This window comes from Rhinoderma darwinii, assembly GCF_050947455.1.
Source record: "Rhinoderma darwinii isolate aRhiDar2 chromosome 5 unlocalized genomic scaffold, aRhiDar2.hap1 SUPER_5_unloc_20, whole genome shotgun sequence".
NCBI lineage: Eukaryota > Metazoa > Chordata > Amphibia > Anura > Rhinodermatidae > Rhinoderma > Rhinoderma darwinii.
The window spans coordinates 41948-114036 of record NW_027461777.1 but is presented as its reverse complement, the minus strand read 5'-3'; the positions used below and the strand labels follow the sequence as shown (position 1 = coordinate 114036).

Here is a 72089-nt window from a genome sequence, read left to right as displayed (position 1 = left end):
TGCCCAAGTATAAAAACATTGGCATGGGGTGGGTGTAGCCTGTATAACACCAGATTAGTTATCTCAGTGCTTTGGAACATGTGCTTTAATTCCAGAAGGTTTCGGCTAAAGCTGACTTTACACCTTAAATGGATATTCCCAGAATCTTCAATTATCACCGATCCACAGCATTGGGGATAATTGTCTGATCGCTGAGCGCCCCAGCCCTGGGACAACCAGCGATCTTAAGAACGGGAGTTCCGAACCCCCAGATCTTCCTCAATGCTCGACTGTAGGCATTGAATGGAACGGCTGTCCAGCGTGCGCTCTGTGGCTCTATTCAAAGTCCATGGGAATGACGGAAACAGCCGAGTAAAGCCCTTGGCTGTTTCCATCAGTCTCATAGACAGTGAATGGAGCGGTGAATGTACGCAGCACGACACAGTGATCTTTGGATGTTCGACCTGTATCGTGTGTAGCCCCAGCCCAATTGACAAAACTGACAGTATATAATGATTAAATGATGGGCATAAGGCCTCATTTACACGAGCGTAATATACGCGCGTGCGACGCGCGTGCTTTTCACGCATGTCGTACGCACCTATATTAGTCTATGGGGCAGTGTAGACGATGCGTGAATTTTGCACAGCGCGAGTGCGTTGCGTAAACCTCACGACATGTTCTATAATCGTGCGTTTTTCGCGCATCACGCACCCATTGAAGTCAATGGGTGCGTGAAAACCACGCATGCCGCACGGAAGCACTTCCGTGCGAACTGCGTGATTCGCGCAAGAGCTGTCAAAAGGATGAATGTAAACAGAAAAGCACCACGTGCTTTTCTGTTTACAAACATCCAAACGGAGTGTCAAATTAGAGATGAGCGCACCGAACTTCACCGGGTTCGGCCGAACTCGTTTTGACCGAACCCGGCAAAAAATGTTCGGGTACGCGACGGCAGGAGACAGTCACTGTCCACGGTGCTGAAAGAGTTAAACTGGTTCAGCACCATGGACAGTGACTTCCGATCACAATATACATGAACGTGTAAAAGAAAAGTTCTGACTTACCGATAAACCTCCCGGCTTCTTCCTCCAGTCCGACCTCCCGGGATGACAATTCAGTCCAAGTGACAGCTGCAGCCAATCACAGGCCAAGCACAGCCTGCAGCCAATCACAGGCTGCAGCGGTCTCATGGACTGCCGCGTCATCCTGTGAGGTGGGGCCGGATGACAAGAGAGGGACGCGTCACCAAGGCAACGGCCGGGAGACCGGACTGGAGGAAGCAGGAAGTTCATGGTAAGTATGAACGTCTTTTTTTGATTCACAGGTTGGTGTATATTGTGATCGGAACTCACTGTCGAGGGTGCTGAAAGAGTTACTGCCGATCAGTTAGCTCTTTCAGCACCTTGGACAGTGACGGGCGTCGACTAGCCTCATCTCTATGATGGCGGCTGCGCGAAAATCACGCAGCCGCACATCATACACGGATGACACACGGAGCTGTCAAATGCCTTTTGTGCGCGCAAAACGCAGTGTTTTTTGCGCGCGCAAAACGCACACGCTCGTGTAAATCAGGCCTAAAAGACTGCTCATGGAGATACAAGCTTTAGGCTGCGTTCACACGTAGCATCCACAGCGCAGCTGATTGGCGGATGGCGAGCTTTTCGACTGCCATTAACAGTCATTAAAAAAAAGTGCCATTTTTGTGGTTTAATCGCATGTGGGCGCAATTTATTGGTCACATCACCGTGCTGTGGCCGCTATGTGTGAACTCAGCCTAAGGAGCTTATCTGAGTGAAATAACTTTACCCATTTAACCATTGAGTGAATACTGAATTACACATACAAAATCCTAAAGCGAAAAAAACCTTGCTGAAAAACATGCTGGCCTGCCCCACTTTTTCAATGGAAGTGATTGTTTGTTTTTATTGATAGCATTTTTCAATATAAACCCCTTCCCAACATTTGTCGTATGGATACGTCATGGAAAGCCAGTGCTTCCTGTATTTTACCGTATTCATACGACAAATGGATGGCACCGGCTCAGAAGCCGAGTCGGTGCCATCATCGCCGAATGTCAGCTGTGTATTACAGCTGACATCCGGCTGTAATGGCGGGGACCGAAATTAGCTTAGATCCCCGGCATTAAACCCTTGAGGGTATGTTCACACGGCTTATTTTTGGAAGCAGAACGCCTCCAAACATCTGCCCATTGATTTCAATGGAAAAAACAGCGTTCTGTTACAATGGGCCGTTTTTTTATGCGGCCGTTTTGAAAAAAACGGCCGCGTAAAATAACAGCTGCGGAAAAGAAGTGTATGTCCCTTTTTGGGACGTTTTTGAAGCCGTTTTTCATATACTCTATTGAAAACAGCTCCAAAAACGGCCGTAAAAAACGCAGTGAAAAACGCAGCGAAAATCAAGTGTGGCTTAAAAAACGTCTGAAAATCAGGAGCTGTTTTCCCTTGAAAACAGCTCCATATTTTCAGACGTTTTTGAGTTTGCGTGTGAACATACCCTAAAGGGACAGTGTCATGATTTTTTTATTATTATTAATTTATGTGTTTTTATTTAATAAAATATTATATTGACATTATTTATTTTTTCACATAAAATTTTTTTTTATTAACACATACACAGATGGAATACGGCAGCTAGAGTGTATACGGCTCTCGTTCATTGTATCCTCTGCTTCTGCTATGTCACTCTGTACTGCGCAGGCACAGTTCAGAGCGACCCAGCATAGAAGCTGGTTTGTAGTTGGAAAGCCGGCGCCATTAGGAAGACCGGCAGCACTGCAGGTAAGGTGTTTGTCCATGTCTGTCTCTAGCGGACCCCCTGCCACACCCCCCCGCCCCTCGTGGCCACCCCCGCACACCTGCTGTAACTGTGTGTGTGTGTGTGTGTGTGTGTGTGTGTATAGCAGAGCTGTATGTGTGTGTGTGTACAAGAGCTGTGTGCTGTGTGTGTGTGTAGCAGAACTGTGTGTGTAGCAAAGGCTGTGTGTGTGTATGAGAGCTGTGTGTGTAGCAGAGCTGTGTGTGTAGCAGAACTGTGTGTGTGTAGCAGAGATATGTGTGTGTGTGTGTGTGTGTGTGTGTGTGTAGCAGAGCTGTGTGTATAGCAGAGCTGTGTGTGTGCGTAGTGTGCGCAGAAGAACTGTGTCCTATTTTTGTGCAACGGAGTATGCAAGGGCACCGCTGATCCTTCATAGCCGCTTATCAGGTGCTTTGAAGAATCAGCGACAAGCACCCCCCACCACACTCACACACACAAATCCCGCCAAACATGCAGCTGTGCCACACACAACCCCCCCACACTGATCTTTTTTATGCAAAATTATATTTTAAAACGCTTGCATAAAGAAGTAACGGCTCGTTTTCCCATTGATGTAAATGGGAAGCTTAATCAAGCATTTGCCACCTTGTTTGCGTGTTTTTTGACGCATTTTGTGTGTGCATTTTGGCGAATAATTAGGACTCCCATTGACTATGGGAACATTTGGCGTGTTTTACGTGCATAGTAATTGACTCGACACTTCTATATTTACACAGCGCGTTTTTTAAAAACACGTGTCTAAAAAAGCGGGTTGTATATACTAACAGCGCACTTTACCAATTATGTAAATGATAAGTGCAATCAAGCGTTTTTTGATGCAGTCTTTGGTACGTAAAATGCACCAAAAAATCACTCCAAATACACGCCATGTGAACCTGTCAATTGAAAAGTCATTCACTTCACTTTCATCATTTTTAGGGTATGTGCACGCGTAGTGTTTTCAGACACTTTTCGGGCAGTAAACGTCTCAAAAAACGGCTGAAAAATCAGAAGCTGAACGCCCACAAACATCTGCCCATTGATTTCAATGGGAAATATGGCGTTGTGTTCCAACGGGGCATTTTTTTACGCCTTATTTTCAAAAAACGGCACGTAAAAAGACGCCCCACGAAAAAGAGGTGCATGTCACTTCTTGAGCTGTTTTTGAAGCAGTTCTTCATTGACTCTATACAAAAACAGCTCCAAAAACGGCCGTAAAAAAACGCAGCGAAAAAAGCAAGTTTGATTAATAAACACCTGAAAATCAAGAGCTTTTTTCCCTTGAAAACAGCTCCGTATTTTTAGACGTTTTTTATTAAGCGTGTGAACATACCCTTAGCCTTTTGGTGTGTCCTATAGCGTCTACCAGCTGCATTGTACAATCACTCCCAAAATGGGAGCCGGACAATGCTTAGCAATTTGAAGACACCTTTTCCTGGCTTGTAGACAAAAATATGGAGGGGGGTGAGATTCCCTTACACATTTACAGCAGCTGTGAGTCAGCTTGCTTTACCTTATTCACCTTGCTGTAATTCTGGGAAGTACTCCCTCTGGTGGCCAGACATCCACCTGTAATGGCAGGAACCGGAGCAAGCTCCGATCCCTGCCATTAACCCCTTAGATGCAGCGATCGCTGCATCCTTGTGGTTGGCGGCAGATCGGCAGCCCTGCCCTGCAATCGCAGGGCCGCCGACTGCTGCTATGGCAACAGGAAGCCTAACGATGGTCTCCTGCTCTGCTATTATGTAAGCCGATTAGGCCCCGCCCGGAGGCAAAGCTTAATCGATTTGCTGTTAGTGAATGACTGACAGATCTGATACATTGCACTACATAGGTAGAGCAATGTATTAGAAAAAAAAAATCAGACAGTTGGACCTTCAGGTCCCCTAGTGGAACTTAAAAAAAGTGTCAAAAAAGTTTCAAGTAATAAAATAAAATACAATCGTCCTTTTCCCTTATCAAGGCCTTTATTATTATTTTTAAATTAATAAACCACACATATTTGGTATCGCCGCGACCGTAACAACCTGAACTATAAAAATATTATGTTATTTATTCCACGTGGTAAAAAACCCATAAAATCTATACCAGAATTTCTGTTTTCTGGTCACTTTGACCTACAAATATTGGAATAAAAAGTGATCAAAAAGTCGCATGTACCCAAAAATGATACCTATAAAAATTATAGCTCGTCTTGCAATGAAAAAAGCCCTCATACAGCTCCATCGACAAACAAATGAAAAAGTTATGGTTCTCACAACTTGGCGACAGAAAAAATACATTATTTTTACAAAAGTAATTTTATTGTGCAAAAATTTGTAAAACATAAAAAAGTCTATAAATTTGGTTTCGCCGGAATCGTACTGACCCGCAGAATAAAGTTAACATGTAATTTATAATGCATGGTGAACGCTGTATAAAAAAAACCCTAAACAAACTATGCCAGAATTGCGGTTTTTGGTCACCTTGCCTCACAAAAAAATTTGATAAAATATTATCAAAAAGTCGCATGTACCCCAAAATGGTACCAATACAAACTACAGCTTGTCCCACAAAAAACAGCCCTCATACCACTGCGTCTATCAAAAAATAAAATTAGTCAAGGCTCCAATAAGTCCGGAAATAAAATATATGCAGTTGTGCAAGCCCGAGGGGAACATTTCTTCGATTTTAAGAGGCAAAGAATCAAGGGCCTAAAATTAGGGAGCCAGGAAGGGGAAGGCCCAAACATATCTGCTGGGGTGCCCGTATTATACCAGGACAACACTTCCCAGCAAAATTCCCCAAACTGCAAAGGTGCCGAGTGTGGACCAAAAGGGGGATAAGGAAGGACATATATCAGTGCGACACCGGCCTGTGCAGAAAGGATTGTGTCACAGCATAACACACATCTATGGATTATTTTATTGTTTTTTTTTTTACCCCATTATTATACCACCTGACTATGCCCCTGATGTACTTTGCCCAGCTCACATATGCCCAACTGTGAAATTAATCCCCATCACTCTTGAGTTCCTTTTCTCCATAACAGAATTTGTCCAGGATTCATTCATATTTACAAAAATGACCGATCGGGAGAGATTGCACATACAATGGTTTGATGTACAGAAATCTAAAATGGCTGTGGACGGAGCCTTTATTTATAGGTTCATGCTTTCACTTAAGACACAACCAATCAGATGATGCCAAGTACATATAGGTATACACCCAACAATACTTCCATATAAGGTAATGACTTTATTCCTGGTACTCATCTGTTTGGAATGCCAGATGATGTAATCTTTACCCTATCTTAGGGGATAGGGAATGCATTCATTTAAGAGAAGATTAAAAACATATCTAATACACATCTAATACATATCTCAAACAATATAATGCAGTCATTTTGTATTGATAATATTAATACAAAATAAATCTAACAGGTATTAGATTTATTACTGACAGTTCCCCTCTTTTTGACAAAATACTGCATCCAACTATTCTATCCCTATGGGAACCGATATCCTCTGAAGGTGAAAACTCGGATCCTCCTATCCCTTCCTAACCTAGTATGGTGTCCATTAGATTGGGGAATCTACCTATCATGAGTTACAGCTGAAACTGTGGTATTGTAATGACGGGGTATTGAGACAGACAGGTGAGCCCTAATCTACACGCCACTCAGTCCCTGCCTACTTGCATGGCCCGTCCTAGGCGACGGCGTACAACTGAGCGACAGTCCCTACGCTCAATATGTGTACGACAGACAAACAGACAAGGGCACACAGAAGCTAAGGGAAATGGGGCAGTTGCCCATGGCAACACCGTGAGCAACAGGAGTAGTGAACAAGCCGAGTCAAACCAGGAAACGTAGAGCAGGAGCGTAGTCAGTAAAGCCAGGGTCAAAATGAAGCAAGCTCAATAATAATAGCAGGAGCAGCAGAGCCAGGAAACAGGAAAGAATCACAGGCAAAGACAAGCAGGAAATGCAGGTATAAATAGACCGAGGGCGGGAGCTAGAACCGTCTGGCCTTGCTGTGATAGGTTCTCCCACTCCTGAGCCTACCAGCCTGAGTGGTAGCAGATCGAGTCACTCTATCAGACCTAGGAGCAGGTGCAGACTGATTACCCACGGGTGTCGACACAGAAGCTGTGTCTGGCAGATCCTTTACAGGTATATCACGGATTACACGGGTAGCCACATAAACAGTGGGATCATCAAACTTGCCTTGAGATCCTTTCCCACAGATCATCTATAAATCATTTACCTAAGAGTGGGGTGTTCCTGGCCACACAAATCTATTCCTAATTATATGATTCTTTCCTAACACCACCACGATGGACACATATGTCGACCTGAGAGGGGTTTCATCCATCACAGTAGGCGCATATCCATCCATCATCCTTAATGAATTGAGGCGTGGGAACTGTTACTGGAAGCAGGGATGTAGAAGTTATTTTATGTCCCAATGTTTCTCCTTTTTCTACACATAGAACTTTAATCTGCGTTGGGTTTTTATAACTAATTATAGCTATTATCCTGCTCGATATCATACGTGACTTGCAACAGGCCAGAGGGTTCTATATAATGGCAGCAGGCAGGGCCTACTATCTGACACATACCTCCTTGGGATGGTATGAGATAGTCCAGAACTACAGCATGCTGGATAGTTACTAAGATAAGCTAACTGGTAAATGTGCTAGTTATATTTAAAGCATCAAAAACATATTCTGTAATATTGTCAAATAAGTCAGCAAGCTTTTCAATATTATGTGCATTTCTTACAGATAGCCCTACTAGTATGAGTGATAGGCCTAACTTTTCTTGCCAGGGAACATATACTAGGGATTTAGCCTTACTCGGGTTAGCTTCCCTCTTGAACAACATATGGTTTGATATGTTACTGTAAGGATAATCATTATCTTCCCATACCCATGTGGCTGACTGGAGTCTAGCTAATGTACAGGTTCCTTCTGCTCCCATAGGTATCCATTTATATGCATTATTACCACACTATATAGATATCATCCGGAAGCTTAACCCCTTCCCTCTTTAGCCACTTTTGACCTTCCTGACAGAGCCTCATTTTTCAAATCTGACATGTGTCACTTTATGTGGTAATAACTCCGGAATGCTTTCACCTATCCAAGCGATTCTGAGATTGTTTTCTCGTGACACATTGGACTTTATGTTACTGGCAAAATTTGCTCGATATGTTCAGTATTTAATTGTGAAAAACACCAAAATTTAGCGAAAAATTGCAAAAATTAGCATTTTTCTCAATTTAAATGTATCTGCTTGTAAGACAGGCAGTTATAATACACAAAATTGTTGCTAATTAACATCCCCCATATGTCTACTTTAGATTGGCATCGTTTTTTGAACATCCTTTTATTTTTCTATGACCTCACAAGGCTTAGAACTTTAGCAGCAATTTCTCACATTTTCAAGAAAATTTCAAAAGGCTATTTTTACAGGGGCCAGTTCAGTTGTGAAGTGGTTTTGAGGGCCTTATATATTAGAAACCCCAAAAAAGTCACCCCATTTTAAAAACTTCACCCCTCAAAGTATTCAAAACAGCATTTAGAAAATGTCTTAACCCTTTAAACATTTCACAGGAATTAAAGCAAAGTAGAGGTGAAATTTACAAATTTCATATTTTTCTGCAGAAATACATTTTTAATACAATTTTTTTTATAACACAGAAGGTTTTACCAGAGAAATGCAACTCAATATTTGTTGCCCAGTTTTTGCAGTTTTAGGAAATATCCCACATGTGGCCGTAGCGTGCTACTGGACTGAAACACCGGCCTCAGAAGCAAAGGAGCACCTAGTGGATTTTGGGGCCTTATTTTTGTTAGAATATATTTTAGGCACCATGTCAGGTTTGAAGGGCTCTTGCGGTGCCAAAACAGTCAAAATCCCCCAAAAGTGACCCCATCTGGGAAACTAGACACCTCAAGGAAATTATCTAGGGGTGTAGTGAGCATTTTCACCGCACAGGTTTTTTACAGAAATTATTGGAAGTAGGCCGTGAAAATTAAAATCAACATTTCTTCAAAGAAAATGTAGGTTTAGCGATTTTTTTTCTCATTTCCACAAGGACTAAAGGAGAAAAAGCACCGCAAAATTTGTAAAGCAATTTCTCCCGAGTAAAACAATACCTCACATGTGGTAATAAACGGTTGTTTGGAGACACGGCGTGGCTGAGAAGGGAAAGAGCGCCATTTGGCTTTTGGAGTTCACATTTAGCAGGAATGGTTTGCGGAGGCCATGTCACATTTACAAAGCCCCTGAGGGGACAAAACAGTGAAAACCCCAAACAAGTGACCCCATTTTGGAAACTATACCCCTTGAGGAAATTATCTAGGGGTATAGTGAGCATTTTGACCCCACAGGTTTTTTGCAGAAATTTTTGCAAGTAGGCTGTGAAAATGAAAATCTACATTTTTTCAAATAAAATGTAGGTTTAGCTAATTTTTTTTCATTTCCACAAGGACTAAAGGAGAAAAATCACCATAAAATTTGTAAAGAAATTTCTCCCGAGTAAAACAGTACCCCACATGTGGTAATAAACGGCTGTTTGGACACACGGCGAGGCTGAGAAGGGAAAGAGCGCCATTTGGCTTTTGGAACTCAAATTTAGCAGGAATGGTTTGCGGAGGCCATGTTACATTTACAAAGCCCCTGAGGGGACAAAACAGTGGAAACCCCCCACAAGTGACCCCATTTTGGAAACAACACCCATTGAGGAAATTATCTAGTGGTATAGTGAGCGATTTGACACCACAGTTTTTTTGCAGAAATTATTGGAAGTAGGCCCTGAAAATAATAATCTACATTTTTTCAAAGAAAATGTAGGTTTAGCTAATTTTTTCTCATTTCCAGAAGGACTAAAGGAGAAAAAGCACCACAAAATTTGTAAAGCAATTTCTCCCGAGTAAAACAATACCCCACATGTGGTAATAAACGGCTGTTTGGACACACGGCAGGGCTTAGAAGGGAAAGAGCACTATTTGACTTTTTGAGATCACATTTAGCAGGAATGATTTGCGGAGGCCAGGTCACATTTGCAAAGCCCCTGAGGGGACAAAACAATGAAAACGCCCAAAAAGGGACTCCATTTAGGAAACTACACCTCTTGAAGAATGCATCTAGGGGTGTAGTGAGCATTTTGACCCCACAGATGTTTCATAGAATTTATTAGAATTAGGCAGTGAAAATAAAAACAGTCCTTTTTCTTCAATAAGACGTAGCTTTAGCGCAAATTTTTTCATTTTCTCAACAAATAAAGGAAAAAAAGAACCCAACATTTGTAAAGCTATTTCTCCCGAGTACGGCAATACCCCATATGTGGTCATAAACTGCTGTTTGGGCAAACGGCAGGGCTCAGAAGGGAAGGACCGCCATTTGGAGTGCAGATGTTGCTGGATTGGTTTCTGGGCACCTGTGGGCCCAAAACAGTGGAAACCCCCCAGAAGTGACCCCATTTTGTAAACTACACCCCTCAATGCATTTACCAAGGGGTGTAGTAAGCATTTTAACCCTGCAGGTGTTTTGTAGAAATTAGTGTGCGCTCAATGTTGCAGAGTGAAAATGGGATTTTTTTCCATAGATATGCCAATATGTGGTGCCCGGCTTGTGCCACCATAACAAGACAGCTCTCTAATTATTATGCGGTGTTTCCCGGTTTTAGAAACACCCTACATGTGGCCCTAATCTTTTGTCTGGACATATGACAGGGCTCAGAAGTGAAGAGTACCATGCGGAGTGGAGGCCTAATTTGGCGATTTACAAAGTATTGGTTCACAACTGCAGAGGCTCAGATGTGAAATAATAAAAAGAAACCCCTGATAAGTGACCCCCCCTATGGAAACTGCACCCCTCAAGGCATTTATTAAGGGGTGTAGTGAGCATTTTCACCCCACAGGTCTTTTCCATAAATGAATGCGCTGCGGATGGTGCAAATTAAAAATTTATATTTTTCCCTAGATATGCCATTCAGTGGCAAATATGTCATGCCCAGCTTATGACGCTGGAGACACACACCACAAAAATTGTTAAAAGGGTTCTCACGGGTATGACGGTGCCATATATGTTGAAGGAAACTGCTGTTTGGGCACGCTGTAGGGTTCAGGGCCGAGGGAGCACCATTTGGCTTTTGGAGAGCGGATTTTGCTTGGTACTATATTTGTTTGAGTATTGCTGGTGTTTTATAATGTGGGGGTACATGTAAGCGGGGCGGAGTATATAAGGGGCATAGTCAGGTGGTATAAAAAAATAAAAATAATCCATAGATGTGTGTTACGCTGTGAAGCAATCCTTTCTGCACAGGCCGGTGTCGCACTGATAAATGGTGTCATTTCTTATCCCCCTTTTGGTCCACACTCCGCGCCTTTGTAGTTTGGGGAATTTTGCTGGGAAAGTATTATCCTGGTATAATACGGGCACCGTCGCTTCCATCGGATATGATTGGGCCCTCCCTTCCTGGTTCCCTAATTTTAGGTCCTTGATAAATCGCCTCTTGAAACAGAAGAAATGTTCTCCTCGGGCACAACTGCATATTTTTTTATTTCCTGACTTATTGGAGCCATAACTAATTTTATTTTTCATAGACGTAGCGGTATGAGGGCTGGTTTGTTGCGGGACGAGCTGTAGTTATTATTGGTACCATTTTGGGGTACATGTGACTTTTTGATCACCTTTTATCCTATTTTTTGGGATGCCAGGTAAACCAAAAAACGCAATTCTGGCACAGCTTTTTTTGGTTTTTTTTTATACAGAGTTCACCACGCATTATAAACTACATGTTACCTTTATTCTGCGGGTCAGTACGATTCCGGCGATACCTCATTTATAGAACTTTTTTATGTTTTACAACTTTTTGCACAATAAAATTACTTTTGTAAAAAGAATGTATTTTTTCTGTCGCCAAGTTGTGAGAACCATAACGTTTTAATTTTTTTGTCGACGGAGTTGTATGAGGGCTTGTTTTTTGCGGGACGAGCTATAGTTTTTATAGGTACCATTTTTGGATACGTGCGACTTTTTGATCACTTTTTATTGTAATATTTGTAGGGCAAAGTGACTAAAAAACAGAAACTCTGGTAACGTTTTTTACGGGTTTTTTTTACGCTGTTCACCGCGTGCAATAAATAATATAATATTTTGATACCTCCGGTCGTTACGGTCGTGGCGATACCAAATACATATGGTTTATTATTATTTTTCAATAATAAAGGACTTGATAAGAGTAAAAGGGGGATTGTGTGTTATTTGATTACTTGAAACTTTTATTGTTTTCAAACTTTTATTTTTTGCACTTTTTTTTACACTTTTTTATACTTTTTTTACACTTTTTCTCAAGTCCCACTAGGGGACTTGAAGGTCCAACGGTCAGATTTTTTTTTTTCTAATACATTGCACTACCTATGTAGTGCAATGTATTAGATCTGTCAGTCATTCACTGACAGCAAGCCGTTTAGGCTTCGCCTCCCGGCGGGGCCTAAATCGGCTTCCGTAATGGCAGAGCAGGAGACCATTGTGTCTCCTGTTGCCATAACAGCAGTCGCCAGTCCCGATTGCCTGTCAGGGCTGGCGATCTGCTTGTAACCGCTACGATGCAGCAATCGCTTTCGATTGCTGCATCGAAGGGGTTAATGGCAGGGATCGGAGCTAGCTCCGGTTCCTGCCGTTACAGGTGGATGTCAGCTGTACAGTACAGCTGACTTCCACCGCTGATGACGCCGGATCAGCTCCTGACCCGGCGCCATCTTGCCGGCAGCTACGGAAGCCGATCAGGCTCCGCCGCCGGGCGGATCTTGACCGGCTTCGGTGCTAGGCAGACCGGGAGGCCAGTATTAGGCCTCCGGTTGCCATTGCAGCCACCGGAACCCCGGCAATTTCATTACTGGGGTTCCGATGAGCTGCAAACACCTTAAGTGCAGCGATCGCGTTTGAGCGCTGCACTTAAGGGGTTAATGGCGGGGATCGAAGCTAATTTCGGTCCCCGCCGTTACAGTCGGATGTCAGCTGTAAGATACAGCTGAGATCCGGTGATGATGGGACCGGCTCAGCTTCTGAGCCGGTGCCAAACGTTTGACGTACATGTACGGCAAGATGCGGGAAGTCAGTACTTTCCATGACGTACATGTACGTCAAATGTCGGGAAGGGGTTAAAGGCGCCACTCCTATGATGTACCATCATATCTGCTAATTCCACAAGTCTTAGTGAATTATGGAAAAGGCACCAGGGTTCACTAGTCTTGTTACCCATGGGGCTATGATATCTTTCCTGTCTGTATATGGAAGGATCACTTTGATTAGAATTATCCCCAAGATCAGGAATAGCTCCCCTTTGGGTACAGGTGGTATTTTCTCTTTTCGTAAAATTTGATGCCCATCCACAAGCTTAATCGTGCACATACCAACCTAAACAGTCATTTGAATGTGGCATGTGACAGCCTAGATAATCTGAGGCCTTCTAAAAGCTAATTTTCAATTTACTACTAGTAGTATCTCCCAGCTTAAGTGCCATCATATTGACCCCTTTCCAATTTCCTGGGATTCCTTATCTGTAGTCCATCATCCACGGATGCACTCTTTTAGTAATGTTGACCACCCATCAAGGGTCAAAAACATGCCCTACTATTGTATGAGGGACGCTGACATTCGTCCACATATGGTAATCGTACAATGTCAAGTTCCAACCATCGGACACAAGTTAGTCATTTTTTACGACAGTCTGATGATATTTGATAATCTTGTCTCAATTCTCCTTTGGGATTTAAGGATGTAATACATTGGAGTAAAAGATAGGTTACAATGATGAAGCCTCGGGGTTCAGAACCTTCTTGCAGTGACCGGTAAATATCCAGGAAGCTTTCTCTTCAAGTTTTACCGAAGTGGAAATGGTCAGCTGGCTTGATACGGTTCGTTACATCCGGGCTCAAGAGTTATCCAGACGTGTGTCTTTATCATTATCCAATCTCTGGGCTTAACATAATGAGACCCTGCAAGGAAATCTGGATCTGGAAGGGAACCATAAACACGATAATACAAAGAAATTCTATTTTTATTCAGTGCTCCCACAAATGCAGTAAGATCTTTCTGTTTGGAGTGACTCTGACTGAGTGTAACGCTATTAGAAGGCATTCTGTCCATGTTTTTCCTGTCTCAGACATTGCCTTTTGAATTTTTAACTTCAGTGTACCAATTCATTCTTTCTACCGCCCCACTACGCTGGGGGTGATGGGGTTTATGGAACGTGTGTTCAATGTTTAATGCTGACATTACTTCTCTAAATATTTCCCCTGTGAAATGTGTAGCTGGATAATTTTCTATGGTTTCTGCAACACCAGACCTACATATCACTTCATTACGCAGCTTCTTAGCCGTTTTTTTGCATTGGCTGTTGCCACAGATCATGCTTCAGGCCATCCTGAAAAGATATCAACACAGACAAGGACATATTCATACCTACCAACCTTGTGTAGCTGTATGTAATCAATCTGCAGTCGCTGCAATGGGTACAATGGCCTTGCGGTATGCTACTCGGGGGCTTTTACTGTTCTCCCTGTGTTATGGCCGGCACAGAGAAGACATGTCTGCACATATCGGGTAGCAGTGTTGTTGTACCCAGGGACAACCCAGAACCTGGAAACCAAACTTACCATTGCATCCATGTGTTGGTTCATCTGTCATCATAGGATATTGGACCAAAGGCCGGCTTCTGAGGTTCCCCATACACTGGACACTGGGATACGCCCCCTAACGCCTCTTGGCCGCTTGCACCGCCTCCTTTACAGGAGACGGCGTCCGGCGCCATCTTGGCCACATTGAGTTGAACCGACACCATTTTATTCTGCCCGCTTTCCCGCTCCGACTCCACTGTAGAGGCCGAAGCTGGGGGATTTGCGGGGCTTGCGTCCCGAACGGAGCTCTCACCTGGTCCGAAACGCAAGGAAGACAGGTAGGAATACTTATAGGATACCCCACCTGTCTTCTTCCGTCTTATCTTCCATAGCTTTTTCTTTTGCACTTTGTCCTCCTCCGGTGGCAACTGAGCTCCAAAACAAATGTTCTGGAGGGACACTGGGGACTCCTGCAGCCGTATTTGCGTGAGCAACCCCCGGGGGCTGCTCACTGCCCGATTCAAAGTTTTGTACACCTTGGCTGCAGGAAAGTTCCCCACTTGCCCCTCCATTACTGCCTTCCCAGGGGGCCTCCGAGCCCATCTTCGTCTCCTCCCGGATTGGCATCCTCTCCACCTCCAGACTCTCCTCCACTTCTGCGGCCTCCACTTCTGCGGCCTCTGTAATCCTGGCTTCCTTTTCTGCAGCCTCCAATGCCTCTGCACTTTTAGCAGCCTCTTCATTTTTCCTTTCTTCCCCTTTGTAGGGGGTTTGGTTACATTGCGTGGGGGATGCCATCAGGGAAAACCTCTCGTCATTCTCCAGCTTCTCCCCGAAGGCTCCCCCACCGGCCACGATCTCCAATCTCCTTTCCTCCACCGCCTTCACTTCCTCCAGAATTTGTTTTACCTGGAAACTATACCGGGACCTCTTGGCGCCTGTTGTTTTCGCGGCTCGTCCCCTGGCGACTGCCAGATCTTCCCGTAGCCGCCGCAGGGACTTACTGAGGTCCCGGTATTCTTCCAGTCGGGCAGCTAGGCGGGGGCTGAAGGTTTCCACCGACTTCCCCGACCGCAGTAGCCCCCACTCCTCGACCGTACTCTGGTCCCTGGGTCGGGTATCTTGCCTTGCTGGGCCTTCTCCTGGGCCTTCTCCTGGGCCTCCACCTGGGCGTACTTACATCTCCTCCTCCACGTCTCTCCTCTCGACACCTTCCAGAGCCCCAGCATCAGGGGGGGCCACACAGATCTTTCCACGGGATGACCTTCACACCCCTGATGCTGGCTGCATCTTCCCAACAGGTTGGGAAGACCCTCTACCCCCCGCCTGCATGCTCAAGGGGGTAGAGGTCTGAGGCTCCATGTATGAATGGAGCCTCCTTCACAGACGTTTCCTTAGCCCAGGCAGGTGATATGAACCTGGGCTGGTGAAAAAAGGAAACTCCCTCCATCCTGGGTGTGGTCCTCACAAATCAGACACAGCAGCAGCACTCAGACACAACCTCCCTCCTCATTAGTCACTGCTGGTACTCTTTTAATAAAAAATATAAAACATTACAAAATATACAATATTTGCAAAACACAACAAAAAAAATGTATGTACATTTCTGTACATCAAAATTAATTTACCCAGCCTGACCATTCTTACATACATCCCCATGCATACATAACTATAATCCCATACTCATTCATACACACACCTATACCCCCCAACCCCAAGGAAACATAACTATAACACTATATACAGCATACTTATTACAACATACTCTTATAACCTTGTGCCAACCAATGGCCCCCTAAAAACCAAAATCACCACATATATAAAACAAAATGAATAATAATCACACTAATAATAGAAATAACAAAATAATAATAATAAACTCTAAAAAATAAAAAATTACCATCCCATGGTGCACTTACTTCAGTGCATTATGTAAATGAAAAAAAAGTACAAAACCCTCAAAAAATAATGATTTTTTTTTTTAAATGATTTTTTATTTTAGATTTTTTTTTTTTTTTTTTATTTAATTTAACTTATCCACATTCATGCCTAACCTTATACATACTAACTTTTTCATCACCACCCATCACCTCCCCTGACCAGCATCACGCCTCATGTCCTCCCATGTCCGCATAGTTCGGATGCTGGCCCCCAACACCCAACACACCGACCCAGCCCGATCCAACGTCACATCTCCTCTTCACATCCACGTAGTCCAGAATCAGGCTGGGCACACCCCCAGGCCCCCCACCTATGTACTGCCCATCTTACCTCAACATTCACACAAACCCATGCATACACCTATACACCATTCAAATCATAACAGACACATAACTATAACCAAATAGCATACTATATACATAAACCCGAAAACCTAAGTTTGGCCGCTTGTAAACCCTTTTTCTGTCTCCAAAAGCTCAAAACAAACACCTACTTGTGCTTACTCAGCCCATCAACAGAGGGGAAGGAGAGGAAAGCCCCCCTAGAGCACCAGCCCAGAGGCCAAAGCCACCCCCAACCACCACCCCGGTCCCTATCGCTAAACCTATCCAGCTTCCCTATCTCTATCCCTTATTACTTTATAAACTAATCTGTCCCTCCGGCTGTCCCTCATTCTGTCCCTATCACTATTTCACGGTGTCATGGCCAGGTGTAGACCCCTACCCCCAGTCTAATACCCAGGGGCACCCCCTCCCCCTAAAGGTTGGTTCGACCTAAGGCACCTAAAATTAAAGCCCCTCCAAAGTCGAGAGGCCTTGGATGCACCCAGTCTCTCAACCTCCAGAGACCGGACCTTCACCAGGTCACCCATGATATTCCTACACACCTCGTCCTCCAGGAGGATTTTAAACTGAGTCGACACGAAACACAAAAATACCTGATCACTAAACTAACTAAAAAATAAGTGCAATGATCCCTTCCACCCAGTTCTCCGAATGCCCCATAGGCCCAACCAGCGTAAGGAGAGGTTAGTCAGACCGGGCCAACCGATGGAAGCTCCCACCCGTTTGTAAACCTCTTCATTGAAGGGACACCGAAGCAAGAAATGGTCCATGCTTTCCAGCGTGTCACCGCACTCCTCCCGAGTACAACCTCTTTCATCTGAGTTTCTATACTTCAGATTGCCCCTTACATACAGCCTCCATGGAAGCAGCGCCAAGCCAGATCCTAAAACTTCTGGGGAATCCTCACAGAGTTTAAAAGTTTTAATCCCACCACGAGGTCTCTACTTGGGCAGTTCCTGAGCGCCAGGGGCTTCTGAAAGCAGGTCAACAAGACCTTTCTGTCAAGAAATTTTCTCGACATGGTCTTGATCTCCCTCGCCTCCAGACCCCACCGACGAACAACCTTCAGAACCGGGGCAGCATGAGTCGGGAGGTGCCCATGGGGTGCACGCAGGTCTTTCGCTTGGCCTCCTGTCTCCCATTCCTGGAAGGTAGGCCGAAACCATCCCCTGCAGGAGGATATCCACAGAGAAGCCCTTTCTCTTTCAAAGAGGTTCGCCAAATTGATTTTAACCCCTTCCCGCATTTTCATGTACAGTTACGTGATGGGAGATGGTGTTTTCATGCAATACCACGTAATTGTACGTGAAGGAGATGGAGCTGGCTCAGGAGCTGAGCCAGCGACATAACGACCGTGTGACAGCTGTATGTTAAAGCTGGCACCCTAAGGTATCGGCCAGGACTGGAGCTAGCCTACGATCCAACCGATTAACCCCTCACATGCTGCGTTCAATAGAGATCGCAGCATGTGAGGAGTTTATAGCCACCGGCACCCCAGCAACATGATCGCTAGGTTGCCGGTGGCTGCAAAGGCGATCGGAGGCCCAATACCTCCCGGTCTGCCAGCAACGAAATCCTCCTATGACCCGTCGTCGGCGGGGCCCAAAAGGCTTCCGGTACCATCGGCAAGATGGCACCGGCTCAGCTTCCGGCTCACAAGCTGAGCCAGCGTCATCAGCAGTGGGTGTCCGCTGTATGTTACAGCGGACATCCCACTGTAAAGGCAGGAAACGGAGCTAGCTCTGATTTCTGTCATTAACCCCTTCAATGCAGCGATCCAATGCAATCGCTGCATCAAAATGGTTTGTATGAAATCGGCAGCCTGCCAAGCGATGGCAAGGCTGGCGACTGTTACTATGGCAACAGTATGCTTAACAATGGCTTCCTATCTGCCATTACGGAAGCCGATTAGGCCCCGCCCAGTTCTAAAAAATTGCACTACATAGGTAGTGCCAATGTATTAGAACATCAAACAAACAGTTGGAGCTTCAAGTCCCCTAGTGGGACTAAAGAAAAATGTAAAAAAAAAGTGCAAAAAAAGAAAAAATAAAAGTTGCCAAAAATACAATAAGGCTGGGTTCACACGACCTATTTTCAGGCGTAAACGAGGCGATTTACACCTGAAAATAGGGCAACAATACGTCGGCAAACATCTGCCCATTCATTTGAATGGGTTTGCCGAAGTACTGTGCCGACGACCTGTCATTTACGCGTCGTCGTTTGACAGCTGTCAAACGACGACGCGTAAATTGACTGCCTCGGCAAAGAAGTGCAGGACTCTTCTTTGCAACGAAATTTGAGCCGTTGTTGATTGAAGTCAATGAAGAGCAGCTCAAGATTACGGGCGTCAAAGACGCTTCGCAATAATGCGAGGAGGAGCTTTTACGTCTGAAACGACACAGCTGTTTTCTCCTGAAAACAGTCTGTCTTTTCAGACGTAAAAGCCAGTTCTCGTTTGCACATACCCTTAAAGTTTCAAGCAATAACATAAAACGCAATCGCCCTTTTTCCCTTATCAAGTCTTTTATTATTGAAAAAAATAATAAAGACATACATATTTGGTATCGCTGCGATCGTAACGATCTGAGCTATAAATATATTATGTTATTTATTCCGCACAGTGAACGCCGTAAAAAAAAAAAAAAAACTAAAAGATACTAAAAGATACTGACATACTTGCTATTTTTTGGTCACTTTTCTTCCAAAACTTTAAATAAAAAGTGATCAAAAAGTTGCATGTACCCAAAAATGGTACCTATAAAAACTATAATTCTTCTCGCAAAAAACAAGCCCTCAGCTCCTGCGATGAAAAAATTAAAAAGCTGTGGCTCTCACAACTTGGCGACAAAAAAAATCCATTCTCTTTACAAAAGTTATTTTATTGTGCACAAAGTTGTAAAACATAAAAAAGTGCTTGACTAGCCTAAGTAGAGTCATGTGCTGATTAACCATTTTACCTTTATTCCCCTTTTTTCGCCCCCTTCCCAATAAAGATACGTGACAACCGAGGTTGGATGTGAAATGGCCACAGCAGCCGTTTATTTATTTAACATTGATTAAATGCAATTTAATCCGAAACATTCAAATAACTCTTTTAGGAATTCGACCAGAGAATTCCTACTATAATTCACATGACTCAACATGGGTCAATTAACACTAAACAGAGCAGGGGAAGTCCTTGAAGCCATTTTTCCGATTTCCTTTAAATTAGCCATCTGCAAACCACCACCAACTATTTACCTCCAGCTGTAAACCAGCTCGGAAGCACCGCTCACCCCTGTAGATGGCTCCAACCACCAGAAGACCACTTCAAAGGGATAACACCCTATGAAGTCTTCAAATGATCTACCATTTTTTGGGGGACGCATACCCCCGTTGCGACCCCCCCAACATTTTGTACTGACCAACCTCAAGGCTCCCCCCGCCAGCTGCCATGACACCCGGACCTGCTTAAAAGAAATAAAACAAAACACAAGTTACATAAGCATACATCAAAAGCACAAGAAACAGATAAACCCACACCCCAATCCCATAAATGGAACCTAATTCAGGGCGGGTGGGTGGAAGCTAAGTTTTTTGCTTGTTTCTCCTCCCGCTTCTTCCGGCTCAATGCCGAAAACAGCGGGAGGAACAGTTACCACACCCTGGCTCCTCCCATCTCTCCCTCCTCCCTCACCTAACCTGTCCTTCCTATTGGCTGAACCCTCCCTCCTACGGCAGTCATGGAGGCTTCCCGTTAAGCCCTCCGTGCTGCCGTCCAGCCTCTGCTATAAATTAGGTATCGCCAGAATCGGACTGACCCACAGAATAAAGGTAACATGTAATTGATAACGCCTGGTGAACGCTGTATAAAAAAAAAACTAAAAAACTATGCCAGAATTGCTGTTTTTTGGTCACCGTGCCTCCCAAAAAATAAAGGATAACAAGTGATCAAAAAGTCGCATGTACCCCAAAATGGTACCAATAAAAGCTCGTCCCGCAAAAAAAAAAACGCCTTCATACCACTACGTCTATGAAAAAATAAAATTAGTTAAGGCTCCAATAAGTCAGGAAAGAAAAAATATGCAGTTGTGCCGACCCGAGGGGAACATTTCTTCTGTTTCAAGTGGCGAATTATCAAGGCCCCTAAAATAAGGGAACCAGGAAGGGGAGAGCCCAAGCATATCTGCTTGAAGCGAGGGTGCCCGTATTATACCAGGACAACACTTTCCCGGCAAAATTCCCCAAACTGCAAAGATGCCGAGTGTGGACCAAAAGGGGAATAAGTAAGGACCATTTATTAGTGAGACACCGGCCTGTGCAGAAAGGATTGTGTCACAGCGTAACACACATCTATGGATTATTTTATTGTTTTTTTTACCCCATTATTATACCACCTGACTATGCCCCTTATATACTCCGCCGAGCTTACATGTACCCCCTACATTATAAACGGAAACACCAGTAAAAGTACAAACAAAACTACTGCCAAGCAAAATCCATGCTCCAAAAGCCAAATGGTGATCCTTCCCCTCTGAACCCTACAGCATGCCCAAACAGCATTTTACTTCCACATATATGGCAGCGCCATACCCGGTAAAACCCTTTTAACAATTTTTTGGGTGTGTGTCTCCAGTGGCACAAGATGGGCACGACATATTTGGCACTGAAATAGCACATCTAGGGAAAAATTTTAATTTTACTTTGCATCATTTGCAGCGCAATCATTTATGGAAAAGACCTGTGGGGTGAAAATGCTCACTACACCCCTTAATAAATGCCTTGTGGGGTGCAGTTTTCAAAATGGCGTCACTTCTCAGGGGTTCCTTTTATTATTTCACATCAGAGCCACTGCAATTGTGAACCAATACTCTGTGAATCACCGAATTAGGCCTCAATTTTGCATGGTACTCTTTCACTCCTGAGCCCTGTCAAATGTTGAGGAAAAAGATTAGGGTCACATGTAGGGTGTTTCTAAAACCGGGAAACACAGCATATTAACCCCTCCCCGCCGCAGCCCTTTTTTCAGATTTTCATTTTCGTTTTTTCCGTCGATATAGTCCTATGAGGGCTTGATTTTTGCGGGACGAGTTGTAGGTTTCCGTTGCATCATTTATTGTGCTATATAATGAAGTAGAAAATGGGAAAAAAAGTTATTTGTGGGGTAGAAAATGAAAAAAACAGCGATTCCTCCATGGTTTTTTGTGCGTAGTTTTTTTGACGGAATTCACTGTGCAATTAAAACAACATGTTAACTTTATTTTTTGGGTCAATACGATTACGGCGATACCAAATATATATAGTTTTTTCTATATTTTACTACTTTTACAAGTAAAAACCTAAGTGTAAAAAATAAAATGTATTTTGTGTCGCCAAATTCCGAGAGCCGTAACTTTTTTATTTTTCCGTCGATTAAGTGGTATGAGGGCTTATTTTTTGCGGGATAAGCTGTAGTTTTTAATAATACCATTTTGGTGTACATGCAACGTTTTGATCACGTTTTATTTCATTTTTTTGTGGGAGATTAGTTGACCAAAAAAATAGAGGCTCTGGCGTTCACCGTGCGGGTTAAATAATGATATATTGTAATAGTTCAGACTTTTACGGACGCGGCGATACCAATTAAGTTTTTTTTTTTTTTTACTATGCTCTAGGGCAAGGGCGTAGCTAGGGGGGGCAGGCGGGGCATGTGCCCCAGATGCAACTACAACGGAAGGAAGGGGGGGCGCCGACCAGGGGAGTGGAGGCATGTGCCCTCCGGGCCGATACCCCCATAGACATTTAGTGCCATGGGCAGCACATGGGACAGGAGTGGGAGCTGTGTAATGTATGCACGATGTTCTCCTGCACAGGCAGAGCGTGTGTGTGTGTGCTCCGGGCAGCTGCATTATACGTCACATGTGACGTCATATAATGCAGCCGGCCATACACTCTGCCTGTGAGGAGAACACCATTGAAGTGTTCAGCTCCAGCTAGCAGACAGACAAGCAGGGAGGATGGAGGAAGAGAGGGATGGGGAGGAGCAGTCTTATCCACAGCTATTCTCCTGCCTGCAACGTGTGACCCCTCATAACATGAAGATCCCACTACGGAGCTCCGAACTGATAAGTACAGCTGTGTATGTGCAAGTAGGGGGAGGTGTGTGTGGAGGTGTGTGTGGAGGTGTGTGTGTGTGTGTGTGTGTGTGTGTGGAGGTGTGTGTGTGTGTGTATGTCTGTGTGGAGGTGTGCGTGTGTGTGTGTGCGTATGTGTGTGTGTAGGTATGTGTGGGGAGGTGTGTGTGTGTGTGTGGACGTGTGTGCGTGCGTGTGTCTGTGTGTGTGTGTGTGTGTGTGTGTGTGTGGAGGTGTGTATAATTGTGTGTGTGTGTGGAGGTGTGTGTGTCGCGCGCGTGTGTGTATGTGTGTGTGTGCGTGTGCGTGTGGAGGTGTGTGTGTGTGTGTGTGTGTGTGTGTGTGTGTGGAGGTGTGTGTGTGAGTGAAGGTGTGTGTTTGTGGGGAGGTGTGTGTGTGGAGTTGTGTGCTTGTGGAGGTGTGTGTGTGTGTGTGTGTGTGGAGGTGAGTGGAGGTGTGTGGAGGTGTGTGGAGGTGTGCATGTGTGTTTGTGTGTGGAGGTGTGTGTGTGGAAGTGTGTGTGTGGAGTTGTGTGTGTGTGTGTGTGTGTGTGGGTGGAGGTGTATCTGTGGTGGAGGTGTGTGTGTGTGTGTGTGTGTCTGTGGAGGTGTGTTTGTGCGTGTCGAGGTGTGTGTGGAGGTGAGTGTGTGTGTGTGTGTGGAGGTGTGTGTGTCGCGCACGCGCGCGCGCGTGTGTGTGTGTGTGTGTGTGTGTGTTGAGGTGTGTGTGTGGAGGTGTGTGGAAGTGTGTGTATGGAGGTGTGTGTATGTGTGTGTATGGAGGTATGTGTATGTGTTTGTGGAGGTGTGTGTGGAAGTGTGTGGAGGTGTGTGTGTGTGTGTGTGTGTGTAGGTGTTTGTGTGTGGAGGTGTTTGTGTGCAGAGGTGTGTGTGAGTGGAGGTGTGTGTGTGTGTGTATGTGGAGTTGTGTGTTTGTGGAGGTGTGTGTGTGTGTGTGTGTGTGTGTGTGTGTGTGTGTGTAGAGGTGTTTGTGTGTGGAGGTGTGTGTGTGTGTGTGTGTGTGGAGGTATGTGTGGAGGTGTGTGTGTATGGAGGTGTGTGTGGAGCTGTGTGTGGAGGTGTGTAAAGGTGTGTGGAGGTGTGTTTGTGTGTGTGTGTGTGCGTGTGTGTGTGTGTGTGTCTGTGGAGGTGTGTGTGTGGAAGTGTGTGTGTATGGAGTTGTGTGTGTGTGTGTGTGTGTGTGTGGAGGTGTGTGGAGGTGTGTGTGTGTGTGTGTGTGTGTGTGGAGGTGTGGAGGTGTGTGTGTGTGAGTGGAGGTGTGTGGAGGTGTGTGGAGTTGTGTGTTTGTGGAGGTGTGTGTGTGTGTGTGTGTGTGGAGGTGTGTGTCTGTGTGTGTGTGTGGAGGTGTGTGTGTGGAGGTGTTTGGAGGTGTTTGGGGGTGTGTGTTTGTGTGTGTGTGTGGAGGTGTATGTGTATAGAGGTGTGTGTGGAAGTGTGTGTGGAGGTGTGTGTGGAGGTGTGTGTGTGTGTGTGTGTGTGTGTGGAGGTGTGTGTGTGTGTGTGTGTGTGTGTGTGTGTGTGGAGGTGTGTGCGTGTGTGTGTGTGTGTGTGGAGGTGTGTGTGTGGAGGTGTGTGTGTGGAAGTGTGTGTGTGGAGGTTTGTGTGTGTGGAGGTGTGTGTGTGTGTGTGTGTGTGTGTGTGTGTGTAGGTGTGTGTGTGTGTGTGTGTGTGTGCGTTTGTGTGGAGGTGTGTGTGTGTGTGGAGGTGTGTGTGGAGGTGTGTGAGTGTGTTTATAAATCGTTTTTGTGTCGGAGGTGTGTGAGTGTGTGTGTGTGTGTGGAGGTGTGTGTGTGTGTGTGTGTGTGTGTGTGTGGAGGTGTGTGTGGAGGTGTGTGTGGAGGTGTGTGAGTGTGTTTATAAATCGTTTTTGTGTCGGAGGTGTGTGAGTATGCATATAAATAAGTTGGGTGAGGGGATTCTGTATAATCTGTTTTAGTGGGGAGGAAGGATTTGACTGTATGGCCTCATGCACACTTCCGTCGGCCGTTGTACTGCCGCTAATGACGGTTTCCGTGAATCACGGACCTCACACGGATGGCTTCCGTGTACAGTCCGTTGTTTCACGGACCAAATCAATGCAAATGCAGAGACTGTTCCGTCAAAAACGGGCAGGAGTAGGACCTGCCCTATTTTTGAGGGAACGGTGGCACGATTGAGTTAAAACAATGGAAGTGTGCATGGACCTATTGAAATAAATTTGTCAGGGTGCTATCAGTTCAAACAACGGATAGCACCCTGATGAAAAAAACTGAAGTGGGCATGAGGCCCAAGGCCTCAAGCACACAACCGTTGCCATTTATACGGCTTCATATCACGGATCCGCAAAACAAGGACCGCACATAGAACTATACTGCTTGTAAAATGTACAAATGGCTTTATGCTCCAGTTACATTAAAATAAAAGTGAAAAAAAAGTTACACCTCATTGATTGGTTGATTAAGCAAACATTGTGAGTGGGAAGGAGATGTCGGGAAAGAGTTTGGGGGGGGGGGGCGCCAAGGTGAATCTTTGCCCCGGGTGCAGGAGAAACTAGCTACGCCTCTGTCTAGGGGGAAAATGGGGAAATGTTTTTTTTTTGCACTTTTAATTTTTTTCTTTTTTTTTTACATAAAGAAAAAAACTTTGTTTAACTCATTTTTACTTTTTTTTATTAGTCCCCCTAGGTGACTTCAACCAGCGATCGTCAGATCGCTTGCACAATATACTGCAATACTAATGTAAGTACTTATGTGAGGGCTCAATAGATGCACAAAGACGGCGGACCTGGGGGCCTTCATTAGGCCCCCAGGCAGCCATAGAAACCATCGCCCCACCCCCGCGCGATTGCGTTGCGGGGGGCGCAATGAGCTGTTAGAGGGGGTCGCCCCCCTCTTTCTAATGAGTTAAATGCTGCGGTTGCTATTGACCGCAGCATTTAACGAGATAAACGAGCGGGATCGGACTCGAGCGAGATGCCGCTCTTTACTCTGTAACATACAGCAAACACTGGCATCGTATGGAGCGGGTTCACTCTGTGAACTCGTTCCATACTTCCCCTACCCAACTTTGGCGTATGGATACGTCAAATGTCGGGAAGGGGTTAATTAGAGAGCTGTCTTGTTATAGTGGCACAAGCTGGGCACCACATATTGGCATATCTATAGAAAAAAATCCCATTTTCACTCTGAAACATCGAGTGCACACTAATTTTTGCAAAACACCGGCAGGGTTAACATGCTCACTTCACCACTAGCTGAATACCTTGAGAGGTGTAGTTGCCAAAATGGGATCACTTCTGGGGGGGTTTCCACTGTTTTGGACCCACAGGGGCTTTGCAAATGCGACATAGCGACCAGAAACCAATCCAGCAAAATCTGCATTTCAAAATCCAAATGCCGCTCCTTCCCTTGTGAGCCCTACTGTGTGCCCAAAGAGCAGTTTATGACCACAAATGGGGTATTGCCATACTCGGAAGAAATTGCTTTAGAAATGTTGGGGTTCTTTTTTTCCTTTATTTGTTGAGAAAATGAAAAATTTTGAGCTAAATCTACGTCTTTTTATTTTCACTGCCCAATTCTAATAAATTCTATGAAAAACTTGTGGGGTCAAAATGCTCACTACACCCGTAGATGAATTCCTCAAGGGGTGTAGTTTCCTAAATAGAGTTAGTTTTTGGGTGTTTTCACTGTTTTGGTCCCTCAGGGGCTTTGCAAATGTGACATGGCCTCTGCAAATCATTCCTGCTAAATTTGAGCTCCAAAAGCCAAATGGCGCTCTTTCCCTTCTAAGCCCTGCCGTGTCCAAACAGCCATTTTCAACCACATTGTTTTATTCTGGAGAAATTGCTTTACAAATTTTGCAGTGCCTTTTCTCCTTTAGTCCTTGTGTAAATGAGAAAAAATTAGCTAAACCTACATTTTCTTTGAAAAAATGTAGATTTTCATTTTCATCACCTACTTCCAATAATTTCTGCAATAAACCTGTGGGGTCAAAATGCCCACTATACCCCTAGATAATTTCTTTGGTGGATGTAGTTTCCCAAATGGGGTCACTTTTAGTGGTGCCCTTCAAACATGGTGCCTAAAATATATTCTAACAAAAAGAAGGCCCAAAGAATCCACGCTAGGGCCACATGTGGGATATTTTCTAACTCTGCAGAACCTGGGCAATAAATATTGAGTTGCATTTTTCTGGTAATACTTTCTGAAAAAAAACATGAAATTTGTAAATGTCACCTCTATTTTGCTTTAATTCCTGTGAAACGTCTAAAGGGTTAAGAAACTTTCTAAATGCTATTTCGAATACTTTGAGGGGTGAAGTTTTTAAAATAGGATGACTTATTGAAGGTTTCTAATATATGAGGGACTCAAACCCACTTCACATCTGAACTGGCCCCTGTATAAATAGCCTTTTTAAATTTTCTTGAAAATGTGAGAAATTGCTGCTAAAGTTCTAACCTTGTAACGTCCTAGAAAAGTAAAAGGATGTTCAGAAGAACAATGCCAATCTAATGTAGACATATGGGGAATGTTAATTAGCAACTATTTTGTATGGTATAACTGCCTGTCGTACAAGCAGATACATTTAAATTTAGAAAAATGCTCATTTTTGCAATTTTTCGCTAAATTTTGGTGTTTTTCACAATTAAATACTGAATGTATGGAGCAAATTTTGCCAGTAATATAAAGTCCAATGTGTCATGACAAAACAGTCTCAGAATCCCTTGGATATGTAAAAGCATTCCGAAGTTATTACCACATAAAGTCAAACATGTCAGATTTGAAAAATGGGGCTCTGTCAGGAAGGTCAAAAGTGGCCAAAGAGGTCCCACCTCTGGGACCCGCACCTATCTTAAGAACGGGGCCCCCTAAACCATGTTCTACCTCTTTCTCGCTGCCTCCCGGACATTTCCTGACTTCAATGTCGGGAGTTACAAAAAAAAGCATAGTTTGCTGAGTTACACTGTTTCCGTAAGTCCCATAGAACCGAATGGTAGTTACGGAAGCAGCGTAGCTCGCATGCTACGCTGCTTCCGTAACTGCCATTCACTACTATGAGAATTATGGAAAGTTACAGAGGGTGACTTCCATGAAGTCAGGAAGAGGCTGGGCGGTAGCAAGAGCAAATTTTCAAATTTCATTTTTTTTTGCAGAAATTCATTTTTAATCTATTTTTTTTTGTAACACAGAAGTTTTTACCAGAGAAACGCAACTCAATATTTATTGCCCAGATTCTGCAATTTTTAGAAATATCCCACATGTGGCCCTAGTGCGGTAATGGACTGAAACACAGGCCTCAGAAGCAAAGGAGCACCCAGTGGATTTTGGGGCCTCCTTTTTATTAGAAAATATTTTAGGCACCATGTCAGGTTTCAAGGGCTCTTTCGGTGCCAAAACAGTGGAAATCCACCAAAAGTGACCCCATTTGGGAAACTACACCCCTTGAGGAAATTATCTAGGGGTATAGTGAGCATTTTGACCCCGCAGGTTTTTTGCAGAAATTATTGGAAGTAGGCCGTGAAAATAAAAATCTTCATTCTTTCAAAGATAATGTAGGTTTAGCTAATTTTTTCTAATTTCCACGAGGACTAAAGGAGAAAAAGCACCACAACATTTGTAAAGCAATTTCTCCCGAGTAAAACAATACCCCACATGTGGTTATAAACGGATGTTTGGACACACAGCGGAGCTTAGAAGGGAAAGAGCGCTATTTGGCTTTTGGAGCTCAAATTTAGCAGGAATGGTTTGCGCAGGCCATGTCGCATTTGCAAAGCCCCTGAGGTACCAAAACAGTGAAAACGCCAAAAAAGTGACTCCATTGAGAAAACTACACCCCTTGAGGAATCCATCTAGGGGTGTAGTGAGCATTTTGCCCCCATAGGTGTTTCATAGATTTTATTAGAATTGGGCAGTGAAAACAAAAAAAATCCTTTTTCTTCAATAAGACGTAGCTTTAGCTCCAAATTTTTAATTTTCTCAACAAATAAAGGAAAAAAAGAACACCAACGTTTGTAAAGCAACGTCTCTGGAGTACGGCAATACCCCACACGTGGTCATAAAATGCTGTTTGGGCACACGGCAGGGCTCAGAAGGGAAGGAGCGCCAGTTGCTTTTGGTGTAGAGATTTTGCTGCATTTGGTTTGGTTTCTGGGCGCTATGTTGCATTTGCAAAGTCCCTGTGGGACCAAAACAGTGTATCCCCCCCAGAAGTGACCCCATTTTGGAAACAACACCCTCAAGGTATTCACCTAGGGGTGTAGTGAGCATGTTAACCCCACAGGTGTTTTGCAGAAATTCGTGTGCACACGATGTGGGAGAATGAAAATGGTAATTTTTCCTTAGATACGCCAATATGTGGTGCCCAGCTTGTGCCACCATAACAAGACAGCTCTCAATTATTATGCGGTGTTTCCCTGTTTTAGAATCACCCTACATGTGGCCCTAATCTTTTGCCTGGACATTCGACAGGGCTCAGGAGTGAAAGAGTACCATGTAAAATTGAGGCCTAATTTGGCGACATATAAAGTATTGGTTCACAACTGCAGAGGCTTTGATGTGAAATAATAAAAGAAACCCCTGAGAAGTGACCCCATTTTGGAAACTGCACCCCTCAAGGCATTTATTAAGAGGTGTAGTGAGCATTTTCACCCCACGTGTCTTTTCCATAAACGATCGCGCTGCGGAAGGTACAAATTTAAATTTTTCCCTAGATATGCCAATTCAGTGTCAAATATGTCGTGCCCAGCTTGTGCCACTGGGGACACACACCCAAAAATTGTTAAAAGGGTTCTCCCGGGTATGGTGATGCCATATATGTGGAAGTAAACTGCTGTTTGGGCACACTGTAGGGCTCAGATGGGTGGGAGCGCCATTTGGGTTTTGGAGCGTGGAATTTGCTTGGTAATAGTTTTGTTTGGAGTATCACTGTTGTTTCCGTTTATAATGTGGGGCACATCTGAGCTGGGCAGAGTACATTAGGGGCATAGTCAGGTGGTATAATAATAAGGTAAAAAAAATAATAAAATGATCCATAGATGTGTATTACGCTGTGATCGATCCTTTCTGCACAGGCCGGTGTCGCACTGATAAATGTCCTTCCTTATGCCCCTTTTGGTCCACACTCCGCACCTTTGCAGTTTGGGGAATTTTGCCGGGAAAGTGTTGTCCTGGTATAATACGGGCACCGTCGCTTCCAGCAGATATGTTTGGGCCCTCCCCTTCCTGGTTCCCTAATTTTAGTGCCTTGATACATCGCCTTTTGAAACAGAAGAAATGTTCCCCTCGGGCCGGCACAACTGGATAATTTTCTTTCCTGAATCATTGGAGCCTTAACTTATTTTATTTTTTCATAGACGTAGTGGTATGAGGGCTCTTTTTTTACGGGACGAGCTGTAGCTTTTATTGGTACATATTGGGGTACAATCAACTTTTTGATCACTTGTTATCCTTTTTTTGGGAAGCAAGGTGACAAAAAAAAAAGAAATTCTGCCATAGTTTTTTAGTTGTTTTTTTTTTTATACAGCGTTCAACATGCGTTATAAACTACATGTTACCTTCATTCTGCGGGTCAGTACGATTCCGTCGATACCAAATTTATAGAACTTTTTTTATAACTTTTTGCACAATAAAATTACTTTTGGAAAGAGAATGTATTTTTTCTGTCGCCAAGTTGTGAGAGCCATAACTTTTACATTTTTTCGTCGATGCAGCTGTTTTTTGCGAGACGAGGTATAGATTTTATCGGTACCATTTTTGGATACATGCGACTTTTTGATCACTTTTTATTTCAATTTTTGGAAGACAGTGACCAGTAATTATGGCAGTGTTCTTGAGGTTTTTTTTTTACGGCGTTCACTGCGCTGGATAAATAACATAATATTTTTATAGTTCAGGTCGTTACGGTCGCAGCGATACCAAATATGTATGGCTTTATTATTTTTTTCTATAATAAATGACTTGATAAGTGAAAAAGGGCGATTGTGTTTTGTGTTATTATTTTAAACTTTTATTGTATGTTTTACAACTTTTATTTTTACTTTTTTACACTTTTTTTTTACACTTTTCTTTAGTCCCACTAGGGGACTTGAATGTCCAACTGTTTGTTTGATGTTCTAATACATTGCACTACCTATGTAGTGCAATGTCTTGGAACTGTCAGTTGTTCACTGACAGCAAGCCGATCAGGCTCCGCCTCTGGGCGGGGCCTAATCAGCTTACGTAATGGCAGACAGGAGCCCATTGTTAGGGCTCCTGTTGCCATAGTAACAGTCGCCAGCCTTGCCATCGCATGGCAAGGCTGCCGATTTTCTACAAACCTCTAGGATGCAGCGATCACAATGGATCGCTGCATCGAAGGGGTTAATGCCAGGAATCGGAGCTAGCTCCGGTTCCTGGTGATAGATCGGGGTGTCCGCTGTAACATACAGTGGACACCCACTGCTGATGACGCCAGCTCCGCTTCTGAGCCGGAAGCTAAGGCGGCGCCATCTTGCCGATGGTACCGGAAGCCTCCTGGGCCCCGCCGACGACGAGGCATAGGAGGATTCCGTTACAGGCTGATCGGGAGGTAAGCATTAGCCCTCCGATCGCCTTTGCAGCCACCGGCAACCCAGCAATCACGTTGCTGGGGTGTCGGTGGCTATAAACTCCTCACATGCTGCGATTTCTATTGAACGCAGCATGTGAGGGGTTAATCGGTCGGATCGGAGGCCAGCTCCGGTCCTGGCCGATACCTCAGGGTGCCAGCTGTAACATACAGCTGTCACCCGGCGGTGATGTTGCTGGCTCAGCTCCTGAGCCAGCTTCATCTCCATGATGTACAGTAACGTCAAAATGCGGTAAGACACCGGTTTTAATGACGTTAATATACGTGATCCGGCGGGAAGGGGTTAAAGTGTAACTAAACTACTAAAAAACTTCTGACATGTCATAGTGAAATGTCAGAAGTTTTGAACGGTGGGGGTCCGAGCACTGAGACCCCCATGGATCGCTATAACAAAGTGGCAGAAGGACCGCTGTGCCGCTTAGTTTCTGATCTGCTCTTCTTGAAAAGCCGAGCAAGTGGTGTACCACTCCGAGGAATGACGATCAGAAACGAAGCGGCTTAGCATTCAATCGAGTGCTTTTGCCGCTTCACTTTAGCGATCGGTGGGGGTCTCAGTGCTCAGACCCCCCACCGATTAAAAAGTCTGACATATCACTATGACATGTCAAAAGTTTTATATTAAGAATATATTCTGTGAGAAAAGAGAGAAATAGTAAAAATAAGGGCCAGCACCTATTAGACCCTCGCCCGCCCACCACCCTGTCCCTGATAACGGTATGCGCCGTTTGCATATTGCCAATGCTGCCTGTGGCAGCATATGGCAAATAGTAACAGCCAGGGATCAATCTGAGTGGTCCCTGCAGTGATCTATGTAAGTCTGTTTAGAAAATACAACAAGGACATTGGCTGTCTTCCTCTCCCCTCACTGTAGTTGATCTGTGAGTGAAGAGAGAGACACTATAACCAAATCCTGAGCTGTACAAATGAAGTAAAGTGAAAAAAAACACAAACTTTTCATGTCTGTGCCCCCTGATCACCCCATTTGTGCCCCCTCATCCCCTGTGTGAGCACAAGTGATCAGCCAGTTTTACATATATTTTTTGGCGCTGGATTTAGGAATCTATTTATCTACCTAGTGATAAACTTTTTTTTTTTTTCTTAGTTTGAAAAAAAATACCAAAAAACAAAGAAAATGTTTTTTAGACATAAAACGTAAAAAAACGTAGTAGCCTAATGGTTACAGTTCTACCTAAATAATGGCTCAGAGAAGGTTTACTGTGGAGCAAGCGTACACCTTGATATGCTCCGGCAGTTCAGGCAGCCACACCGACTGCTTCAGAGGTGGAACTTTTTTCAGACAGTGACGGCTCAAGTTATACTTCTACCTCTGGACCCCAGGCCCTATGGTGGTAGAATCAATTGTTGCTGTCAAATCCCCGGTGCAGGGTCAAGTGGTGCAGGGCCTCCCATGTTCTGGGATCCTGCAATTTAATTTACCTCCAGGTCCCGCAACTGTCAGCAATCCCAGGAATAAATGTGGATGTTGCTAATTATACCCCTTTGAACTTCTTCCACATATTTGTCAGTGACCAAGTCCTGGAGTTAATTGTCCAATAGACATATATCTATGCAAGACAGTTTATTGCACAGAAACCCACATCCATCTACTCATCATGGACCCCTACTAGTGTCCCTGAGCTTAATTTTTTTTTAGGCCTAATCTAAATATGGGGTTGGTCAAAAAAACAACTATCCGCTCCTACTGGGCATCAAGAGCTGTCCACACTACCCCTGTATTTGCAGCAGTTATGTCCCGATACCGATATGAATCTATAATGCGCTTCATGCATTTTACAGATACCTCCCAAGTCCCCCAAAGAAATGAACCAAGCTACGGTCGCCTTAATAAATTGAGGCCTTTAATTTCCCTCCTACAAGAATCTTTCGTCAAATTCTACACCCCAGATCAAAATTTATCGGTGGATGAATCCCTGATTAGCTACAAAGACCGTCTTTCATTCCGGCAGTTCATCCCCTCCAAAAGTGCAAAATATGGCGTTAAACTATATAAAGTGTGCTAGAGCACAACAGGTTACACCTGTGGTTTCTTGATCTATGAAGGCAAAGACCGCCAAATTAATCCCCCAGGCTGCCCATAGACAATTGGCACATCTGGCAAAATTGTGTGGGACCTAATGGTGCCATTCCTGCACCAAGGGTACCACGTCTACACTAATAATTTTATAGCAGTGTCCCCCTTTTTAAATCCCTCCATGCTGCAAATACAGGGGCCTGCTAAACAGTCCATAAAAACAGAGTGGGATTCCCAAAGCAATTGGTGTCCAGACGTGTGGAAAGGGGGGCGTCATTCACACTGGTAAGCGAGCAGTTACTTGTAGTAAAGTGGAATGAGAAGAAGGACATCTATATGTTGTCCACTATGCATCCAGGCACCACGGTGGCTGTTAGAGAGAGGGGGCCATCGTGGAAAAGCGTAGGCCTGTCTGTGTGACAGAGTACAATAAATTCATGGGGGTGTAGATCTGTCGGACCAGATGCTTCAACTGTATTTAGTGAAGCGGAAGACCAGGGCCTGGTACAAAAAGGAAGCAATCTACCTAATTCAGATCACTACCTATAATGGGTTTGTACTTTATAAAAAAACACAAGGAACGCTCACCTTCCTCCAGTTCCAGGAGGAGGTTATTGAGCGTCTCCTATTTTACTCCAATGACCCTGCATAACCCTACAAGTCTGACGATGTGCAAAGTCTTTCAGAGCGCCATTTTCTTCACCCCGTCCCTTCCACCGAGACGCAAAGATATCCCCAAAAAAAGGTGCCGGATTTCCAGTAAGCATGGAAGGAGGAGGGATAGTCGATTCTACTGCCCGATGTGCCCATTTCAACTAAATTTAAATTTATATTTTCATTTTAGTTTGTGGGCTTTCCAAGTGGGGAGGAATTCTTTTGGGAGAGGTAGTAGAGTTTATTTATTCAGAAAATATTTTAACCCTTTCATATTTTAGATCATTTTTTTTCTTTTGAACAAAGCTGTTATTTTTATTAATATTTCTAATTGGTGATACGGGCATGATCTTTTTTTTTTATTTGGAGGATCACTAATAATCGAGCTGTTCCTAATCAATACACTATGGGCTTTACTACATTTGGGTTTTCGCAGGACCTCCTGCATCCGACAATGCTTCTGGAAATACTGACATCATTTTGGGGATTAGTGATCCTTTAGGGTATATTCACACGCTTAAAAAAAACGTCTGAAAATACGGAGCTGTTTTCAAGCCAAAACAGCTCCTGATTTTCAGCTGTTTTTTAAGCAACTTGCGTTTTTTGCGGCGTTTTTTACGGCCGTTCTTGGAGCTGTTTTTCTATTGAGTCAATGAAAAACGGCTCCAAAAACGGCTCAAGAAGTGACATGCACTTCTTTTTACGTTGCTTTATTTTACGTGGCCGTTTTTAAAAACGCCCTGTGGGAACGGAACGCCGTTTTTCCCATTGAAATTAATGGGCAGATGTTAGGAGGCGTTCAGCCCCCCGCATGTTTAGACGTTTTTCGGGGCGTTTACGGCTCGAAGAACGGCTGAAAATCGCCTGTGTGAACATACCCTTACTGTTCCTATAGATGGTTTTGGACACTGCCCCTTTATATATACTTTAACCGTTGGTTGTTTTGTGCACATAACAGTTCCTACCTTGCTGGGCAGAATCAGTTGGCACGTTCGTCATATAGGGATTGATGGAGCTAAAGAGACGTTGTACAACCAGTCACTGAAAAAAAAAAACCTTGTCATGACAGCCGTGCAGGTGTTGAGTGAACAGACTCGAGTTTGCAACATAGTTGGATGCATTTTCCTCCATTATTTTTTTTTAAATATTGCCCGTCACTCCAGTATAGTTTATTTTTTCCTCTCTGACTGATTTTATATTAGGACAGAATTCTGTCCACAATGACATCAGATGAGGGACAACTGCTTCTTTAGCAAGCCATAGTCATAAGTACAGGCAAATACGTCTATAGCGACATGCATCCGTTATAAATACACAGCTTCACTTCTCTTTTGCATGCTCACTACACCACTAGATGAATACCTTTAGGGGGTCTAGTTTTTAAAATGGGGTCATTTCTGGGTGTTTTTTTTTTTTGCTCAGGCAGCTCATTGCTTCTAAATGCTTGATATGGGGCCTATAATTTATTCAATTGTGCCCTGAAAGCCTCCATGTGCTCCCTTCCTTTTGGGCCCTGCCATGCGTCCAGGCAGCGTTTTAGGGCCACAATGAGGGTACTTTTGAAAACAGGAGAAACAGCTTGATGGATTTTGGGGTGTGTTTCTTCATTCTCATGTTCGCTTTACAAAGAAATCTGTCTTTACAATGACACATTTGTGTAAAAAGTGGAATTTTATTTTTTTCCACGTGCTTTACATTAAATTTAGCAAAAAACTGTGGGGTCAAAATGTTTGTGGCATCAAAGGGGGTCTAGTTTTCTAAATGGGGTAATTTATGGGGAGTTTCTATCGGTCTAGCAGCTCAAAGCCTCTCCAAATATGCGGTGGGGTCTAAAACATTTTCAAGCAAAATATGTATCCTGAAAGCCTCCAGGTGCTCCCTTCCTTTTGGGCCCTGCCGTGTGTTCAGGCCGCGTATTAGGGCCACAATGGTGGTATTTATGAAGACAGGAGAAACAGGGTGATAGATTTTTGGGTGTGTTTCTTTATTCTCATGTTCGCTTTACAAAGAAATCTGTCTTTACAATAACACGTTTGTGGAAAAAGTGGAATTTTTTTTTTTTTCACCTGCTTTGCATGAGTTCTTACAAAAAAACTGTGGGGTCAAAATACTCACTACACTTCTAGATAAATACCTTAATAGGTATAGTTTTCAAAATGGGGTCATTTGTGGGGGTTTCCATCATTCTGACCCCTATGAGGCCCTGAAAACCTGGTGCAGGAAAACAAAATGTACTTCAAAATGTATGAAATGATTATTAAATTTGTAAGTCTTCTAAATTGTTCAAAATGTATTTTATTTTTTCAAAATTGCTGCTGGAATAGAGTAAAGAGATGGAAATATATATTTAATTAAAAAAATGTACAGTATGTATGTACACATATGTGACATATTGCCAGTTCCAAATAGGGAAAAATGTTAATGTTAATTTTTACAAAATGTCATAAATTTAGATATTTTTTCATTAATTTACACAAATCGTATCAGTCTACTTTTACCAATAAAATAAAGTACAACATGGGACAAAAAAACGATGTCAGAATTCCTTGGATATGCAAAACTATTGCAGAATTATTCTCTGATAAAGTCACACATACCAGATTTGACAAATCTGGCTTGGTCATTAAGGTCCAAACAAGCTTGGTCATTAAGGGGTTAAAGAGAGGTGATACCTTTTTTTTTATTCTTTTTTTTTGTTTCTCTAATAAAACAGTGTGTTTGGTGCAACTTTCTAAATACTTTTTATTAAAAATTATTTTTACTTTTTGAGATACAGCTGCTTTATATCCTGAATAAATAGCGTCTGTATCTAGTGCTAAAACCTGTATCCGTCAGGTTAGTGGCACTGACGGGTACTGTGTCAGCGGGTTGGGGGGGGGTCGAATTGCGTGCGAGGGGAGAGAAGGGGGCCCAAGTTGTGTCAACAGCCCAAGGCACAGGGTACACTTAATCCGCCACTGCTGAGTGACCACACCCAGCACTCTGGGTCAAGTCATATAACATTGTAACAATATGCAGCCCATTATTGCCCCAGATATACTACAGTAGTTTGGGAAATTTTACTGGGAAAGTGTTGCCCTGGTATAACACGGGTGCCCTCGCTTCCAGCAGATGTGCTATGTCCCTTCCCTTCCTAGTTCCTAAATACTAGGGCCCTGAAACTGAAGGAATGTTCCCCTCTGGTCTTCAGATCGGGATGTTTTTTCATCGCCGCATTACTAGTGCCATAACTTTTTTATTTTTCGGTTGATGGAGCAGTGCGCGGGCTTGTTTTTTGTGAGACAAGCTGTAGATTTTATTGGTACCATTATGGGACATATACGACTATTTGATCACTTTTTATTTCATTTTTAGAAGAGGAAATTACCAAAACATGCCTATTCATCGCACAATATGTTGTGCCCCTGGAGAATCTAACCCCATAAATTGTTAAGCGGGTTCTCCCGGGTATGGTAATGCCTTACTTGTGGCCATAAATTGCTGTTTGCAGCTCCTTCAGCTCCTTCAACTTTCCCTCACCTCATAACATTAACCCTTTCCCTACCAGGACGGTCATGTCGGCTTCCCTTAAGCCTGCAGCTGCGTCCAGCCTCTTCTGGAGGGTGCCAGCTGTATAATACAGCTGTCACCCCGCGGTGATGGTGCCGGCTCTGCTTCTGAGCCCGCACCATCACTGCGCCGTACATCTACGGCGCTTTGCGGGAAGCACCTCCCGACAGCGCCGTACATGTACGGCGCATGTCGGGAAGGGGTTAATGGTGGACAAGCTTGTAAGGGCTGTTTGCATGGAGTAATAACCCCCACTACCCTAATACTGCTATTTAGATATGATTTATGGAGGAATGTGTTGTATTATATATATATATATATCTCTATCAGTATATTTATGTACTGAATGGCCACTTTCTTAGAGACACCTGCACTTTCACGGTTAGAGCTTCCCTTTATGAAAATTAGACATTAGTCATTAGACCCTGCGGTGCAGCATTAGATCAAGTATTTGTATGATGAGAAAAACCACTGTGCTCACTATTTAGCAATGTTGATTTCTACTTTATTCAGCATAAGCAGTAGTGGGATGTGGAGTGTTAACCTACGGCAGTTTCACGTGTACCCTTATACTTTGTAAAGGCCTCGGCGTTATATAGAAACAAGGCAACTTTAAATCGTACATTACAGTGATACATAAGACACAACAAATGTTTGGACAGAGTCTACGCAGTTACATCTGTATAAGATGAATAGAATAACATACTTTAACTTAAAAAATGCACTTAGATCTTTGCGATCAATAAGACCTAATGGAACGAGGGCTTCCGCCTGTAAGATCAATTTCTGCCTCTTTTTTGAAGCAAAAGGTTATGTCTATTCCCCCCCTGTGAAAGCGTGTTTAATGCACAAAATGCCCGCAATCCACATTCCCCTGGGATTACCTCCATGATATGTAAGCATGCGTTCACTAAAAGGAGGAGATCCCTACCTTGTACCCAATAGATCGTACATGCTGCCTGAATCTCTTGAATATCGGGTGGATGGTCCTCCTGATGTAATAGAGATTACAGGGACACATGACAATACACACAACAAATTCGGTTCTACAGATGTTATCCACTTTAGTCGTCAAGCCTCCTAATTTCAATCCTTGCACGATTGAGTTGGCTGCAGAATCTGCAGTGTCCAGATCTATAATCTCCTCTCGGAGCCAACTCAATCGTGGAAAGAACCTGAAATAAGGAGGGAAACTATAGTCACACAGTTTAACCGCTTCCCGACCGCCCACTGTATATTCACGTCGGCACTTGCTGGGCTCTGTGCAGTGCCGACGTGAATTCACGGTGGGTGTTAAAAGCGCGATCCGGGTGTCTCAGAGTAGCGCTGACACCCGGATCGCGCTGTTATCACCTGCCTCTGGTCCCGGAGATATGATCGGGACCTGATTAGTTCAGGTCCCGGTCATGTGATCGCAGGGAAAGTGTGTTGTAGCAACGAACTGGAAAGTTTGTTGCTATAACAAAGTGGAAAGTTTGTTGCTACAACAAACTTTCCCGGGGACCGATTGCGGGTGCTGCAGTCGGTTATAAGGCAGAACCGGGGGCCATATAACAGCCCCCGGGTCTGCCATGCACAGCAGCCTATGAGAACCAGCCGGATGCTGGCTCTCATAAGCTTCCTGTCAGTGTGACTCTCAGCGTCACACTGACAGTTTATAATACGTTACACTACCTAGGTAGTGTAATGTATTATAGCAGCGATCAGTGCTGCCAGGCTTCAAGTAAAAAGTAAAAAATAAAGTAATAAAAAAGTTTTATAAAAGTGTAAAAACAAGTTATAAAAGTTACAAAAAAAAAGAATGCTTTTTTCCCTATAATAAGTCTTTTATTATAGGAAAAAAATGAAAATGTTAAAAAAAAGTACACATATTTGGTATCACAGCGTTCGTAACGACCCAAACTATAAAACTATAATATTATTTTTCCCGCACGGTGAACACCGCAAAAAAAAATAAATTAAAAAACAATGTCAAGAATCACTTTTTTTTGGTCATCAACCCTCCCAAAATATAGAATAAAAAGTGATCAAAAAGTCGCATGTACCCCAAAATAATACCAATAAAAACTACAACCTGTCCCGCAAAAAACAAGCCCTTACACCGCTTTTTTGACGGAAAAATATAAAATTATGACTCTCAGAATACACAAAAAATAAATAATTTCATCAAAGTGATTTTATTGCGCAATCGCCACAAAACATAAAAAACCTATATACATATGGTATCGCCGTAATCGTACCGACCCGCAGAATAAAGTAAAATGTCATTTATACCGCACGGTGAACACTGTAAAAAAAATATACGAAAAACATTGTCAGAATTCATGTTTCTTTGTCACTTTGCTTCCAAAAAAATCTAATAAAATGTGATTTAAAAAAATCACATGTACCCTAAAATGGTACCAATGAAAAGTACAGATTGTCCCGCAACAAATAAGCCCTCACACGGCTCCGTTGGAGAAAAAATAAAAAAGTTCTGGCTCTCAGAATATGGCGATGCAAAATGTGCAGAGTGTTCCAAAAGCGGATAAGATTGGGCACCATTTATCAGTGCGACACCGGCCACATATCTGCGAATTATTATTTATGTACCCCATTATTATACCCTCTTATTATGCCCTGATGTACTCCGCACAGATTACATATACCCCCACATCATAAACTGAAATACCAGCAAAACCCCAAACAGAACAGTTACCAAGCAAAATCTGCGCTCCAAAAGCCAAATGGTGTTCCCTCCCCCCACAGCGTGCCCAAACACCAGCTTACGTCCACATATATGACATTTTATATCTGGGAGAACCCGCTCAACATTGTATGAGGTATTTGTCTTCAGTGGCACAAACTGGGCACAATATATTGTACATTAAAATGGCATATCAGTGGAAAATTTTAATTTTCACTTTGCACCATCCGCTGCGCATTAACGCCTTGGCGCACCACGACTTAATAGCATGTCGTGGTGCGAGGGGTTATTTATGGAGCGGGCTCATGCGCTGTGCACGCTCCATATTCTGCAGGTGTCAGCTGTGTATTACAGCTGACACCCGGGACTAACGGACAGGAACAGCGATCGCGCTGTTACAGGAGCCTGTATAATGACATTATACTGCAATACATTAGTATTGCAGTGTATTGTACCAGCGACCTAATGATCGCTCGTTCCAGTCCCCTAAAGGGACTTTTGGGAGGTTTCCACTGTTTTGGTACCTCAGGGGCTTTGCATATGCGACATGACACCCGAAAACCATTCCAGCTAAATTTGAGCTCCAAAAGCCAAATATTGTTCCTTCCCTCCTGAGTCCTGCCGTGGGTCCAAACAGCAGTTTATTACCACATATGGCGTATTGCTGTAATCAGGACAAATTGCTTTACAAATTTTGGGGTAATTTTTCTCCTTTATTCATTGTGAAAATTAAAAATTTCTATGTATTTTCAGAAAAAAGTAGATTTTCATTTTCACGGCCTAATTCCACTAAATTCAGCAAAAAAACTGTGGGGTCAAAATGCTAACTATACCCCTAGAACAATTCCTTGAGGGGTGTAGTCTTCAAAATGGGGTCAGTTTTGGGGGGATTCCACTGTTTTGCTTACTCCAGGGCGTTGCAAACGCGATATGGAACTGAAAACCAATCCAGCAAAATCTGCGCTTCAAAATCCAAATGGCGCTCCTTCCCTTCTGAGCTCTGCCGTGGGTCCAAACAGCAGTTTAGTACCACATATGGGGTATTGGCGTGAAGTAGCTTTACAAGTTCTGGGGTGCTTTTTAATCTTTATTCCTTGCAAATATTATTTTTTTTAATATTTTTTCAGAAAAAAAAGTAGATTTTCACTTTCACAGACAAACTTCAATAAATATAGCAAAATACCTGTGGGGTCAAGATGCTAACTATACCCCTAGATAAATTCCTTGAGGTGTGTAGTTTCCAAAACCGTCTCACTTTTGGGCGATTTCCACTGTTTTGGCACCACAAGACCTCTTCAAACCTGACATGGTGCCTAAAATATATTCTAAAAAAAGGAGGCCCCAAAATCCACTAGGTGCACCTTTGCTTCTGAGGCCGGTATTTCAGTCCATTATCACACTAGAGCAGACATGGGCAAACTACGGCCCGCGGGCCACATACGGCCCGTTAGGCTTTTTAATCCGGCCCGCCGAACTTGTCCAAGATATATCCGTCCTCAGCAGCTGCTAGTTCGCGCAGGAGGACGGATATATCCGTCCTGTGATCGCGCGGGTACTGACAGTTTACCCACGCGATCAGCGGCAGGAGCACGGCTGTTATACACAGCCTGGCTCCTGCTGCAACTGCCGGAATCGAAGCACGCGCCGATTCCGGCAGTTTAACCCATTAAATGCCGCTGTCAACAGTGACAGCGGCATTTAATGTGTTTGACAGAGGGGAGAACTCCCTCTGTCTCCCGATCGGCGCCCCCGCAAACAAATCGCGGGTCGCCGTCGGGTTTCCATGACAGCCGGGGGTCTAACAAAGACCCCCAGGTCTGTCTTCAGCATCTGCCTGTTAGGCGATGCCAGAGGCATGACCTAACAGGTTGCCTGTCAGTTTTACACTGACAGGCAATAATGCTTTGGTATACGAAGTATACCAAAGCATTATATATGCGATCGGCACATCGCATAGTGAAGTCCCCTGGTGGGACTAAAAAAAAAAAAGTAAAACCGTTAAATAAAGTTTGTGAAAAAAAAATAAAAAAAATTACAGTCAAAGTCAAATAAAACTACTTTTTTGCCCCAAAAAGTGGTTTTATTTAATAAAACGGTCAAAACAAATCACACATACACATATATGGTATCCCCGCGATCGTAACAACTTGACCAATAAAATGAACACATTAATTAAACCGCCGGATGAACGGCGTCCAAAGAAAACGCAAAAAACAACGGCAAAATTCTCTCTTTTCTCCCATTCCCCCCATAAAAAATAAAATAAAAGTTCATCTATAAGTCCTATGTACCCCAAAATAGTACTAATGAAAACTACACATTGTCCCGCAAAAATCAATCCCATGTACGGCCACATCGACGGAAAAATAAAAAAATTACGCCTCTTGGAACGCGGCGATGCAAAAACAAGTAATTTTTTTCTAAAAGGGTTTTTATTGTGCAAACGTAGAAAAAACATATAAAACCTTTACACATTTGGTATCCCTGTAATCGTGCCGACCCATAGAATAAAGTTAACATGTTATTTACGCTGCATAGTAAACGGCGTAAATTTATAACGTGAAAATTAATGCTGGAATAGCTGCTTATTTTCAATTCTCTCCTAAAATAAAGTTAATAAAAGTTAATCAATATGTTATAAGCATCTAAAAATGGTACAATTACAAAATACAACTCGTCCCGGAAAAAACAAGCCCTTATACGGCTATGTCGACGGAATAAAAAAAGAGTTACGACTCTTGGAATGCGACCGTGGAAAAACAAAAAATAATCCTTGGTCATTAACGTGCAAAATGGCCCGGTCATTAAGGGGTTAATGTGGCGCGTATTTCTCTTTATTTCACTTTAATTTTCACTTCGTTTCACGTCACCATTAAGCCCTCCGGTTTTCAAAGAGTACAATATCAGCCGTCACTTTGCCACGAAGCATGCAAACTATGCTAGCAAGCAGTCAACACAAGAACGGGCGGCTACTGCTCAGAGGTTGGCAGCTAATTTACAGAGTCAACAGAACTTTTTTCTTGATAAATCACAGTGCGTATGTTATTTTAATCTATTTACATTTCCTCCTCCCAGTATCTGCGAAATAGTATGTAAATGCCATATCTTGCATATTCCTTGAGACAAATTTATTAACTGATAAGGGCTATTTTTCACATTTGAAAGACAGTTAATAAATTGGGTTGTAGTGTTCTTACTGTGCTATGAGGTTTGCACACACTACATTTAATGCTTTAGTATATCCGGCCCAAACACTCCCTCCAAATGCTCCTGGCCCGGCCCCTCTGTCAAATTTTAGAACCCATTGTGGCCCGCGAGTCAAAAAGTTTGCCCACCCCTGCACTAGAGCCACATGTGGGATATTTCTAAAATCTGCAGAATCTGGGCAATAAATATTGAGTTGCATTTCTCGGGTAAAACCTTCTGTGTTACAGAAAAAAATGTATTACAAATGAATTTGTAAATTTGTAAATTTCACCTCTACTTTGCTTTAATTCCTGTGAAGTGCCTAATGGGTTAAGAAACTTTCTGAATGCTATTTTGAATACTTTGAGGGGTGCAGTTTTTAATATGGGGTGATTTATGGGGTCTATCTAGTACATAAGGCCCTCAAAGCCACTTCAGAACTGAACTGGTCCCTGTAAAAATAGCCTTTTGAAATTTTCTTGAAAACGTGAGAAATTGCTGCTAAAGTTCTAAACGTTGTAACGTCCTAGAAAAATAAAATAATGTTCAAAAAACAATGCAAATATAAAGTAGACATATGGAATATATAAAATAGTAACTATTTTGTGTGGTATTACTATCTGTTTTACAAGCAGATACATTTAAAATGAGAAAAATCATAATTAACTCTTTCAGCACCCTGGACAGTGACTATCTCCTGACGTCGCGTACCGGAATTTTTTTTGCCGGGTTCGGCCAAAACGAGTTCGGCCGAACCCGGTGAAGTTCGGTTCGATTGTCCGGGTTCGCTCATCTCAAAGACACTCCATTTGGATGTTTGGAAACAGAAAAGCACGTGGTGCTTTTCTGTTTACATTCATCCTTTTGACAGCTGGTGCGCTGTTTCAGTCGGTTCGCACGGAAGTGCTTCCATGCGACCAGCGTGGTTTTCACGCACCCATTGACTTCAATGGGTGCGTGATGCGCGAAATACGCGGAGATATTGAGCATGTCGCGCTTTTTGCGCAGCTGACAAACGCTGCGCAAAAAGCACGGACTGTCTGTACTGCCCCATAGACTTGTATTGGTCTGTGCGTGGCGCGTGAAAACCACGCGGCCCGCACGGACCCAATACACGCTCGTGTGAATCCCCCCTTATTACCACATAAAGAGACACATGTCAGATTTGAGAAAATGGGGCTGGTCATGAAGGTCAAAATGAGCTCGGTCTTGAAAGGGTTAAGTTGTTATGATGGTCCTCAATGGTTGCTTCTAGCAAAAACAGAGACGACATTATACTTTATAGTTCTGTCTGCCAAGTTCCTGGATCCTATAAGACATCCATACAGAATATGTGCACACTGATTCCAACTAATGTACTTACCATTTGTTTTCATCCTGATGGAATAAATGGGATCTGTCAGAGGAGACATTGTTTATTTATTGTATTGTTTCCATGTATAGTAGATGCAGTATACAGAATACATTCAGCTTTCTCTTTAAAGTCACTGCTAATGCTGCATGTACAATAATGATCCAGTCATTCAATGTTCTCATTTTCCTAATTATTTATTCAACTTTTAGGGCCGCCGATGACGAATCGGAAGAACGCCTCCAAAGGGAAGGCAGACAGTTCAGTGACCATCTTATAAACCCAGTGATCACCGATGTCCCTGACTTTAAGGAGAGATTATCTGGAGAACTGGTCTTCCTGAAAACATCCCAGATCGTCCATGGAATCTTCTCTGAGGTAATTGCAGTTCTATGTATCTGACCAGCAGGTTGTATATGAAGAGATGATTGTATATGGACGAGTGTTATTTTCATAAATGCTTTATGAATGTCATCAGTGAATATATTCAGAGTAATATTGGTCATACATCTTCCATATGTTCTGTCTGATCTCCAGGTTGGGCTGAGAATGAAGCTCTGCTGTGAGAGAAGTTGTAGATCTGTCCAGTACATTGTACAGCACTGTCCTCTGTATACAGCAGTGGTGACTAGTAGCTGTATACAGAGGTTAGGATAGGGAAGGCTATATATAAAACCAGTGTATACTCCCAGTGTGTAATTCTGTCTCCATTTACTTACGCAGCTGATTAAAAAAGAGAAGATCGGACAAAAGAGGGAGAAAATTATCGAGTTTAGGAGAGCGCCTCTAATAACAGTGCTGGCTGTAATATCAAGGCAGCAGGATTCATTTCTGGCGGAGGAACTCCTATGGATAGATTACAACCCTCTAATGGATGAATTCATGCCTAGAAGGTAAGGGATCATGGGAATTATATATCCTTCCATATGTCCACTAAACTGATCACATTACCATAGAAAACCTCACTAATTTTGCAGTAATGCATCATATGGTATATTGCCACAAGTCTTATCTACTATAAATCTCAATATACTTTGTGTTATAACAGCCCCCTCCCCCATAATGAGCTGTGTAATATGTGGTGCTGTCTAAATAAAGGCTGATAATAATAATATGAACTATAATGTAGTAAGAATTATAACTTATAATATAGAGAAATTGTTCCAACAATAATTCTCCGCTAAATCTTATTCTCTGTCTTCTTCATTTCTTGCAGGATGTGGCCGGTGTCCAAAATCAAGATGGCCACAAAACAGCTTCACCAATTATATCAAATTGTGTCTGTGGAAACTGAAGGAGAACATTTATTTCACGTTCATTCCCCAAAAGGAGAACGTGACAAAACCTTCCTTCAGTGGGAATATATAATCCATCACATCAACCAGCAGGAACCTGTGAGTCAAGATTTTATCCACTGAATTACTGGGGTTTTGTAGGTTTAGTGATGGAAAAGGAGAAATTGATGGCACAGAACAAAGAGACTTGTATTAGGACGTTCTGGTGAAGTCTAATGGAGATTGAAGGCCTTCTCCTGTATCTTTGACATAATGTTTCCTGCAGCTCAGCCGCTCATGCTTTATTAGGGTATGTTCACACGTACACGTCCGTAACGGCTGAAATCACGGAGCTGTTTTCAGGAGAAAACAGCTCCGCAATTTCAGACGTAATGGCAAGTGCAAGCGCTTTTCGCGGACGTAATTGGAGCTGTTTTTCCATTGTGTCAATGGAAAATGTCTCCAATTACGTCTCAAGAAGTGACAGGCACTTCTTTGACGCGGGCGTCTTTTTTACACGCCGTCTTTTGACAGCGGCGCGAGTAAATAAAATGACCGTCGGCACAGAACATCGTAAAACCCATTCAAATGAATGGGCAGATGTGTGCCGATGCTTTGGAACCGTATATTCGGACGTAATTCGGGGCTAAAACGCCCGATTAACGTCCGTAAATAGGGTGTGTGAACCCAGCCTTAATAATAATAGTAATAGTAATAACCTTCATTTCTACAGCAGGTATAATATATTCCACGGGACAAATGAGCGTCCCCTGCCCGTTAGCGCTTACAATCTAGAGATGCCGGATTGTGGGGTTCCTTGTATGTCACAAATAGGAACTAACGTCTTTATTCATTGTCTTTCACAGTTTCATCTTGATGACATATTATCTGCAGATACAAGGTATGTTATTTATTTCACTCTCATCATTTTATTTTATGTCTTTTTTACGTTTTGTGCTGGGACATGTAGACCCCACAGGTTATATTAATAAATGAGGCCCTAGAGGCTGAGTCAGGACAAGGTACCATTTTTTTAATTAAAACATAGTATAAATTTAAACCCCAAGTATGAGAAATAGGGTAACATAAAATTCAGTAAAAGAAAGGACTGTGTCTCCAGAAGTTGTTCTATAACAGGGGTCGGGAACCTATGGCTCGCGAGCCAGATATGGCTCTTTTGATGGCCGTATCTGGCTCGCAGACAGGGCTCCTACCTGTCTATGGGAGGGATGCACGTTGCAGCCGCACAGCTCAGTATAGTACACATGACTATGAGAGCGGGGCTGCGGCTGTGTAATTCAGCCACAGCCCCGCTCCTGAGTCCTGACATATGCGCGCGGGGTCAGCATCATGTGATGCGGCCGGCGCTGCACTAATGATCTGCGGCATTGAAGACAGAACATGGCGGGCACGCTACACAGCACCCCCATGTTGTCTTCAGTGCCTGAACTGCCGCTCATTAGTGCAGCGCCGGCCGCATCTCCTCATGCTGACCGCGCGCGCACTTCCTGTCAGGAGCGGGGCAATGGCTGTATTACACAGCCGCAGCCCCGCTCTATAACGCCGGAGATCAGAGAACCTCTCATCTCCGCCGTTATTCCCGTGAATGCTGCGATCACAGCTGACTGCAGCATTGAGGGGAAAGTGAGAAGGGGGGATGCCCCTGGATCGCATCACAGGGAATTCCTGTGACGCGATCGAGGGCCATACCATATATGGGCAGACAGCCCAGGGTCTATTGACGGACCCCAGGGCTGTCTGACCATATCTCTTGTTGTTAGGATATACCCAAGTATGTCCTAACAACAGCCTGTGTGCTATCTGTCCACAGGCTAATGTACTGGCACATATCTGATATATGTCAGTACATTAAAGTTTAAAAATAAAGTAAAAACAAAGTATGGTTACATTTTTAAAAAAATATACACCTTCACCTTTTTTTACAATAAACATTAAAATAAGTCTCAATACATAAAATACACACATTCAGTAATGGCGCGGACAACAATGTTTTTGCATCATTTATGATGTGTACGCTGTAAAAAAATGAAATAAACACGGCTTTCATTCACTTATTAATGTGAGGCGCGAGGTGCGATGAATTTACCCTCCATGTTCCTCACATTAATAGTAATTAACCCCATCATGTACCTCGCCTATCTGCGCATGCGCGAGTTCAAAGAGACAGAGAGTCCTGGGTCCTGCCGCCGATGGCCATAGTGAAGCGCTCCTGCACGAAATGGTGAGTATATCTTAAATTCTATATTTTAAGGGTAAAAGTTGGGGGTCGTCTTATACGCCCAGTCGTCTTATACGCCGACATATACGGTAGTTCTTTGATGGCCTGATAAGCATTGGCGGCAGTGGTGAGCGGCAGGGAGCATGGACTACATTTCCCATAACTCCCTGCATAGCCGCGCCGTCTGCAAGCACGCACCTGCGTCCCCTAGTGAAGCGGCATCTGCCTCCTCCCTTGTGTCTCCCTTGGACGTTCCAGAAACCCCTGGCTGTGCTGCTGCTTTGAAGGTGAACATTATAACATGGAAATTGTTACACAGCCTCATGGTCAGCAGCAGTGAGCTGCATCAATAAAGGGGCTGTGTAATACAGTGTGTCCCACCAACCCCCCCTTCCCACTTCACCCCTGAAAATAATCCCACATAATCCATAATATAGCCCCCCCCCCCAAAAAAAAATAAAAATATGGCCTTAAAAAACATCTGCCACCCATATTACACTCTTGGGGGCTTTAAATTAATCTCTTGTGGGCATAAGAAACTGATTTAAAGGACCACTATCAGGGCAAAAATCTGTTCTGAGCGCTTTATTACAGCTCTGGAGGTCTCCCAGATGGGTCTGAGCCTCTCTTTTTTGTTCATTTTCTGTAAGACCAACACTTTTAAAAGGGCCACTGACAGATACAATTGCTCCAGCGGTCACTTAGTACACAAAGGAGTGTTCCTCTCTGCTGCACTAAGCCACCGCTGGACCTAAACAATAATTCGCTGTAAAATAATAAAATAGATAATTGACATAACTGACAATGCGTTGTGTGACATGTCCAACATTCCAGCTTCTTTCTTCTGCGAATGCCTCAAAGCTGGCATTCTCTCAACATCAGGTGGGAAGAATGCCAGCTTCCAGTCATGCGCAGGAAAAAGAAGAAGCCAGACTGCTGGACTGATGTCATGCATCGCAAGCTCACAATGTAAGTTATTTATTTAATTTTTTTACTGCTAATTACCATTGTTTCAGTCCAGTTGTGGCTTTATACAGCAGGGAGGAGCATTCCTTGCTGTACTAAGTGAACATTGGAGCGATTGATCTGTCAATGGCCCTTTAAACATATTGTACGGCTCTCGCGGAATTATATTTCAAAATATGTGGCGTTTACGGCTCTCTTAGCCAAAAAGGTTCCTGACCCCTGTTCTATAACATGCAATAATTCACATATCTTTTCATTTTTCCTTTTTTGCACTTCACAGGTCAATGGATTGGAAATTCAATGAAAAGATCCGTAATATCGATCCTGAATGCTGGATAGAAGAGGAGAATATAAAGAGAAGTAAGTCATCTTTTATAGTGTGTATGGTGTCTGTACATCAAGCTCTTATAGAAAGTGTGACTGCAGTTATTCCGTCTTCTCCTGGATGAGACGCTGCTTCCTATGTGAATGTCATGTGAACAGAAGGAGCTACAAGACGAAGTAATATGCAGGAGTTTAGTATCGGAACCTGATTACTTTACACAACCCGGGTAATAGAGGGTGTTACTGATTAAGGGGTCCCCCTCTATTATGTCCATATGCCCTAATAAATCTTATATGTGCATCGCTGAATACGCCGTTCTCTTCAGAAGAATACACAGGGGGTCTAAATCTAATTTAGAGGAAAAATACAATGCTGCTGCTCATGGAAACCAATCATATCTCTGCTTTCATATTTTAACCTTCAATAGTACAATGGAAACTTAAATTTGATTGGTCGCCATAAACAAAGTCAGCTGTTCCTACCTACAATTGTTTATATACATTATTCCTGTATCCTTCTGGGTGGCCCACAATATTTACTAGAATATTACTGGAGCTCGTCCTCACTCAGCGATAGTGATGTACACCGCACCCCACCATACACGTAACCTGTGTGTACAAAAATTCCAGGATTTAGGCATGATGAGGTTAAAAATGCAATAGGCCCTCAAAACCACAGCATTCACCAACAGTTGTGTAAATGGGTAGTCATAACTATCCATTCACTGCACAAAAAATTAACCAACACTGCAAAGTGTGAACGAGGCATAGTTTATATATTGTAGGTATATAAAGGTATTGCAGGTACTTTGTGTTGCGGCTTTATAATTGTGTTATTTTGTTTTAGGGGGCTGGCTAAGAATGAGTGATGATATCAGATATTGGTGGAAAGTTGCTAAATCTAAAATCTCTGGAAAGAAAGTCACTCAAGAAAAAAGTAGAGAGAGCAAAGAAAGATTAGAAAGCATTAAAGAACCCTCCTCTTCTACATCATCTCAACCAGAGAGCTCAGACCCAGAGCCCACCATGCAGGATGACCTTACAAAGCTAGTCCTGAAAGAGGTAGAAGATCCTAAGGAAAACATCAACTTATTAAGATCTGAGGAGCAGGACCTGAGAGAGAGGATCATAGAAGTGCAGAATGGACAGATTGTGAGACCACGCTCAAATCTCAGGTTAATATATGACAATGATTATACAACAACTTGGAGACTATCTGGCTGGTGGGAAATGATCAGCCTATAATTCTGCTTTATCAGAGGGTTACAAAATCAGCCCCTTCCATCCGCTTTCAGGAATCTGTTGGGAGAATTTTCCATTCTTATCAATAAAAATTCAATGATTCATCTGAATAAGTGCTTCTTTTATTCTTGCGGCAAGGAGACAAATGGCAGATCAGCAGTTGTCTGAGCTTCATCACATAAGCACACGTTTATATAGGCTTTAACCACAACCAGGTGACATTTTGCACATGACAGTGAGTATCTTACACAAAATACTAGTCTAATGCAGTTTTGCTTCATATAGCATATTTTGACACTAACAACTGAAACTGGGATAAAGTTGAACTTCCTTAAAGTCCATCTGTCTCTATTGAGAAATCCAACTGCCCCAAACTTGAAAGCAAAGCATATTTAACACTTTATCAGAAAAATCATTTCCTGAGAAGCTCTACATAGCTCAGTGTATATTTCATTTCATTGCATCAAATAAGCATACATTTTAAATAAAACTTTCCTAACAGAATCTCAAAAAACCTAATGTTTACAATTCAAAAGTGCAAAGCAGGAAAAACAATCAAAAGTTCTTTGCAAATATCAGAACTTCCCGCACCGACCCGCACCATGTGTGCAAAAAGTAACATCTTTAAAAAAGGGTTTCATGAAAGAGAAATAGCAGTACAAACAGCTATCATTTCTATATTCTCTCTATCAATAAAACATAACCTCGTCTCAAAGAAGTGTTTTGTGTGCTTTTCTAACAAAGGATTTGACCAATCCATCTCAAACAAGTAGTTAACTTTGGAATATTCAATGGGTTATCGAGAGACGGATAGTTGTACAAGATGTTAGGGCTTGCAGGGAGATTTGATCCGCTTGTTGTGGAATTGTCCAAAGTTAAGAAGATACTGGAACAGGGTTATAGAAGTTTTGAATAGAATTTATAACGTTGAGATAGATTGCAGTCCAATTACATGTATACTTTGATGTAGTCTTGGGACAACTCTAAATAATTCCCCAAAAAGATCTCTAGGGTGTAGTTTATATATTGCTAGAAAAATGATACTGAAACAATGGATCTCTAATGAGCCCCAGAATGAAGGTAGCGGTCCTGAGATACATCCATCTTAAAGGTATTACATGTAAAAACATGAAGGCAACTAGAAAATGTTCTCAGCAATGGGGAAGATGGTGTAATGAGGTGTCCCCAGATGTTAAAAAACTGTTTGGTTGAAAGCAGGAAAATAAAATAATAAAAAAAATATATATATATTTATTTATTTTTTTGCTCTATTTTTATCGTAGGGGGGGGGAATGTAATTTTTTTCAGTGCGAAGCAATTTTATAGATGAAAATTATTGAAAGAATTTTGTATTTGAAAGAAGAAAATTTAAAAGTGTAAAAAAAAATAACTTTTGGAATAAACAAAGTCTGTGTAGTTAAAATTTGCAATAGTACCCTAAACGCAGGAAAATAAAAAATAAAGCAGGTCCACGTGTCGGTATAGGCAGTCAATACAAATATAAGATTTGCGCAGCTCATGCTTAATTGAGATTTCAGACAAGGATTGAGAATGTTAGAAGACTTGCTGCTTTAGTCTATTTTAAGGGTATGACCAGACGTCTTTCTACAGACACTGTCCGCATCAAAGCCGCACATAATCTGTGTTGCAGATTTTGTTGCGGCTTTGCCTAAACTGTGCATAAGGGCTTGTTTACACGAACGTATATTACGTCCGTGCAACGCGCGTGATTTTCACGCGTGTTGTACAGACCTATGTTAGTCTATGGGGCAGTGCAGACAGTCCGTGAGTTTTGCGCAGCGTGAGTCCGCTGCAAAAAACGCACGACTTGTCCTATATTTGTGCGTTGTTCGCGCATCACGCACCCATTGATGTAAATGGGTGCGTGAAAACCACGCATGTCACACGGAAGCACTTCCGTGGGACAAGCGTGATTCGCGCAACAGCAGTAAAAAGTATGAATGAAAACAGAAAAGCACCACATGCTTTTCTGTTTACAAACATCCAAACGGAGTGTCATAATGATGGCGGCTGCGCGAAAAGCACGCAGCGGCGCATCAGATGGTTATGACACACGGAGCTGTTAAGTGCCGTTTGCGCACGCAAAATGCCACGTTATTTGCGTGCGCAAAACGCACATGCTCGTGTAAACCAGGCCTTAAATTGATGCGGATCAGCCGTTGCGTATTCAGGTGAAGAGTACTTCCCTTCTCTCTATGTAAAGGATCGGCCAGACATAGCTTCTGTGTCGACGCCCGTTTTTACTCACTCTGCACCTGCTCCTAAGTCTGGTCGAGTGACCCCTTCTTCCACCAATCAGCCTGGGAGGCTGAGGAGTGGGAGAGCCTATCACAGCCTGGCCAGACGGAGCTAGCTCCCGCCCTCTGTCCATTTATACCATCACTTCCTGCTCCTCCTTTGCCTGTGATTCTTTTCAGTCTGTTTCCTGGCCTTGCTGCTGCTGCTTACTACTTGTCTTCTGCTTCATATTGACCCTGGCTTGACTGACTATTCTCCTGCTCTGCGTTTTGTATCTCGTCCTCTCCTGGTTTGACTCGGCTCGTTCACTATTCTCCTGCTCTGCGTTTTGTACCTTGTCCACTGCTGGTTTAACTCGGCTCGTTCACTATTCTTGTTGCTCACGGGGTTGCTGTGGGCAACAGCCCCATTTCGCTTAGCTTCTGTGTACCCTTGTCTGTTTGTCTGTCGTGCACTTAGTGAGCGTGGGAACCGTCGCCCAGTTGTGCGCCGTCGCTTAGGACGGGCCGTTGCAAGTAGGCGGGGACTGAGTGGCGGGTAGATTAGGGCTCACCTGTCTGTCTTCTTACCCCGCCATTACATAATAACAGGCCCATAAACCTTTTCTACCCTGGTCCCTGTCACTACTATGGACCCCCTTGAGACCCTGGCTCAGCAAATGCAGGGCCTCTCCCTACAGGTCCAAGCCCTGGCTCAGAGCGGCAACCAGCAAGATGCTACCCTGGTAGTGCCCCCCACCTCACCTCTTGAACCCCACCTCAAGTTGCCTGACCGGTTCTCAGGGGACCGGAAGACTTTTTTCTCCTTTCGGGAGAGTTGTAGGCTTTATTTCCGTCTAAAGCCCCACTACTCAGGTTCCAAGAGCCAGTGAGTGGGTATAATTATGTCCCAGCTCCAGGACAGGCCCCAAGAATGGGCCTTCTCCTTGGCTCCTGACGCCCCTGAACTTTCCTCTGTTGACCTTTTTTTTTCTGCTCTCGGGCTCATATATGACGAGACTGACAAGACTGCCTTTGCCGAGAGTCAGCTGGTGACCTTACGTCAGGGTAAGAGACCCGTGGAGGAGTACTGTTCGGACTTTAGGAAGTGGTGTGTAGCTTCTCGGTGGAATGACCCTGCCTTGAGGTGCCAGTTTAGATTGGGTCTGTCGAACGCCCTGAAGGACCTGTTAGTTAGCTACCCCTCTTCTGACTCTCTAGATCAGGTTATGGCTTTAGCGGTACGACTTGACCGACGTCTCAGGGAACGACGACTTGAAAGTTTTTGTGCCTTCTCCTCTGGCTCCCCCATGATGGCTCCCGAAGTTCCATTGCTTCGTTCTTCCACGGAAAACTGGGATGAACCAATGCAACTCGGGGCCTCCGTGTCTCCCCAACAACGTAGAGACTTCCGCAGGAAGAATGGTCTCTGCTTCTACTGTGGGGAGGACAAGCATCAAGTGAACAACTGTCCTAGGCGTAAGAATAAGCAGCCAGAAGAACTTCCGCGCCTAAGTGGTCACTTGGGCGCACAGGTATTTCCCGTAAATATGAAACCTAATAAGATCTTGCTTCCCTTTCAGGTCTCTTTTGGTGGTAGGTCTGCTACCGGCAGTGCCTTCGTGTATTCAGGGTCTTCTGCTAATATTATGTCTGTGTAATTTGCTATATCTCTAGCTATGCCATTGATTGATTTGCCTAAACCTGTCCCAGTAGTGGGTATCGACTCCACTCCTCTTGCTAATGGTTATTTTATACAGCATACCCCTGTTTTTGTATTCCTTGTTGGCTCCATGCATTTGAAGCAGTGCTCTGTACTGGTTATGCAGGGTATATCGTCCGATTTGGCATTAGGCCTTCCCTGGTTGCAGTTGCATAATCCCACGTTTAACTGGAATACTGGGGATCTTACCAAATGGGGTAATGAATGCATGACGTCACGTTTTTCTGTTAATTTTATTTCTCTCCCTGAGGAGATGAACACTCTACCTGAGTTTATTCAGGACTTCCCTGATGTTTTTTCTAAAAAGGCCTTTGAAGCGTTACCTCCTCATAGAGAATACGATTGCGCAATCGATTTGGTGCCAGGAGCTAAGCTCCCTAAGGGTAGGATATTTAATCTCTCTTGTCCCGAACGTGAAGCCATGAGAGAATATATCCAGGAATGCCTGGCCAAGGGTTACATTCGTCCCTCTACTTCGCCGGTAGGTGCTGGCTTCATCTTCGTAGGGAAGAAGGATGGTGGTCTTAGGCCGTGCATTGATTACCGAAACTTGAATAAGGTCACTGTAAGGAACCAGTATCCCCTTCCTTTGATTCCTGATCTCTTCAATCAGGTTCAGGGGGCCCAATGGTTCTCTAAGTTTGATCTACGGGAGGCTTATAACCTTATCCGCATCAAAGAGGGGGATGAGTGGAAGACTGTGTTTAACACGCCCGAAGGTCATTTCGAATACCTCGTCATGCCCTTTGGGTAGTGTAATGCTCCCGCGGTCTTCCAGAATTTCATAAATTAGATTTTAAGAGACTACCTGGGGGTATTTCTTGTAGTGTACCTTGATGACATCCTAGTGTTTTCCAAGGACTGGTCCTCCCACATTGAGCATGTCAGGAAGGTGCTCCAGGCCCTTCGGGAAAACAAACTGTTTGCTAAAACCGAAAAATGTGTGTTTGGGGTGCAGGAGTTACCATTTTAGGGTCAAATCCTCACTCCTCATGAATTCCGCATGGACCCTGCCAAGGTTCAGGCTGTGGCGGAATGGGTCCAACCTGCCTCCCTGAAGGCGTTACAGTGCTTCCTGGGGTTTGCTAATTATTACAGGAGATTTATTGCTAACTTCTCGGTCATCGCTAAGCCTCTTACGGATCTCACTCGCAAAGGTGCTGATCTCCTCCATTGGCCTCCAGAGGCAGTCCAGGCTTTTGAGATCCTTAAGAAGTGCTTTATCTCGGCCCCAGTGCTTATTCAGCCTAACCAAATGAGCCATTTATCGTGGAGGTTGACGCGTCCGAGGTGGGAGTGGGTGCTGTTTTGTCCCAGGGTACCAGGTCCCTCATCCATCTCCGTCCCTGTGCCTACTTCTCCAGGAAGTTCTCACCCACTGAGAGTAACTACGACATTGGCAACCGCGAACTCTTAGCCATTAAATGGGCATTTGAAGAGTGGTGCCACTTCCTGGAGGGGGCTAGTCACCAGGTTACGGTCCTTACCGACCACAAGAATCTAGTTTTCCTAGAATCTGCCTGGAGGCTAAACCCGAGACAAGCTCGATGGGCGTTATTTTTTACTAGATTCAACTTTTTGGTCACCTATAGGGCTGGGTCTAAAAATATTAAGGCTGATGCACTGTCGCATAGCTTCATGGCCAGCCCTCCTTCGGAGGAAGATCCTGCTTGTGTTTTGCCCGCAGGTATAATCATTTCCTCTGTTGATTCTGACTTAGTCTCCGAAATTGCGGCTGATCAAGGTTCAGCTCCCGGGAACCTTCCTGAGAACAAGCTGTTTGTTCCTCTGCAATTCTGGCTAAGGGTACTCAGGGAACATCATGACTCTGCACTATCTGGCCATCCAGGCATCCTGGGCACCAAGCACCTCATTGCCAGAGACTATTGGTGGCCTGGGTTGCTTAAAGACGTTAAGGCCTACGTCGCCGCTTGTGAAATTTGTGCTAGGTCCAAGACTCCCAGGTCCCGACCAGTGGGCTTACTATGTTCTTTGCCCATTCCCCAGAGACCTTGGACCCATATCTCCATGGATTTTTTCTCTGATCTGCCTCCATCTCAAGGCAAGTCGGTGGTATGGGTGGTAGTGGACCGCTTCAGTAAGATGTGCCACTTTGTGCCCCTCAAGAAACTACCCAATGCTAAGACGTTAGCTACCTTGTTTATCAAACACATCCTGCATCTCCATGGGGTTCCTGTCAATATTGTTTCTGACAGAGGGGTACAATTTGTTTCATTGATTTGGAGAGCCTTCTGTAAAAAGTTGGAGATTGATCTGTCCTTCTCCTCGGCCTTCCATCCTGAAACTAATGGCCAAACGGAGAGGACTAACCAGTCTCTAGAACAATATTTAAGGTGTTTTATCTCTGACTGTCAATATGATTGGGCCTCCTTCATTTCCCTCGCTGAATTTTCCCTTAATAACCGGGTCAGTAACTCGTCAGGGGTCTCCCCCTTTTTCTGTAATTTTGGGTTCAATCCACGGTTCTCCTCCGTTTCACCTGGTGGTTCCAACAATCCTGAGGTAGATGTCGTTCATCGTGAACGGTGCACAGTCTGAGCCCAGGTTCAGAAGAACCTAGAGGTGTCCCAGAGCATACAAAATACCCAGGTAGATAGAAGACGTTCTGCTAACCCCTTGTTTGCAGTCGGGGATCTGGTGTGGCTGTCTTCAAGAAATTTGCGCCTTAAAGTCCCGTCCAAAAAATTTGCTCCCAGGTATATAGGGCCGTACAAGGTCATTGAAGTCCTTAACCCTGTCTCCTTCCGACTGGAGTTACCCCCGTCTTTTCGAATACGTGACGTCTTTCATGCCTCCCTCCTGAAACGCTGCTCCCCATCCTTGGCTCCCGCGAGGAAACCTCCGGTCCCTGTTCTCACCCCTGAAGGGGTAGAATTCGAGGTGGCCAAGATTGTGGACAGCAGGATGGTCCAAGACTATTTCCAGTACCTGGTCCATTGGAGAGAATACGGGCCTGAGGAGAGGACTTGGGTACCCGCCCGGGATGTTCACGCTGCAGTATTGCTCAGGAGGTTCCATCTTCGGTTCCCCTATAAGCCAGGTCCACCTAGTAAGGGTCCAGTGGCCCCTCATAATAGGGGGTTACTGTAAAGGATCGGCCAGACACAGCTTCTGTGTCGACGCCCGTGGTTACTCACTCTGCACCTGCTCCTAAGTCTGGTCGAGTGACCCCCTTCGTCCACCAATCAGCCTGGGAGGATGAGGAGAGGGAGAGCCTATCACAGCCTGGCCAGACGGAGCTAGCTCCCGCCCTCTGTCTATTTATACCCTCAATTCCTGCTCCTCCTTTGCCTGTGATTCTTTTCAGTCTGTTTCCTGGCCTTGCTGCTGCTGCTTACTGTAATGTCCGTGGCTGCGGGCTGTCAGCTCCAGCCTCCCGCTGACAGCCGCACCCACGAGTCGGCAAGCGCTGGCCCCAGCCTCCTCCTCAGGAGGCGCTTGCATCCACTCACCTCCACCGGAGCCCGCAGGACATCTTGAACGACCTTTGACCCGTGAGTACCCTGGGCTATAAGAGGGGTCCAGCCCCCTAGTTCGATGCCTGAGCGTTGTTAGTTTTCCCAGTCTGTCTTGCAAATGGTCCCTTAGTGTTTCCCGTTCCTGTTGTTACCCGTACCTTGTTCCCCGTTCCTGTTTCCCGTGCTTTGCCCTAGTATCTAGCCGTGCCACGTCCTGTGTCATCTGCCACGTCCAGAGGAATCTGCCACGTCCTGTGTCATCTGCCACGTCCGGAGGAATCCGCTACTTTCTGTGTCATCTGCCACGTCCGGAGGAATCTGCCACGTCCTGTGTCATCTGCCACGTCCGGAGGAATCCGCCACGTCCTGTGTCATCTGCCACGTCCGGAGGAATCCGCCACGTCCGGAGGAATCCACCACGTCCTGTGTTATCTGCCACATCCGGAGGAATCCGCCACGTCTGGCGCAACTTGCGGCTCCTGTGTCATCCGCCACGTTTGGCGCCATCTGCTGCACCCATCTCATCTGTGCCAGAGCTGCGGCCACCATCTGGACTATTCAGGTACCCTTGTGCGGGACATTGTATTTCTGGGGTGTCCTGTTGTTTGGCCAGCTGCCTCCCCGCTGCGGCGGTACGGCCTAGTGGGTCCACTAACCCGCTTCGTGACACTTACTACTTGTCTTCTGTTTCATATTGACCATGGCTTGACTGACTATTCTCCTGCTCTGCGTTTTGTACCTCGTCCTCTCCTGGTTTGACTCGGCTCGTTCACTATTCTCCTGCTCTGCGTTTTGTACCTTGTCCACTCCTGGTTTTACTCGGCTCGTTCGCTATTCTTGTTGGTCACGGGGTTGCCGTGGGCAACAGCCCCATTTCCCTTAGCTTCTGTGTACCCTTGTCTGTTTGTCTGTCGTGCACTTAGCGAGCGTGGGGACCGTCGCCCAGTTGTGTGCCGTCGTTTAGGACAGGCTGTTGCAAGTAGGCGGGGACTGAGTGGCAGGTAGATTAGGGCTCACCTGTCTGTCTCCTTACCCTGCCATTACACTCTATTAGTGCAGGATAAAGAGAAGGGGCAGCCCTTTCCCTAGTAAAAGAAATTCATACTTACCCGGACGTTGTCTTGGTGACGCGTCCCTCTTTCAACATCCAGCCCGACCTTCCTGGATGACGTGGCAGTCCATGTGACTGCTGCAGCCTGGGATTGGCCTGTGATTGGCCTATGATTGGCTGCAGGGAGTTCTGTGTAAGTATGAACTTCTATTTTTTTTTACACGTTGATCTATATTGTGATCGGTAGTCACTGTCCAGGGTGCTGAAACAGTTACTGCCGATCGTTAAACTTTTTCAGCACCCTGGACAGTGACTATCTCCTGACGTCGCCTAGCAACGCTCCCGTAATTACGGGTGCACACACGTAGTCACCCGTAATTACGGGAGCCCCATAGACTTCTATGGGCCTGCCCGTGCCGTAATAACGGCCCGTGATTACGGGCGTTTTTACTTTCTTGTGCATAGGGCCTCAGTCTGGCTATAGACCTAGAAATACATTTGTCCAGCCAGAATGAAGAAATATCATGTTGGTAAAACCAATACGCTACACAACACACATAACATCTGCAGAATTCATTGCGGAATTTAGAATCTGCATTGAAGTCAATGGAGAAATTCCGCAATGAGTCCGCAACAAGTCCGCTACACATCCCCAACAGCCAGTGTATGCTGCGGACACCAAATTCCGCACCGCAGCCTATGGTCCGTAGCGGAGTTTTCCGCAACGTGTGCACGTACCTAACTAAAAAGCTGTGGAAAGCAATGGAGAAAATGTCCGCTGCAGATTTCCGCAGCAGACTGCCCACAGCGGAATTCCAGAGCAATTCCGCCACGTCTGGTCACATGCCCTCAAAGCATGTTGTACTTTAACCCCTTAAGGACGCAGCCTAGTTTGGGCCTTAAGGCTCAGAGCCCATTTTTCAAATCTGACATATTTCACTTTATGTGGTAATAACGTCGGAATGCTTAAACCTATCCAAGCGATTCCGACATTGTTTTCTCGTGACACTTTGGGCTTCATGTTCGTGGTAAAATTTGGTCTATTTATTCAGTCTTTATTTGAGAAAAATTGCAAAATTTAGAGAAAATTTAGAAAAAATATCATTTTTCAGAATTTAAATGCATCTGCTTGAAAAACAGACGGTTATACCACCCAAAATAGTTACTAGTTCACATTTCCCATATGTCTACTTTAGATTGGCATCGTTTTTTGAACATTATTTTATTTTTCTTGGACGTTACAAGGCTTAGAACATAAACAGCAATTTCTCATATTTTTAAGAAAATTTCAAAAGCCTTTTTTTTAAGGTACCTGTTCAGTTCTGAAGAGGCTTTGAGGGGCCTATGTATTAGAAACCCCCATAAAGCACCCCATTTTAAAAACTAGACCCCTCAAAGTATTCAAAACAGCATTTAGAAAGTTTTTTAACCCTTCAGGCATTTCACAGGAATTAAAGGCATGGTGTTGCCCGAAAAACATGTATGTTTTTTTTTTATTAAACATTTAGTGTGTGGGTGATTAAACATTGTTCAAATTTTTTTTATTTTTTTCACGAGTCAGGAAATATTATAAATTATTTCTAATTTATAATACTACCCATTTTTGGTCACTAGATGGAGCTATTTCCCAAAATTGCAGCATTGCAACATTGGGTTAAAAGCTCTCGCTCTAGTGAGCTCTCAGCATCCCCCCCTCCTTTATCCTGGCTAGTGCCGGGATAAACGAGGGGTTTGAACGGTGTAACCTCCTACACTGTGTGTCGCCATTTTTTGAGCTAACACACAGCGTAGTAGGTTTACATACAGTAGTAAACACACACAAACACGAACATACATTGAAATCTCTTACCTGCTCCTGCCGCCGCGGCTCCCTCCGGCCCGTCCGCTCCGTTTGCTGCCGCTGGTCCAAGTGCACAAATCCGGAAGCCGCGACCGGAAGTAGTAATATTACTGTCCGGCCGCGACTTCCGGTCCACAGGAAAATGGCGCCGGACGGCGCCAATTTCGAATTGGACTGTGTGGGAGCGGCGCATGCGCAGTTCCCACACAGACGCCGTACACGGAAGTCAATGGGACGGGAGCCGTTCGCAGTCCCTATGGGACTGTGGCTGCCGTATTCCATGTCTGTATGTGTCGTTAATCGACACAGACAGAAATGGAACAAAAAATGGCAGCCCCCATAGGGAAGAAAAAGTGAAAAAATAGAAAAAAGTAACACACAAACACACAAATAAATAAAAACGTTTTTAATAAAACACTAACATAAAACTGACATGAAAAAAAAAATTTTGGTGACACTATTCCTTTAAAGCAAAGTGGAGGTGAAATTTGCAAATTTCGTTTTTCTTTCTGAATTTCAATTTTATTCTATTTTTTTTCTGTAACAAAGAAGGTTTTACCAGAGAAACACAACTAAATATGTATTGTCCAGATTCTTCAGTTTTTAGAAATGTCCCACATGTGGCTCTAGTGCGCTCGTGGACTAAAACACAAGCCCCAGAAGCAAAGAAGCACCTAGTGCATTTTGGTGGTGCTTTTTTATTAGCTTATATTTTAGGCAGCATGCCAGGTTTGGAGAGGTGTTGAGGTGCCAAAACAGTAGGAATCCCCCAAAACTGACCCCATTTTGGAAACTGCACCCCTCAAGGAATTAATTTATGGTTATTGTTACCATTTTGACCCCGTAGTTTTTTCACAGCGCGTATTTGAATTGGGCTGTGAAATTAAAAGAATGACAATTTTTCCAATAAGATGTCATTTTTGATCAGAATTTCTTATTTTCACAGGGAACAAAATGCCCCATTTTGTTGCCCAATTTGTCCTGAGTGCGGCAATACCCCATTTGTGGTGATGAACTGCTGTTTGGGCCCATGGGAGGCCTCAGAAGGAAAGGAGCGCTATGTGTTCTTAGGAGTCCAGATTTTGCTGGATTGGTTTTCGGTTGCCATGTCGCATTTGCAGAGCCTCAGAGGTATCAAAGCAATGGAAACCCACCAAAAGTGACCCCATTTTGGAAACAAAACCCCTCAAGGAATTTATTTATGGGTGTTGTGACCATTTAGACCCCACAGTTTTTTTCACAGAACTTATTTGAATTGGGCTGTGAATTAAAAAAAAAAACTTTTTTCCAATAAGATGTAGTTTTGGCTCAAAATGTCTTATTTTCACAACGAATAAAATACCCGATTTTGTTGCCAAATTTGTCCTGAGTGCGGCAATACCCTATTTGTGGCCATAAACTGCCGTTTGGGCCCATGGGAGGTATTAGAAGGAAAGGAGCGCTATGTGTTCTTTTGAGCCCAGATTTTGCTGGATTGGTTTTCGAGTGCCATGTCGCATTTGCAGAGCCCCAAAGGTATCAAAGCAATGGAAACCCACCAGAAGTGACCCCATTTTGGAAACTACACCCCTCAAGGAATTCATTTATGGGTGTTGTGACCATTTAGACAGTTTTTTCACAGAATTTATTTGAATTGGGCTGTGAATTAAAAAAAAATTATTTTTTTCCAATAAGAGGTAGTTTTGGTTTAAAATTTCTTATTTTCACAAGGAATAAAATACTGCATTTTGTTGCCCAATTTGTCCTGAGTGTGGCAATACCCTATTTGTGGTGATAAACTGCGGTTTGGGCCCATGGGAGGGCTCAGAAGGAAAGGACCACCATGTGGCCTACTGGGAATTTTCTGGTGCTAAGTCGTGTGTGCAGAAACCCCTGAGGTATCAGTACAGTTGAAACCCCCGAGAAGTAACCCAGTTTTAAAAACGACACCCCTTAAGGCATTCATCTAGAGGTGTAGTGAGCATTTTGACCCCACAGGTATTGTGTAAAAGATAATGTGCAGCAGTTGGTGCAGAGTGAAATTTGCAATTTTCTATACATATATGCCAATTCAGTGTCCGATATATTGTGCCCAGCATGCGCCACCGGAGATATACACCTCATAAACTGTAATGCTGGCTCTCCCGGGTACGGCAATACCCTACATGTGGCTGTTATCAGCTGCCTGGGCACACAGCAGGGCTCAGAGGGGAAAGATGAGGAGGGGTAAGCTGTGCGAAGTGGATCAGAGCGAGTAAAACTGGGGTAAATTAAAAATAAAGGGATGGATGATAAATTTTAAAACACTCTTTCATACAGAGCTCTGGTTTTTCGGGACACGCGTCACATTGATATATTGTGTCCTTCCTTATCCCCCTCTTATAGCAGACTCTGCACCTCTTTTGACTTTTTCCCTTCTTGCCAGTTTGGGGAACTTCTCCTAAAAAGTGCTGCCCTGGTACGATGCCTGTGGCCCCGCTTCCAGAAGTACTGTAAGGCTTCAGGACTTGATCTGACAAGTCCACCCCTCCCATGTACCTATTGTAGTCCAGGATGCAGTCTAGTTTGGGGGTCCCTGTACTGGTACCTCGTACAGGTACATGGGTACTGGTGTGGCATCTCCCTGGTCTTGTACTTGACACACAATATGTTGCTGCTAGATTGTGCCCTTATCTCACCCCTTCTGAGTGTTTGCCCAAGCAGAGTCTTAGGGAGGCCTCTCAGGTTTCTTCTAGCAGTGCCGCATGCCGCAGGACTTCTGGAAGCGAGGCAGTTGAAGAGTGGGACGCTGGTATATAAATTATCCAGGTAGAGGTGGTAACCCTGGTCCAGCAGTGGGTGCACCAAATCCCACACAATTTTTGTATTAACTCCCAGTAAGGGGGGGCATTCTGGGGGCTGAGTACTGGTGTCCTTCCCTTTTATATATCCTAAATTTGTAGGTATACCCTGATGCACTCTCGCACAGCTTATACATCTTCACGCCATACCTTGCCCTCTTACCCGGCAGGTACTCGCGGAATTGAAGCCTCCCTTTCAAATGTACCAGGGATTCATCTATAGAAATACACTTCTCGGGGGTGAATGCTGGGAAAACCGGGCACTGAAATGGTCTAATAGGGGTCTCCGTTTATACAAACGGTCAAAACTGGGGTCATCTCGGGGTGGGCACGGCTCATTATGAGTATAATGTAAGAAGCGAAGTATTGCCTCATTTTTATTTTATTTTTTAGTTTCCAGCTCAGTTCTGAAGTTGCTTTGAGGGGCCCATATATTAGACACCCTTATCAAACACCCCATTTCAGAAACTAGACCCCTCAAAGTATTTACAACCGCATTTAAAAAGTTTATTAACCCTTTAGGTGTTTCACAGGAATTTAGAGCAAAGTAGAGGTGACATTTAATTAATTTAATTTATTAGGCACCATGTCCGGTTTGAAGAGGTCTTGTGGTGCTAAAACAGTGGAAACCCCCCAAAAGTGACCCCAACTAGAGACCTTGAGGAATCCATTGTAGTTTTCTTGGGGTGCATGCGACTTTTTGATCAGTTTTTATTCTAATTATAGGTGGCGTGGTGACTAAAAAAACAGCAATTTTACTATTGTTTTTTATTAAATTTTTTTTACAGCGTTCACCGTGCGCTATAAATGACATATTCACTTTATTCTGCGGGGCGATACGATTACGGCGATACCAGATGTTTATAGTTTTATTTTATGTCTTATGGCGTTTGCACAATAAAATACATTTTGTAAAATATAATTTATTTTTTGTGTTACCTTATTCTAAGAGCCATAACTGTTTTATTTTTCCATCAGGAAAGTCGTGCGAGGACTTATTTTTTGCGTAACGAACTGTAGTTTCGATCAGTACCATTTTTAGGTACATGCGACTTTTTGATCTCTTTTTATTCCATTTTTTGGGAGGTGAAGTGACCAAACAATTGTGATTGTGGTACGGTTTATTATTATTTTCTCTTACGGCGTTCACCGCGCGGGATAAATAACGACATTGTTTTGTAGTTCAGGACGTTACGGACGCGGCGATACCAATTATGTATAGTTTATTTGTTTATTTATATATTTTTATTAATAATAAAGAACTGATAAGGGAAAAAGGGGGACTTTTACTTTTATTACTTTTAAATCGTTTATTTTCTTATTTTTACACAACTTTTTTTTACTTTTTCACACTTTTTTTACTTTGTCCCACTAGGGGACATGAGGGCAGGAGGCTCTGATCGCTATTCTAATACACTGCACTACATACGTAGTGCAGTGTATTAGAGCTGTCAGCTGTTCGCTGACAGCAAGCATAGCGGGTCCTGATTTTGTCGGGACCCACTAGGCTTCCGTCGATGGCGTAGCCAGAGTCCATTGTTAGGATTCTGGTTGCCATAGTAGCCATCACGGCCCGCTATCGTGTAGCAGGCCGGCGATGGCAGCTTAACCCATAAGAAGCCGCGATCGCTATTGAACGCGGCTTCTAAGGGGTTAATCGGCGGGGACCACCGCGATCGGTCCCTGCACACTAAGCTGTGATAGCCTGCTGTCGGAAACAGCAGTTATCACAGCTCAAACATGCGCCAGGATTAAATGGCGCCGTGTTTACTCAGGTCAGTACTATTACTGACCTGAGCGCGAACGATGTACTTAGCGCGACGTAATAGTACTGACCTGAGCGCGAAGGGGTTAAGGATCTCCATTGTTCATAAAGAGGACATGTCTTCCCAACGTGAGTCTGTTTCCTCCATACCTGTTTCCCTCTAAAAAGGGAAGAGAAAAACACCGACCTCCAATGGTGTAATAACGCAATGGTAAAAACTAAGAGTTAATTATACTCACAAACATACACAATAAACGAGTATGTAGATAAAAGTAATATAGAGAAACACCGAGGTCCAGCATGTGACCCGACTCGAGTTTCACCACACAGCTTTTTCCAGGGTATGTTTCCATATCACAATCCCCTTCTTTACGTTTAAGTAAATTGACATGCTGCGAAGTAAAAAAAAACTGCACTGCAGGGATGTAGCAAGTCATGAATGAGTAAGGATGCACGTCTGAGCTCCTCTGGTATCCAGCGCTAAAGCAGGTTTTTGGCTGCCTATATCCAACATGGGAAGCACAAAAAAAGGCAAGTCAAGACCCCTGTCACCTCCACAGGACACACAGGGGGACATTCAGTCCTATTTCCACCGGCACGAGCCGCTGGAACTTCCAGCTCCATACTCACCCCAAGATGGCCGACTGAGCCGCTCCTCCATGGAGGAATGCCTGATGAGGGCTTCCCCTCCCAGCCTTACACTCTCTGGGGTTGCGTAGTGCTCTGCTGTGACTGCGAAATCGGTCACCAGGAGCGGTCACAATGCCACGCGCTCCAGACCGGAAATGACGCCATCTTTCCATAACGGGTGTGGTCCACGCACCATGCAGACACAAGGTGTGCCATGCGCATCACAGGAAAGACAGCGGGAGCTCAGGGAGTTAAATGCATGGCCTAAGTCTTGGTGTAGAGGAGAAGGATTTGGGTTCCTAGAGCACTGGGCTGACTTTTCATTGGGGTACAAACTGTATTCTGCAGATGATTTGCACCTAAATGGAAGGGGGTCCGCTGTGCTGGGGGAGAGAATTCTAGCTGGGGTGGCAGAGTATTTAAACTAGGGCTGAGGAGGGAGGTCAATGTAGAAAAAAAAGGGGTAGCCAGGTTAGAGAGGGGTCAGACTATATTGGTGGGGGGAGAAACAGAATGTGGGGAGAGGACTAGACAACAAGATAAGGAGATCCTTTCGTTACAAAACATCAGTGTAAATAAAAAGGCCCAATTAATGTCAAATCACATTTCTGATAATAAAAGTGAAAAACTGACAGGCAAGTTAAAGCGTATGTTCACAAATGCCAGAAGTCTAGCAAGCAAAATGGGGGAGCTGGAGGCCTTGATACTGGAAGAAAATATAGATATAGTTGGTGTTGCTGAAACATGGCTGGACTCATCACATGACTGGGCTGTAAATCTACAGGGTTTTACACTTTTTCGGAAAGACAGGACAAATAGGAAAGGTGGTGGTGTATGTCTGTATGTGAGAAATGATATGAAGGCGAGTCTGAAAGAGACAATAGTGGGTGAATACTGTGAGGAGGTTGAAACCTTGTGGGTGGAACTAGAAAGGGAGGTAAACACTAAAAAAATTACTTTTGGTGTAATCTATAGACCCCCCAATATAACTGAGGAGATGGAAGTTCAGCTATATAAACAGATGGAGCGAGCTGCACAGGCGGGTACTGTAGTGATAATGGGAGATTTTAATTTCTGGGATATTAATTGGTGTCATGGTTCAGCTTGAACTGCAAAGGGGAGACATTTCCTCAACCTGTTGCAGGAATATTTTATGGGCCAGTTTGTGCAAGACCCGACTAGAGGTGAAGCTCTGTTGGATCTGGTCATTTCTAATAATGCAGATCTTGTTGGGAATGTCAATGTTCGTGAAAACCTCGGTAACAGTGATCATAATATAGTTACATTTTACCTATACTATAAAAAACAAACGCAGGCTGGGAGGTAAAAACATTTAATTTTAAGAAAGCCAATTTCCCCAGGATGAGGGCTGCAATTCAGGATATGGACTGGGAAGAACTAATGTCAAATAATGGAACAAATGATAAATGGGAGATTTTCAAATCTACTTTGAGTTATTATAGTGCAAAATGTATTCCTATAGGTAACAAGTATAAACGACTCAAATTAAACCCCACATGGCTTACACCTTCTGTGAAAGGGGCAATACACGACAAAAAAAGGGCATTTAAAAAATACAAATCTGAGGGTACAGCTGTAGCCTTTGTAAAATATAAAGAGCTTAATAAAATCTGTAAAAATGTAATAAAATTAGCAAAAATACAAAATGAAAGGCAGGTGGCCAAGGATAGTAAAACAAATCCCCAAAAATTCTTCAAGTATATAAATGCTAAAAAGCCAAGGTCTGAACATGTAGGACCCCTAGATAATGGTAATGGGGACTTGATCACAGGGGATCAAGAGAAGGCAGAGTTACTAAATGGGTTCTATAGCTCTGTATATACAACAGAAGAAAGAGCAGCTGATGTAGCCGGTGCCAGTGCTGTTAATATATCAGTTGATATACTGAATTGGATGAATGTAGATATGGTCCAAGCTAAATTAAATAAAATAAATGTGCACAAGGCCCCGGGACCAGATGGGTTACACCCTAGAATTCTTAAAGAGCTTAGTTCAGTTATTTCTGTCCCCCTTTTCATAATATTCAGAGAATCTCTAGTGACTGGTATAGTGCCAAGGGACTGGCGCAGGGCAAATGTGGTGCCTATTTTCAAAAAGGGCTCTAGGTCTTCCCCGGGTAATTATAGACCAGTAAGCTTAACATCCATCGTGGGGAAAATGTTTGAGGGGCTATTGAGGGACTATATACAGGATTATGTGACAATAAATAGTATTATAAGTGACAGCCAGCACGGTTTTACTAAGGACAGAAGTTGTCAAACTAACCTAATCTGTTTTTATGAAGAGGTGAGCAGAAGTCTAGACAGAGGGGCCGCTGTGGATTTAGTGTTTTTGGACTTTGCAAAGGCATTTGACACTGTCCCCCATAGACGCCTAATGGGTAAATTAAGGACTATAGGTTTAGAAAATATAGTTTGTAATTGGATTGGGAATTGGCTCAAGGACCGTATCCAGAGAGTTGTGGTCAATGATTCCTACTCTGAATGGTCCCTGGTAATAAGTGGTGTACCCCAGGGTTCAGTGCTGGGACCACTATTATTCAACTTATTTATTAATGATATAGAAGATGGGATTAATAGCACTATTTCTATTTTTGCAGATGACACCAAGCTATGTAATATAGTTCAGTCTATGGAAGATGTTCATGAATTGCAGGCAGATTTAAACAAACTAAGTGTTTGGGTGTCCACTTGGCAGATGAAGTTTAATGTAGATAAATGTAAAGTTATGCATCTGGGTACCAACAACCTGCATGCATCATATGTCCTAGGGGGAGCTACACTGGCGGATTCACTTGTTGAGAAGGATCTGGGTGTTCTTGTAAATCATAAACTCAATAACAGCATGCAGTGTCAATCAGCTGCTTCAAAGGCCAGCAGGATATTGTCGTGTATTAAAAGAGGCATGGACTCACGGGACAGGGATGTAATATTGCCACATTACAAACCATTAGTGAGGCCTCATCTAGAATATGCAGTTCAGTTCTGGGCTCCAGTTCATAGAAAGGATGCCCTGGAGTTGGAAAAAATACAAAGAAGAGCAACGAAACTATTAGGGGCATGGAGAATTTAAGTTATGAGGAAAGATTGAAAGAATTAAACCTATTTAGCCTAGAAAAAAGACGACAAAGGGGGGACATGATTAACTTATATAAATATATTAATGGCACATACAAAAAATATGGTGAAATCCTGTTCCTTGTAAAACCCCCTCAAAAAACAAGCGGGCACTCCCCCCGTCTGGAGAAAAAAAGGTTCAAGCTGCAGAGGCGACAAGGCTTCTTTACCGTGAGAACTGTGAATCTATGGAATAGCCTACCGCAGGAGCTGGTCACAGCAGGGACAGTAGATGGCTTTAAAAAAGGGTTAGATCATTTCCTAGAACAAAAAAATATTAGCTCCTATGTGTAGAAATTTTTCCTTCCCTTTTCCCGCCCCTTGGTTGAACTTGATGGACATGTGTCTTTTTTCAGCCGTATTAACTATGTAACTATGTAGCTATGTAAGGTGGAGGAGCCCGAGCCAGTGACCATTGGGAGACTCTGAACCCTGTCTGGGACTGCTGACTGCTGTGCAAGTTCCGCTGCAGCTGGGTGTTTCTACATTTCAGTCCAGCCTTCAATTGCGGACCCCTCCAGTGACACAAGTGCCTGGCTCGTGCGACCGATCACCGGACAGCCTTTCCATCATTGCTGCAGGGCAGGGAGGAGAAGCAACATCTCCTCCATCACCCCAAGTATGACCACTGGACGTTGGGGTGCATCAGGTGGGAGGTAATGCGGCACGAATTGGGGCTATTTCTCCACCAAGGGCCGCTGCTGGTCAAACCCGGGGCTCTATTATAGACCCCCCCCCCACGCTGATTAAGCCATCTCGTCTTGTGCCAGATGGCATAGCTTCTCCCATGGACCACCTATCAGGGTTCCCAAGCCTACTGACCACACAATCTCCGGTACCTGGGCACCTTCCTGAATCACCCGGTCTCACGGATGGCTTACGCCCTGCAGATCAAATCAGCTAGTCAAGATCACAGGTCAACTCTACCTCCTCAAGTCAGGAGAATAACAGAGCTGCCAAATTGTCGGACATACAGATGTTGTTACGTACTTCTCTGTACAGGGACGACATGGCGGAATATGCCAGATGTATCATAGCTAAATGCACACACAAGAAATCTCCAAATTTCAATCGGACCTATCTGTCCTCTCATGTAGACACCAAGGAACAAACTATGATGGCATCTCTTCAGAGCTAAAAGAGAAAAAGTAGAGATGCACGGCGCCACATAGTGCAGATGACGCAGGGAGGGATGTCTAGATAGATGAGATAAGTAGTATGCTCACCTAATGGAGTTGTGCTAATTCGGGCACAACCCTGATGTCAGATGGAGAATAAAAGACCAGATAGTAAGCTGCTACCACGGTCCAACCCGGTAACAGGTTTTGTTACCTCAGGATATAGGATTTGAGGTTAATAGGAAAAAAGGGGACCACACCTGGCGCTGCTATACATTACTCATTCAAAATAAAGATGAAGTATAAAATTATGATAATTTATTATATTAAATAACAAGGTTACGCTTTTTGACGTTGGTCGATAAGAATGACAGTGAACACACAACCTTAAATATACTGTGTGTGACATCTCTTCAGAACACTTTTAGAACTCACACTATGCATATTGTGGCCTTACAATCACAATTAGACAATTTGAAAAACCGTAACAGGCTGAATACTCTCCGCATCAGAGGCCTTCCAGAAACTGTAACCACCCAAGATCGTGCTTGAACATTAGTATGTATCTTCAATGGCATCCTGTACTCTCCTCCTTCCACCAAGATTGAACTTGACAGGGCCCATAGAGCCCTCCGTCCTCGGGATCCAGTCCCCAACAAACCGCGAGACATCATTTGTCGAGTGCATCACTACAGGATAAAAGAGGAGATACTCATGAAAGCCAGAGAACATCCTGCAGCTACATTTGATGGTCACTTACTCCAGATTCTCCCGGACCTTTCCAGATACACGTTGACTATGAGAGCAGCTCCCTTCCCTCTCACTAATGTCCTCAAAGACCGCAGCTTGTCATTTCGTTGGGGATTCCCCTTCGCTCTAACAGTGCGCCATGATGGACGCTCTTTGACTCTTCGTGTTCCAGGTGACTTGCTATCTCCCACATCTTCAATTGTCTCACTGGATATCGTTTTTCACTTTGAGCCGAGAGCCCAACCAGTTCATCCTCAGACCCCTTCATCACCTACCGGGTTGCCTCAGAGACTGTCAAGGCGACGATATCCCTATGACTTCTGACCTCATGGCCGGAGGTTACTACCTCCTGAGAACCCGCTCAATGTCTGCTTAATGTCTCAACAATGCTTTACTTTCCATTTAATGTTCTGTTTTCTTCAAGTGAAGATAGCTGATTTGAGTTATTGTATTGCATTGCATTTATTAATACTTGAATTGATGAATCTCGGGTTTGCTCGGTGGGGGTCGCTGAGGGTGAGGGCTTGTCCCTCTCCTGCGGTGGCCTGGTGGTCGTGCTCGGTCGAGATTTGTTTCCTTTCCTACTGTGTCCACACGTAATTGATCAGAAAACGCTATCAGTATTGTAATTATAAATTTGGACCCGCT

The 72089-nt window shown here is 43.9% G+C and overlaps 1 protein-coding gene across 1 annotated transcript; it reads left to right on the top strand.

Annotated features, from left to right (window-relative positions):
• The first annotated feature begins 22563 nt into the window (after window positions 1-22563).
• LOC142687191 (uncharacterized) lies at window positions 22564-50994 on the top strand. The gene is made up of 7 exons (XM_075847558.1): window positions 22564-22791; window positions 45060-45225; window positions 45571-45740; window positions 46064-46241; window positions 46988-47022; window positions 49607-49686; window positions 50498-50994. Exons 1-7 carry the CDS (start codon window positions 22670-22672, stop codon window positions 50893-50895), a joined length of 1149 nt encoding a protein of 382 aa, XP_075703673.1. The 5' UTR covers window positions 22564-22669; the 3' UTR covers window positions 50896-50994.
• The last annotated feature ends 21095 nt before the right edge of the window (window positions 50995-72089 follow it).

Excerpts from the sequence above, each read along its gene's own strand:
- LOC142687191 (XM_075847558.1), top strand. The coding sequence starts at position 22,670 with ATGGAGGAAGAGAGGGATGGGGAGGAGCAGTCTTATCCACAGCTATTC. Across the intron at positions 22,792-45,059 it reads GAACTGATAAGTACAGCTGT|GGCCGCCGATGACGAATCGG; the intron begins GTATGTGCAAGT and ends TTCAACTTTTAG. Across the intron at positions 45,226-45,570 it reads TCCATGGAATCTTCTCTGAG|CTGATTAAAAAAGAGAAGAT; the intron begins GTAATTGCAGTT and ends TTACTTACGCAG.